The sequence below is a fragment of the Tachypleus tridentatus genome, chromosome 6, assembly GCF_004210375.1.
Source record: "Tachypleus tridentatus isolate NWPU-2018 chromosome 6, ASM421037v1, whole genome shotgun sequence".
NCBI lineage: Eukaryota > Metazoa > Arthropoda > Merostomata > Xiphosura > Limulidae > Tachypleus > Tachypleus tridentatus.
The window spans coordinates 45,276,060-45,331,579 of NC_134830.1; the positions used below are offsets into that span (position 1 = coordinate 45,276,060).

The 55,520-nt window shown below is 31.5% G+C and overlaps 1 protein-coding gene across 3 annotated transcripts; it reads right to left on the minus strand.

The window, feature by feature from the left end:
- Positions 1 to 10,614: 10,614 nt before the first annotated feature.
- LOC143252373 (spliceosome associated factor 3, U4/U6 recycling protein-like) lies at positions 10,615 to 24,453 on the minus strand. Of its 3 annotated transcripts, none has more exons than XM_076504384.1 (5): positions 24,276 to 24,453; positions 18,001 to 18,104; positions 16,815 to 16,974; positions 12,992 to 14,163; positions 10,615 to 10,988 (listed from the first exon to the last, which is right to left on the minus strand). In XM_076504384.1, the coding sequence occupies exons 3-4, from the start codon at positions 16,971 to 16,973 to the stop codon at positions 14,110 to 14,112; spliced, it is 213 nt and encodes a 70-aa protein (XP_076360499.1). In that variant the 5' UTR covers position 16,974; positions 18,001 to 18,104; positions 24,276 to 24,453; the 3' UTR covers positions 10,615 to 10,988; positions 12,992 to 14,109. The 3 variants fall into 3 exon arrangements, 2 of the variants coding, with proteins under 2 accessions (XP_076360499.1, XP_076360498.1); XM_076504383.1 differs by having other exon boundaries at positions 16,815 to 17,002; XR_013028964.1 differs by lacking the exon at positions 12,992 to 14,163.
- Between the last annotated feature and the right edge of the window lie 31,067 nt (positions 24,454 to 55,520).

Sequence of the window (55,520 nt, forward strand, 5' to 3'; positions counted from 1 at the left end):
AGAAAGCCTTCGTGTGGCTTTCAAAACAAATCAAACCAGTATACTTATAAATAAACTTTATACTCAGGTAGATATATGGATGTGAAAGATGCCTTGTTGTAAACTATATATGATGTTATGGTATGAAAATGTTAAAATGTTTGCAAAGAAATTCATTTTCTTCTTTAGTTGCAAATCTGTAGTACTTGTGGCCATCATCAAATAAGTATTTCTGTACTATATTTGCGGTTGTTGAGACACAGCATAATTTTTTTTCAAATAGGTCAACTCAAGGCATGATTGGAGCTATGTCAGTAAGAAAGGAACCAAAATTTATAAACCATTGGAGCTTAAAATACAAAAAATGCTGTTAAACTTTGTTGATTGACAGCATAAATAAAATACCAGTTGAAACATAATAGTTATTTTCTGTAACATCCTGCTGAAAAATTCCTTCAATGTGTCTGATAGCACTCTAATTAATAGAAGTCTTGAAATTAGCAGAAACCTGGGAGCCAAAGACCCCTGCAAATGCAGGTGAGCCCATAAAAAGTGTTACCTAGGTAGCCCATGTGGCTTCTTGAAAGGATCTATTTTATGACATATTTATATTCTGGAATGATATAAAGCCATTATTGATTTGTTTCTTTAAAAAAACAAGGAAAAGATATGTAAGAATTGTAAAGGGACATTTTAATTAGCACTTTAAAGAAACATACATTGCAAATAAAATAAAGTACCTTCAAACAAATATTTATCTTATCATGAAATAGAAAGAAGAGGTCTCACTCTATGTTCAGAACATCAGATAATTTGAAAAACATTACATTAGTAAACATAAAATCATTATTTGTTAATATTCAGATTTTTTTAGACACAAAAAATATAAACCTTTAAATTCTGTAGCTAACAATGGTTTTCTAGTAACATAAACACTTTTTGTGTTTAATGAAAGGAGAATTAAAAAAGAATATTTATGTCATTGTAAAAGTAATAATGGTGGGTGTAACTATTTGTTATTGAAAATTTAGTATTTTTATGTTAGATTCTCTTGAACTATTTTGAGACATGCTAAGTAACTGTAACTATCCATTACCAGGATTAAACATAACATATTTTTATATCAGTTCCTGTTGAATAGTCAGAAACATCGGAGACTGTTCAGCAGGATCTGATATAAAAATACATCATGTTTAATCCTATTTACAGGTGGTTATGAGGTTAAAAGTAATATAACATTGTCAGTTGCTGTTGAAAAGTGTATAGATGTGTTAAACAGTATTTAACAAGCTCAAGCATTTGTTCATGTTGTACAATCTTGAGAAGATAAATAGCACTTACTCAGTTAAGCATCGGTTATTTTGAATAAATATGAGACCTAAGCAACTAGTACAAAACCTAAACATTAGTTTTTGTTTAACAAACTTTACACATACAGTTGGTAATACTTCTAAGCAACAGTTCCTGTTCGACAAAAATTACACATATTAAGCAGCTGTTACCAAACTTGAATAGCAGTTATTGTTGAATAGACTTTATGTATATTAAACAGCTGTTTCTATAAAACAATTTTGGGACTTGTTAATGAACAGTGTGTAATCACCTGTTAAATTTGTACTGGCTGAGCTGAGTTTAAATGAATTATTACAGATAACATTCTCAGATCCTTTTACACAGTCAAGATACATGTAATCAGAGAATGTAATGGGGCTATATTGCTTGGTATCAAAAATTTAATGCTTTCTTAAAGATTTAACAGTATGAATATGGACAGATAAAATGACTAAATTGAGTATAAGATTGAGTCATCAAAGAGTACATTAACATCAATGTCTTGTATCTAATGTAAGATATGCATACTTTTACATTTTAATTAAATCTCAGCAGTCTGATATATCACTATGTTTCATATATTTATTTGTTGTATTATTTACTACTTGTAGTGCCTTTCAGATCAAGAGGAAGGAATAACATGACTAAGATTCTCACTGCCATGAGACAAGTCACATGAAATTAGTTTTGACTGCAGAAGTTGAAGATAATGATAAAAGTATTGAGTTGGTAGAGAGGAAAGGTACATCTTTAGACTTTCACTGGCTTGAGTTAGTATGGAATATTTTTGTATTAATGAGTTGACACACTGCATACATTAGACTATTGTAGTACTATACTGACAAGTGTATGTGTGTGTGTAAATTTTCATATGTATATGAAGAAACAAACAGCCTCTGATAATTTGGAATTATTGTAAGTTGTAATTTAAACTTTAATATTATATATGAGTTAATTTCTTAATTTAAAAGTAAATATTCAAATAACATTTAAATATAGAATTTTTGAGTCATATTTTGTGTTGAATGTTGCACTGTTTAAAATTAGATGTTTGTGATGTCAAAATACTAAGTGTATATTTTCATAAAAATTAGGAACTCAAATTACTAATGTCACAAGCTAGAATATAAAATAAGAATTTCATATCTTTTTATTTTTCTGAGATACGACTTACTAAATCAATCAGTTGGTTCATTCAACTCTTTCCAGTTTTTAAAACAGTCCTTTATGTACACTTAATATGGTATAAATGTGTAAATAACCAATCAACAGCTTAGAATATCCCAGGTTGGTTTTCTCAGCTATTGTAATCTTTGAAAAGGTACTGCATTCTTCTGATCCAAGTTTTCAAGGAGGTAGGTTGTATCTTTAGTCTGCTCAAAGTTTCATGTTTTGTAAAATCTGAATAAATCTTAGTTACTAAGCTTCATAAATTATAGTAGAATTTTATGGTATCAGTGGAGTTACTAATGATTTTTGGTTATTCAACTGCACATATAAATCCTAAAAAAAACATTTTGTTTGACAAACTTCACATGCAAAATTTTCAAAGGCTTAGCAACCTATAATTTTTCATATGTTAAAGACATAATAATATTAACTGAAAGACTACCAAATGTTGTGAAGGTATACACACTATATTGAAAGTTGGAAGTGTTGAATCAAACTTTGGTTGTATTGACCTAGCCCATATTGAGAGAATTTATAAAAAAATCTGAATCTAAGTGTAATAAATTATTATGAATTTTATAACATCTACCTTCAAGTTATCTGGTGGTTCTATAAGATGACTTTGTGAATTTGTCACTATTTTTTTTTTACATTGTTATTGACGTGACATAATTAAAACCATGTGACTTGTATAACAAAGTTACACAAAAGAGGCTACACCAACAGGTGATTAGTGCAATATGAGCACACACATTATGATATAATAAATTATGTTTTTATATTTGGTTATGGTTTTGTTAGCATTCATTTCTTAGTTAACTTGTGAATTTTTAGTTACATTAAAATGCTAGCTCACCTTCTGAATGATCATGTTTATTTTGAGTACACATGTATGTACTATGAAACTGGCGTCAGTTTCTCTGGTGGTGATATACAGATATCATTAATGTTGTACAATAGTATGAAAATTACAATCACATGATTAGTAATCATGTGATCTAATAAGTAAATGAAAATCCTACATTGATCTTTCACAAGTTAGTTTGCAAGATATAGCTGAAGAATAGTATTACTAAATGTTGTTAATGATTTTGTCATTAAGTTTGTTGTTAGTTTTCTTCACCTGATTCATTTATTTATTGAAGTATTTGTTAACCTGGATTTTTTTATATTTTATTGTATATCAACATTAATTTCAAGTCCTGGCCTTGTACATATTTATTTATTGTGTGGTAAGTTATCAACTTTGTATTTCAATAATTTGAAAGTCAACCTTTGGATTTCTGTGGTTGTCAAAGTATTATTTTTTTTTGTTCTACTCAGGTTATAGTGGCAAATTACTCTAGACCATTGCAACATCCTTTTCTAAAACAGTATTACTTCCTCTCATCCAAAGCTATCTTGATCCTGGTTTGCCCTTTAAGCATTGCTATAAAAATATTTGCTATCAGTGCACCAGTCTTTTCTACTCCTTGATTTTCTCACCATTTCAGAACGTGTGCTGATCATGTGACTACCCTCCATCAATCATAATATGTCATTTATTACTATTGTTGCTAACTTCTGCTACTCTAGCACCATGCTTAATTTCTCAGTTGGCATTCTATTGTATAAATATGTATCAGCATAGTGTAAATTTTTAACTAATAATACATATTTTAATACTTTTAAGTTTTTAAGGTCTTAATACTGCAAGGTAATGTTTAAAACATTCTAAGTTTTAGTGAGTATAACACACTTTTTCTAGGCATCTCTTCTTTTCTGTTTTATCCATAACCCATTCAAAAAGTACAAAATTAAAGTAAGTTACTCAGTATAAAATCATGATTGCTCACAGAAACCATAATTTTTGTAGTTTTCAATTTTATATGGTTACCGAGCTGTCATAGAAAATCAAACCCTTATTGCTACACCTACTTGTCACATCTTCATTTTGTTAATAGTTCTTTTACATTTAATTTTATGTTACCTATAATCAATAGAAAATCAAGTTTTGATCTATCCAGTGAAGTATTCTATTAAGTTATGTTTGAATATACAAGCCTCAATGTAACTTACAATACAAATTTGGTTCCATGGGATTTGCAACAGGTAGTTTTGATGAATTTGTAACACCTCTTGTTGCATAGTTAGAAAGCCAAAATTGTATTTTTTTGTGAAACTTATCTTCCTTTTGCATGTTATTAATCTCTGTTCTTTGGTGCATTATTTTATTAACAAAATGTTTAGTGCATTACTATCATTACTATAAAAAATGAACTTAAGTGTTCTCAACATTTGACACCAAGAAAAAAAGAAATTGGGTAAGTACTTTATTTCTTGTTTTTAATGTTTATTCTTTATTTAATACTCTAAAGGTAACTAAAATGTAAAAATAGGGATTTTGTAAGGTTAGATAAGGTAAAATAAATAGTAATAATAATAATATAATAAAAATGTTTTATGAGGAAAGAATGCGAGCAACTTGCTCATGGGTAGTGTTATCAGTAGCGTAATGTGAGCCACATGTGTATTGAGTGATACAACTTATCATGAATAGTAGTTACACACAGTTCAAAGTGTAGTCAAAATGGCAGAAAAATAAAATATAATTGTAAATGGATGTAAACTGTTATGAGTATAGTTTCATGTTACAATTTGAAATCATTCTAAAAAGAAAAAAAAGAGTAATTTAGATTTCTTTTTCAAAATAGACCAGTTTGAAATAGGGTAGAAAAATAATAGATAAAATATATAGTTTTACTGGAAAAAAAAAACAATAAATGTATTTAGGAAGTTTTAGGGATTACACAAAGGAAATTTGAGATTTATGAGGTAAGGAAAAATATTTTTAATCTTAACATGAAAAATTACTTTACACACAGACTATTCAAATCAAATATTCATTATATTCATGGACAAATCTTTGTTTTAGTTTATTGAAAATAATTCACTAAAAAATATAATGTTTTGTTTGTAAAAGACTTGCAACGTTTACTGAAAGTCTACCAAATTTTATAAAGTTAAACTATTTTGAAAACTAGAGGCATTAAATCTATAAAGACTTTTAAATAAGTACAAAGTGATCACACATTCAGTCATATTGACTGAGATCATGTTGAGAGAATTAACATAGCAGTTGGTGAAATTCCTGTGTTGGTAGACAGTGGGTTTGATACAAGCTCCAGGATTTCAAGGTCAGTGATATTTGCTGGTTAAGCACAAGCCTTAATTCCATGGTGAGCTATTCTCATACATTCGGCTACTGATTTCTTCCTTTGATGTTATGATTTTTTGTGAAGAAGGCTCTTCCTTTCTTGTTATTGTTTGAAAAATACTAAAAGTCTATCAAATTTAATACATAGATAAACAAACTATTTATAGTTTTTGTTCTTTCAACCTGTTACCGTGTCTCCTTGTAATCTGCTAGATTAGGTATTGTTCTTTTTCTCTGGATATCTGTGGTAAGTTCAGTATATTCCTTACTCTTAATAAGTATACCCATTTATAGAGAGTTTAGGTTGCTTTTGTGGATGGACCTAATTTCTGTACTTGCATTTTACGTCTTTTGTATATCACGTAGTCAGTTTTTGGTAAGTTAGGTTTTTATAATTCTTTTGCCATCTAGGTTATTTGTGTTTAAATTTGAATTTAGAGTTTGATTATTCCTTTGTTTTTATTCATGTTTGGTCTATGTACTGGTTTTGCATGGTTGTTATTATATAGACATTTGTACTTTTAGTTAATTTTGTGGGTGTTATTTTTGTTTCTTTTCACTGTTTATGTTATTTTAATTTTCTTTTTCTTTACTACTAGTTACATCTAATTTGTGATTAGATTTGAGTTAAAATTATTGTTGTTAACTTGATGTCTTTTTTTTTTCTCTCATGTCCTTCAGGATTAACTTTGTTTTTGCATCCTTTGTATTTGATAATCTTTTATATTTAAAATTCCTTTACTGGTTTTGTACTTAAGTTGTTTTTTATGCTTTAGGTCAAATTATATAGATTTTAAAGTGTACTTTTTGTTTCTAAATACTTTGTAGATTCAAAAAATGTTTATTGTCTGTTTATTTGTAAATATTGAGTACCTTCTGTAAGTATGTTTATTCATGTGTCTTTTCATATATATCATGAAAGTGCTCTGGATTCTACAGGTATTTACCTGAATGTTTCTACCCTCAGTTCCACTCTTCCTTCTATCCACTCACCAAATCTCTTTCTCTGCTCTTTGTGATTGTATCACATTTCGTCATTTTGCTGAATCTGTTCATGACCATCTGCACAAAGTAGCTATTGAATGGGTTGTGCCCACTCAACTGGGATTTTACTCCTATCTGTTGTCTCTAAAAAATATATAATATTGGAAATCCATCATAGATCTGTCTTGGCTGTATACCTCTCTGGAGATATTTTGCTTCACCATGGAGTTCTACCTCTCATTTCAGTGGGTTTCTTCCTTGAAATTGTGGATGGTCAAGTTCTTGGCTGCCAATCTTCATATTTCAGTTGTACCAGTGTCATATTTTTTCTGGTTTAGCTACAAGGGTTCTGTCTTTCAGGTCTTGACACTGCCATTTGGTCTTCAGCTCCATTTGTATTTTGACAAGAATTATGATCTTTTGCTTGTCATTTTCTCATCATTGCATGGGCAACTGGCTTCTGCTCACCTCTTTCTGTGCCAAGTCAGTTACTCACTTTCACTTACTTCTTCAAGATGGTGCTTGTGTGGGTTTTTCATGAAGTTATAAAAGTTCTTTACAACTCCTGTGGGGGTTCTCGTCAATTCTCATCTTGATCAGGCCAAGCTTTTTCCAAGTGGGCTCTATAATATGGAGTGGGGAGTCATTAAAGCTCTACATTCTTCTATCTCTCAGATCAGGTGCACATGAATTCCCTTTATTGGATGGTCCTTGATCAGTGGAACTTTTCCCTCAATCTCTTGGATCCTGCCATTATTCTTGCACCTGGGATCAGGGCCAACCTTGCATGGTGGTTGAAAAGAGATTTTACATTTATGGAGGTTCCCATTTCTCCACCTCGTTTTGAGTCTCATCTGTTCACAGATGCTTCCTTAGTAGATTGGGGGATTTCTTCAATTTTGGAGTCATTGGTCAGTTCAGGAGGCTACTCTCTGTATCAACATCCTGGAACTTTAGGCTGTTCATCTGGCTCTTTATCATTTTCTTCTGCTCCTGTGGGGGTGGGTGGTTATGGCTCATTCTGATAATTTCACTGTTGTCAGCTATATCACCAAAGAAGACAGAACAAAGTTCAGGCTTTTATGTTTTCAAACTCTGTATATTCTGTACTTGGCCAACAACCTCAACATGACATTTCTAGTTTATCATGTCCCTAGAATTATGAATCTTATGGCCAGTCACTAATATCATCCCAACCAGATTCTCCCTATGGAGCAGTCTCTTCATGATCAGGTATTTCTGTGGGTTTCTTTCCAGCTCAAAACATCACATAGATATGCATTTGCTACTCACTGAAATACCAAATTTCTTTCCCTTTAGTCTTCAGTTCCTCATTCCTCAGTTTATGGGGTGGATGTTTTCAAACTCCCCTCCAGAGTCATTTTCTTTATCCAGATTACTCCTTGCCATGTTCTACTGGTTCCTCCATATTGGCAGGCTCAGAAATAGTTCTCTCTGCTCTGGACCTTACTGGAACAACAGCCCCTGCTATTTTTCTCTTCCTAATTGTTTCTCTATCAACCCTGATAGGACGAATTCCATCCAGGCCCTTACCTTTGCTCAGGGACTCACCCCTCATGTGGCATCTTTCTTTGCTTTCCCATTTTTTTATGAACCAGAGGCATAGGTTTTACTTCAGACTTTGGTCTGACTATGGCTTTTGACCATTCCATCACAGTTTTACAGTTGGTTGTTTGATCAGATTTTGTCTATTTCAACTGTTGCTCATTATAGGGCTGCTCTGTTGAACACCCTGCAGTTTCTCATTTCCAGAAAGCTTACTCTTCCCCAGATATTTCTCACCTTTTTCATTCCTTTCATCTGTTCCATTCACCATGTTCCTTTGGTCTGTTGGATTGGGATCTGAATGTTGTCTTTTATGCCATGTCCACTCCTTTAAACTCATTGTAATGTGTTCCTTGTACTGTCTCTTCCTTAAGATCTATTTCTTCCTCCTCCTAGCATGTGGTCACTATTATTCAAATACTTACACCATTAATGTATCCTACATCCTTTACATTCCTCATATGTTATCCTCTATCTATACCTTCCATTTGCCTCTTGTACTCCAGTACAGGTTTTTGTTCATACTTTGCTCAGTTTGTTCCCTGCTTTGTTATATGGTTTGCACTGCCTTTCTTCATTGTTATCATTCCTCTCTATTTATTCCATAAAATAAAGTGAAAGAAAAATGAATTCTGCACTTTTAGTTATAAAGTTGTTTGAAATTTTAAATGAAAAACAGTCTATTGAAAGTGGTGAAGAGAAAATTGTAAAAGCAAAACTAATTTTTGATTTAAGAGAAACAGTATACATGTGCAAAAGGATATGGGCACTGGTAGGCAATATTCAATAATGTTCCGAGTTGACAAATAACATTTCAAACAAATACTTTAGAAAGGAAACATATATGTTAAGAAAACAATGAATTATAAGCATAGGGAAGTTTTATTGATAATAAATGTTTCTACAAAACATTGGTCTTTTACTTTTGAACAAGGCAGACCAATATTTTGTCTAAACATGCAATATGTTCCATCATCAATAAAACTCTTACTTGTACTTATAAATTGTCGTTTGCCTACCTGTTATTATTTTAAACAGATGTTATAGAAGAAGAAAATTTTGTTTTGACATGTATGAATATTGGAAGTACATATTTTAAACTCTGGAAAAATGCTATCTACAGAGCATAATAGACTTGTTCTTTTTGTTGGTGTATAAATGAAACTTGTATTAAACTGTCAGTGGGATATATAATAGTTATTTTTCTTATACAAAGTGACAAAGAATCCTTTAGTGGTACAAGATTAAGATACAAACCATTAAGCAAGGAATTTTTGTTCTTGGAAAGTTTGATAAATTGCAGAATCAAACCAATGAAGTATCAGAACTACTTGTGGGTAGCTATGCATACTACTTGGAAATGCATAAAGGTACTGAGGAAATATCACTTAGAAACTCACGTTTGGAACTAAAAATTAGTTCTTTCTCAGCTGAAAGTGAGGCTGTCCCAGTGCTCAAAGTTCTTTCAACAGATTTTTTTCAAGTTCAAGATGCTGAAGTTGTCTGATGTAAGTTATATTGCTGTATCTCTCAATCGACTAATGTAGTTAAGGAATTAAAGTGAATTGTATGAAATAAACTATCAACTATAGTACATCTGAAGTGTTACTTACATGGTATGTCATATGGCCTGAAATACCACATATATCTACTTAGATGACATAATCATACATGGTAAAACATTTGATAAATTTTATGAAGGGTTAAGGAAATTTCTGGTTCAGTTGAGGAAAGAGAATTTTAAAGTGGATCCCAAGAGGTATAAATTGTGAATTGTGCAAAGGTGGGTTTCTTGGGATTCATATTGGCAACAGAGAGAATTTACAAACCCATCTAAGATTGACTCTGTTCAGTATTGGTGAACCAAAAAAAGAACAAAAATAACCACATAGTTGTCTTTACATATGAAGTTTACAAATAAAGATGGTCTCTCCAATAAAACTCCAAAAGAATGTGTAAACATGATTCTTTTCTTTTTACTATTATTATTACTGATCCTTTCTTTACATGGGTAGTCAAATGTATATTATAATTATATGAAAATTAATGAAATTTTTTGATCATCGATTTACAAACCAACTTTTTCTTGTAGTAGTAAAATATACACAGTTACTGCAATATTTCATTTACTTGAGTTTGAACATTCGAATATTTTTTGTAAGATTTGATGTAGTGATCAATAAAAATTTATTTTTTACCTATATAAAGTTTTTTTATAGTAGTGATAAATAATATATTTGATTCTTAGTTTTAAAAGGAATTTCTATTGATGGCTACATCTTACCAAAAATATTCGAGTGTCTAAATTCAAATAACTTATTTAAATACTTAAAATACCCAAACAATAAATTTGTTTGTTTATAAGTAAACACAAAGTTATACCATGATTATTGAAACCAAGTTTATTGTGTCATAAGTCTACAGACACACCACTGAGGTGTTGATAAATGTTATTTAATACACAATCAAAATCTTTATTCAAACACTGATAAACTGTTATAAAAAGGACTGTACGTGTTTCCATTCCAATTCACTTTATGCTCAGGAGTGTGAAAAATATTGTGCAACCATATAAATATAAAAAGTCATTGGTCATGTGACCATTTAACTTACATACTTAATGATCAAGACATGCACATATTATATTGTTTTCCAACCCCACGTTACTTTCTGTTTTCATATATTGTTCCATTTCAAAACGTTCCTTTAGTTTTCTCGTTGATTAATATGCTTTTTCCCTCACTTGATAGAGAATGGTTACCTGGAGCGTCGCCAAGTGGTTAAAAACGTATTAACATTTTTAAAAAATATAAAAGTTTTACAGTTCAGTGGAAAAATAATAACATTTTAAGGTATTAAATTAAGTTTATTTTAAAATTCTTACAAAAGCTGAACCAATAGTAAATAAATACATAAACAAAGATATCTAATTCAACAACCAACACATGTGCAATGTGCAATGACTGATACTCAACTATAGTTAAGCATCACTGTATCATAGCAACAAACAGAAATTTGAAAAAGGAACAGAATAATACGAATCGTGAGTAAAGTTTGTGAATATAACTCCAAAAGTATTTGAACAAGTAAATATCGTTAATAATTAAGTGGAAGTAAACACAAAATAAACAAACCAGATTCAGAATTTCTAATAAAAACAAAAGGTAAAATAAATTATATTTTACAAAATTCTCTTGATGAAATTAGCCTGTAAAAATATGCCTTAGTTTTTACAAACAGTTGCTGACTTGGATTCAAGATAAAAAGGCCTAAAACAGCTGAGTTAATGAATTGATGTTGTATAACCTTGTTGTAATCTTTTCTTAATTTCGACAAAAGTTTTAAGTTATTCCATCAAATAGAAAACAGTAGTTATTTAAAGAATTAATAATTAAAGATCTAAATTGTTATTTAATTAAGATATGTCATGAACAAAAGACTCCTTTTGGAAGCGTTTTTCCAAACAAATGTGAAAGATTTAATCCAATGGAATGTTTGTGAATAAATAGCATATCAAAATGACCCATTAATGATTCATTACAAAGATGTTGATCTTTAACAAATGAAAATAAGTGAATACGGTAAATTCATTAAATGTTAATGGTTTAAAAAGAGATATGAAGAATTTGGTTGTTTTATAGCTTTGTGTTCTGATTGTATAAAGTATAGGGTACATAATGGTTTATTTGTTTGTTTTGACAAGACAAGACATCCCATCACTTATTAATACACACCTTGTAACACATGAAAGTTTCTAACAGAACTGTAGTTAATATTCTAACTGCACTTAAATGTCCCATATATTCTACAGGGTGGCCCATAAGTCCCTACCCATCCATATGCTATTATGCTATGTTCAATTATATTTAATGATAGTTGAAGGCAGCTATTACCACAGCATTTGGAACAATAACCCCTGCTATGTTGAGGAAAATGTCTCACAGAACATGGCATCGCATAATATTATGCAGCGAGAATGAGGGACAGCACACAGATACACTGGATACATAAGATATATGGATGGGTAGGGACTTACGGGCCACCCTGTACAATGAAACGTCATCCTCATATCCCATTTTTTGAGATTTTTCAGTAATAACTCATGGATGTAATGATAACAAACTGATGATAAAAGAAAGTTTACATATTATAAATGAAAGTTGAACCCTCAGTAGATATTCAAACTCATTCCCACATGCATTTCTTTTTTTCTAAACTGAAAGATTTATAACACTGTTTGTTATATGTTTATATGAAATATTTATAACACTGTTTATTGTATATTTATATTAATATTTATAACATTGTTTATTGTATATTTTATATTAATATTTATAACGCTGTTTATTGTATATTTATATTAATATTTATAACACTGTTTATTCTATGTTTATATTAATATTTATGACACTGTTCATTGTATGTTTATATTAATATTTATACCACTGTTTATTGTAAGTTTATATTAATATTTCTATTAAAGATTTTTTATTTCATTAGTTTTACTGATTTTTGTTGAAGCTGAAATATATGTAATTCAAAACATTCATTACAGATGTTTACATATGTTACCATGGCTCTATTATTCATTGTCAGTTTTGTTTCTATGTTGTGATTGCTGGCAAAAAGTATTTTTATGTAAGATGAAAATGAGCAAAAATAAAACACACATCATGGTGTTAAGTCACAATAAAAGCTTCCTAATTACTTAAATCAACAAGTTCCATTTTATATATTAGAAACAAATTCTCAGCTCATACCAACCTCTCAACTTGAGTATGTCTTGCACCCCAGATGCTGATAATATCAGGTCATTCGTTAAGTAATGTCCAATTTTAGGTTCAGAAAAAAGAGAAAGGATTTCAAATGCTTTTGACGTTATTTAATCAATAATGTATGTTCCATTATTATTAATTACTTCCTCCCAATGATTCACAAACTTCTGAATGTCACGTCTATAAACTTCTTGGGGTTTGGATGAAAAGAATATAGAGAGGGTAGTTTGACATCTCCATGTATTCCAAGCTCTTTTCCATCAAGACAGTTCTGCAAACTTCAGAATAGATGATAATCAGATGGGGCAAGGTCTGGAGAATAAGGAGGATGAGGAAGTTTTTCCCAGTCTAGCTCTTCAATCTTTGCAGATGTGACCCTTGCTGTATGAGACCATGCATTATCCTAGTGTAACAAAATACCTTTACGATTGACCAAAGCAGGCCTCTTTTTTTCAGTGCAACATTTAAATGCTGTAACTGTTGACAACAGAAGTCCGATGTAATTGTTACATTGAGTGGCAGCAACTCAAAGTGGATCACACCAACAATATCCCACCAAATGCTTAACAAGGCTTTCCTAAGGTGGAGGTCCATTATGGACTGTGCTTTAGCCAGTTTACCTGCACTGAGCCATTGTCTGCAGCACTTAACATTTTCATAATATATCTATTTTTCATCTCCAGTCACTAACATATCCAAAAACAGTGAGTTACATTCACAAGAATACAGAGAAGTACAAATGTCCACTCTTGCTCTAAGATTGGCTTCTGTCAAATCATGGGGAACACATTTTCCAACTTTTGACACCTTTCCAAGCTGTTGCAGATGATCATGAACTGTCAAATGGTTTGAATTAAGCTTCTATTCTAGTTCTTCAACTGTTACAGCACAATCTTCATCAGTTGCTGCCAGCAGCAAGTCATCATTAAACTCAACAGGATGATTTGAACGTGGAGCATCACTTAAGCTGTAGTCACCTGATCTGAACTTCTGAAGCCACCTTCGATATTTTCTTTCATTGAGAGACTCCACACCATAAACACCTTGAATGTTTCATGTAATTTTTGCTGCGCTATTGCTTTTTTAAACTCATAAAGTATTATATGCCTAATATGCTCCTTGGACACATCCATCTTTATAAGGGTTTATCTGATTAATGCTCTGAAAAAGTGGAGTTGGGTTAGTTTCTTTTATTCATCTGAACATTTTTATACACATCCTACTACATACCTTAGCCATTAAAGCCTTCTACAGAAACGGAAATGATGATGCACTTTCTGCATTAAATTTTTGGGCATTATTTATGAGATGACCTGATACAAATGCAGTTAAAAAAAGCCTTAATGACAAACTGTGTGATAAGTAAACATTTATTGTTGAGTCATAGAAACTGATATGACTATCAAGATACCTAGATCAGTCAGTAAACATGTGGTATCTGAAAATGTAATTTCAACAATTTATTGTTTTAAATTTCCTTTTTTAACTACTGTTTTATCAAACAATATTTAAATCAACATAAATCATTGATGTTTACAAAACAAATTATAAGTCAATGTGACAAACCTCATTACCCAATTATTGCAAGGATATGCAGTCTAAATAAAACAAGGCCAAACTAAGAATGAACAATAAAAAAAGCAATCAGCTTTTTTATAAATAATATAAAAATGATATGTATACTAAATAACTGCTTTTTTTAAATTATTAATTGATAGTAGACTCTCAAGTTAATTTGTAACCATATGTTTGTTTATATACATTTTGAACAATGTTCCAGACCTTGTCCATTCTAGCAAACAATGTTGTAGTCATTTATTTGTTCAAACAAGTTTCAGTATACTTCACAACACTAACAATATTTATACCAAAGGATATCACATCACCTCAAGACAAACTGGAAAGTATAATTAAAAGAACTGTATATGAAAACTTTTTATTCCTTATACAGTTACAATTATTGTAGTCTATCCTTCTTCAAAAATAATCCAGAGTAAAAGACACAGCTACCTGCCCTCTTAAATGAAACCAGTCTGAAGGGCTCAATTACTTTCTGGCAAATTTTGTGTTATAAAAAGTTTAACATTTGAAGCACTATAGTAACTCAGTTTATTTTAATCAATACCAGCAATACGTAACTCTTGTCATACAATTAAAGGTAAACAACAAAAAAAGAAAGATCACCAGAACACTAAATAATCAAATATGAAGACAAAATATGAGTGATGTGTTTCCAGGGTGAATGATAAATGAAAAACATTCCAAGATACATTGTATTCTAACACATATAAAACATATGATGTTATTATCTATAGAAAATTATAAAGACTTTTTTTTGCATTTTACAGCATTTATTCTACTTTTTTATATAAAATTTATAAGCTAATGTTTATCATTAACTGTTATTTTTTTATATAAATCACCTTATATAATAAGGGCAGTCTTTGAAATCACTTGATCATAACTCATATGAACTACTCAAAAGAATTCTATAGCCTATTTAGTTCATTTTGTTATTAAAGTTACTAGCAGTGTAGTTACAGGTAAATTAAACAATGAAAGTAATATAATACAAAGTGTTGAGTATTTTAAGTGATTATAAGTTTACAACTAGTTTAAACATCCAATGTGTTGACCATATGACAGTACAACAATTTTAAATACACAAATCAGTGAGTATTGTACAACCACAGTTTATATAAAATAGTATATAACTGACCTTTAATAAGTGCAACTGTTTTTCCTCTATTCTAGAGGACCAGTATTTTGTATAATACAATCACATTCAATTCTAATACATTACACATGTATATATATTGTTACTATTTACAAATAAATCTTTACATTTCAGATACTTTTCTTAAAACACAGAACAGTTACAATGATTTATGATACTATTATGTTATTGTTTTTTTGTAATTACCTGTACTATTTGTTTTAATTTTTTCAGTACACAAAAACTATGTAATCAGTGTTAGCTGAAAATAAATAATAAGTGTGTTGAATTGATAAATATAAAACATATTGTTGAATGAATTTAATAAAGTTATTTTTAATATATTTTTATGATGTATTCAGAGTATTTTATACTAAGATTCTGATAACAAACATATCAGACTGTAACAACAGAATAAAACCTACTCACTTGGAATACCCTAATTACAGTTCTCATAAATATAAAGTATTAGTTAAACCTAAAATGGTAAACTGACTCTGGTTCTGAGTTGTGTTTTTGGATCTTATTCATTGTTCATATCACATTACAATTACTAGTGAGTATAAATATCCACTGACAATACTGTTCACAAAAAGTTATCATTTGACAACTCTACAGATACAACTATAGTATAGAGATGTTGGGATGTTTCATACTACTTTAAATAATTGTTAATGTTACATGATAAATTACTTTTCATTTTCTAATGTTAATAAAGACTATACACACATGTGGGTTCATTGCATAACTATAAAGCTTACCTAACAGTAAAAATTAGAATGAGTAATTTGAAATATGAAAGAAACTAATGAATGATACAACTGTAATTATACAAACATAAAACTGTTTATAAGAACGTGTTTACAACTCAGAAATTAACACTGTCAGAATTCAACATATACTGCAAAGTTGTGTACAGAATTCATAATTAATTATTACACATCTCTACTGGCAAGAACTTATGGCAATGTTAACCCAATGTGACCTTGTTTTCCTTACCATCCTGGAGAGCTTTATAGCATTTAAGCAAGCAACAATGGATGTAATAAACTCTTTATAATACTAGATCTTTTGTGTGCAAAGATTATACACTTACTTGTAAAGTACCAAGAAAAGTATCATCAGATTCCCTGTACACTTCCCACATGATATCACCTTGTGTAACATGGAGACCTACAGCACTGACTGCCCATTGAAAAACATGCCAAACATTTTCTATGCCATCTTTCACTTCCACACCTTCAATAGAGCACATTCTAACCAGAGATATAGTACAGCTGATGACTAACAAATAAAAAGATTAATGAATACAGTCACAAATACAACAAATTAATTTGAAGACTCCCTCATTAATATTTAATCTACTTAAAATGTATCCTCCATTATGGCTAACATATTTACTATTTCTATTATCTTAATATTTCAGATACAATAACATCCCTTATAAGCATTACCTTTCATAGCTATATAATTTCTAGAATACACACATGTACATTTATTTACATGTATCTGTATTTTATAAACTATATCATATCTACACAGCTGTTAATCATATCATTTTCAGTAACATATATTAATAGCTGGTCACAACATTCAAATAATGGTGATGGTTTAGCTTAAAACTGTTAATTTTTCCTAAATAAAAATAAATGTTAAATTTTCCAAAACTATACATCTTCATCAAATGTTAAATACTTACAGCTTAATTATATCAGACACAAATCACGTAACATTACAGAAGTAATGTTTTCTGCTCAATATAACAAATCTATTGAAACAGTTATTTTATCCAGCTACATTTACCTGTCAACATATAACATTTCCCCTGTCTATATGTACTAAAATATGTTGATAATGTTTTATAGACCACATAAAAATACTTAACTTATTAATCTAAAGTTTACACATATGTTGTAACACATTCCTACTGTCTTTCTTTATGTACAACTTTCATAATTTATATAGAACATATCACAAAATAACATTAAAAACATTTAGGTGTTGATTATCATAGTTTTGGTACCATGTTATTTATATCAAAGTTAGGTTCACTGACTTATAAATAATTAAATAAACTTAACAGTCCTACCAATGTCTTGTTCTATATACTCAAATCTGGATATATGTAAATATTAATGTGTGGGTACATATATTAAGGGACTCATACAGGTAATTATGAACAGAAATGTTTTCATTATATCAGTGAAATACATTTTTAATATACACATTTTCATGTTAATTATAAAAGAATAATGTTAACTATTATTATATTTGGTACTTACACTGATAGTCACATACAACTCTTTCAAACAACTCAGCAACACTTTCTCTTTAGTTTCAGACATGACAAGTTTGGACTCATCAGTTAACCAATCCACCCATAGGTCTAAAGAAGTAGAATAAAATAAAATACATAATGAACAAATCAGAATCCAAAAAACTTTGTTAACTACTAGAAGTTAGATAAGATATAATTTAATGTTCATGTTTAAAGTTTAGTTTAATTCACACACAATAATAAGGAATTAGTGCAGACTAACTACTTTTCTACGGAATGGAAACTATGAGTATCTCAAGATGGACAAAAGGATCAGATCATATTTAAGATCTACAAGTATTATTTCTAAGTATACTGTGTAAGTTATTGTAATTTGTGTGGATATAAAGAAATTCTCCATGAATTCACTTAATTTTTAACCATGTTCTACACAATTACAGATCCTTTGTAGTTTAATCACATGGATCCATCCATACAACAGAACTGGCCAGTAACCCTCAAAGGAAAGTCAAAGATTATTTTGAACCTCCTGAAAACTTGTGCAGTGTTGACAAAGCTGCAAAAAAAAATAAAAATAAAACTAACAAACATTTGTTTTGATTAAAAATTACTTTTTATACTGGAATGAAATTCAAATAATTATTACAAGCAGTAAAATAATGTGTAACTGACTTATCAAATGATCTTTAACCAGGTGTTTATTTCTTCTCTAGTATTTTGGGATATCATTCATTCACAAATTATTTCACAGTTTATAAAACTTATCCCAATTGCAAATCTCTATAAATTCTATCCAGATCTTTCCTTATCAGGGATGGTTTACTCTTATTCTTTATGTACAAAACTTGTATATCTAAACAGAATGATAGAATGTTTTACCACTGTACTCTTACCATCTCTTTTTCTACAAAGTAAACATTCTGAACTGAGTTCGGATTCTACACTATTACCTCATCAGAAATGAGTAATTCTACTGACAACACAATTGTCTCTTCAAAATTCTAAAAAGTAGTATCTTCATATCACATAAATATGCTACTTGTTACTGTTATTATACTTAGAAACAAGGATTACTGTCTATGACAAAATTCTGATGATTTTTTATAATTGATTCATAACTTGTATGTATCACTGAATGACAATGTTTGAGTTGGTATAAATATCTCTTTCACATAAATCCATTTTATTTTACTTGTTTAGTGTTGCTGTTTGTTTTGTACCTGGGTTTGTGATGATCTTACAGAAGCTGAAAAAAACCAAAAACAAATAAATAACTGTTTTTGTATTGTTATTTAATTTCTGTCTACATTTTTCTGGTATGAACAGGTTATTCTTTTTAGTATGTTACCCACTGTATTATTATAGCAGCCAAAATTACTGGAGTTGTTCCTCTAGCTAGGGGTATTACCATGTATATTATATTGTTATATAATATGTATATTATATTGTTATACGGTGGTGACCATTTTATTGAAACATACCATGATTATTACTTTTTGTTCCTTTTTAGTAATAGACCTTTTCAAGTAGTACTGTGCTCTTTGAACTGATAGCTATATGGACTGAAGTTGAACTGAAAATGGCTGAAGTAGCACTTGAAAAAAGATCTCAGTATGAAAAAAACACTGAGCTGGGGTCATAACACACACATCTATCTTCAAGAACCAACCAAGTGTGCCAGGAGGCTACTGTCCATGATGAAGCTAGAAAACATCATTTTACCATATAATGATGTAAATGATATTTCTGGGAATTAAACATCTATCATCAACTCTGATTCCCCAACACAAACAAGGAACAGGCTAAACCAAACAACTTGAAATTGATATTCCCTGTGGTTAAATCAACGAAACTGACAAGATATTAAGGATATGGAAATGTGAAAGTAAGCATCAGACATGTGAACCTTTGTCATCCACAAACCTGGAGTAAGCACCTAACAAAGTGGCAAAAATGACTCCATTATAAAATTTGTCTATAAAAACAATCAGTTCAAACTGTCTAATTAGGGACAACAAACAACCAGAAGCAGAAACTAAAGCCAAAATCACCCACAGATTCTACAGTAACTTTGGAAGGAACGTCTTGATCTGCTTCTGACAGATAATGGCAGGGATTCCATAGGAGAGGGAAGGGAACTAAAAAGGGAGTGTGAAAATGAAGTGAGAGTTCTACAAATAAGACTTTTAACACCAAAGGCTGGTGGGGAAAGTTCTATAAACATGGACAGTCCTATACAGCTCAGTCTCTATAGGTTCTATACATACCAAATTGTTACTGAAACCAAGTACAGCAGATGGATTTGCAGCAAAAAAACAAAAACGACTTGAGTCAAAAACTGTGACAAAATGAGCTGATAAGGGACAAAAATGGGAGGGAGATGAACAGGGGAAGACTGAGACACGAGTGGCAAGGGAGTATTAGGAAGACTGGAAATGAGATGACTCCACTCAAGACTCCAATGATTAAAAGGTGCCTCCAAAATAGACTGAAGCATAAAAGGAGCTATATGTAAATGTGTAAATCTCATGAAGATGAGAGGAATAAATACACCCATGTCAGAAATGAATTCTGTCCAAGAACACCAGAGCTAAGGAAATCAAATGGGCTAATGTTCACAACAATATTGAATAACCACCTTCCTGAAAAACATCAGGGGAATGATAAATAGCTTCAGACAAAAGTGAATGATAGGGAGGTAACACAGAAGGGAGGTTAATGATAAACAAAGATGGGAAACTGAGCACATGAAGTAGCTAGGTCTTAAACCTAATCTGGGATTAAGAACCCAATTGTCAAGAATCCAAAGAAGAATTTGAATCCCAATGATAGATCAAAGTGTGAGTATGTAAGATATCAGGCAAGGGAAAAGACACAAACTATTCAGGAAAAGGATGTAAGTCACGTAACAAAAGAAAGTTTATACAACACAGAGAATGAGAACAAACCATAAAAACCTGTCTATGTCTTTATCTTTTTGTGCAGCATCCATAGTATAAGGGAGAAAAATGAGTATCTGGAGAACCCACATACTGCAGGAATGATTTTGTATCTCTCTAAATGAGTGCCCAAACTCCTATGCCAATAAAATTCACTTGTGATCACAGCAACAGATTGTTTATCTAAGGTAATAGCAGTAGTTGAAGAAGTCATAACAGTAAAAAACAAATTAATAACTAAATATGAAATGAGTATATAACTTGAGATGTAAAAATCTCAGTGAACAAAAAAAAATTCATGAAATAAATTAAACTGACACATAACTGCTTTTAGACTGTGAAAGTTGGAAGTTAAATACCAAACACTAAGTTCAAAACTATGAATAAAGTTAAGCAAAATTTAAAAACTCAAAGCATGGCAAGGAATAAATCTAAGCACTTGAGTGATAAAGTGAGAAGAAATTAGACTGTAATTCATGGAGTGTGATCTACATAAGAAGTGTCACATTCCTATCAATAGAGGGTTGTTGCATGATTATTTACATTACACAGCACAGCTCAAGGATGTTAATCACATGAACATAGATGAGAGTATCGAGGCCAGTGGAAAGCAAAAATGTTGAGCATATACAGATCAGTAATAATAAAGCAAAGTTTTTATGTGAGTAGAAGTATTGTACTGAAAGTTTTCATCACCTTCACACTTCTCTATTTCTTAACGTGAAAAAAGTGATGTGATTTAATGAAGAAATACATGGTAAAGATAAACATGTTGTATATGTGAAGAATAAGTATTTATATGTAAATATAACATGAAATTTAATAAAATATTGCCATAGTAAATTTTCATGCCTTGAACGTTTTTAAGACAATAACAATTTTTCTAGGCTTTGAAATTTTGTTTCTTTCGTCAGTTAATATTGTTTGGAATACCTGCAGATTTTATAATGTTGTTACAGAATCAATGTTACATAGTTTTCATGTTAAACTACTCACAACACCGATGTTTTTCATTTTATCGATGTTCATGATATGCCTAAAATACAAATGCTTTATTGTATAAAAAATAAACACATATCTTAATAAAACCGAGCAAGCACTTTTCCCAGAGAAAGTCATCTGACTTCAGTATGAAGCAGCAAATTTTTATGCAAACTTTCCATATCCTCATAAAGTAAACTTAAGATTCTCGCATTGAGTGGTCTTGATTTTATAAAATTAACTACTTTATAGCATATCCCAGTACTTTTTAAAGTCTTCTGGCTTTCGTTTCATTGCAAGTGCATGACGATGAAGGCAGCAGTATATACTCTCGATGTCCGGATTTTTCTTTTTTATACCTGCCACTGCGCCTGAATATTTTCCTATCATAGCTTGAGCCCTATCAGTGCATATACTTGAGCAAAGCTGTCATTAGATCTCATGTTCTTCATAAATAAATCGATCACTTTAAATATTTATTCGCCTGTTGTTTGAATAGGCAAAGGTTTGCAAATAAGCATGTCTTCTTCAAAACTAGCTTCGTGAATATAGCGACCAAACACAAGCAACATCGCATAATCTGCGACATCTGTTGATTCATCTATCTGAAGCGAAAAAGTTGAACTCGCTTTTACCTGTCTTATTAACTCCGTTAAGCAAGTTGCTGACATATCCTTGATTCTTCGAAAAATTGTCAGAAAGGGACACAGAGTTAATGTTTTAAATAAATTTCCCATTAATCGTGCACTCTACTAAATCTTTTCTGCGTGGTTTTATAAAATCTTCTGCACTTTTATGCTTTTGCAATACGTTAAATAACACGATATGAAGCAATAAGAGCATCTTTGTTGTTCTGATGGACAAACGAACGAAATGTAGCTGTCCTTGCATTTAAGTTGATTTTTTTAATTTGAAGTGTTTGGTTTCTAGATACCGTTTTAACTTTGCTGGATGCAAACTACTGTTACTCAACACTGTTCCACATTCAAAACACAACCCACTAGGTCCATCTTCATTACCTGTTCATGACGTCACATAGTTCATTGGTACCAAGTTTATCTTATTAAACTACAACAAATCTACCTTAACCTAACAATTACCAATTGTTATGAATATAATTATACTTCATGTGTGTTTGTGTTTTCTTACAGCAAAGCCACATCGAGCTATCTGCTGAGCCCACCGAGGGGAATCAAACCCCTGATTTTGCGTTGTAAATCCGAAGACATACCGCTGTACTAGCGTGGGGCGATATACTTCATATAAACATACATTGAAATTGAAACAATTGATACTGCATCTAATTGCATCACAAAGTTTCAAATTTAGACCAGTTTCAGCTATGACGTCATGCTTCATTTTGTTTCATTTTCTTTGAGATTTAGCCGCTTAACCAGATCTGGCTTTTAAAAGACAGTTGGCATCACTACCCAGGGTTGCCATATCTACAAGCAACCAGTTACGCCACTGTTGATGTTAATTGAGATTGTATTAACACTTTCCGAAAACTTCCCCTGAACTAAATAAAATTGTCTGGCGTTAAGCAGAATAAAATACTAAAAGGCCCAATACGCGATAAACCTGTTATATTAAAGATATATTTTACTTTTTTGTACAGCGTAACCTGATTCAATTTTATAGGCTTAGTAAAAAATATCAACATTCTGACACTTTCTCGCGGATCCCAAAGGCATGGGGAAGCATAGTTTGAAAAACCATGAGTCTAGAGTATCACAATCTTACAATGTGTTTTTATCACTGTTAGTTAACTGTGTATCCCTTTCAACTTTAAATGTTTGTTTCTTAGTAGCATCTATTTGTGTACTTTAATCGAATCATAAAACATTTGTGGTTCTCTCTATTTTTATATTTCATATAACACATACATACAGTATATATGTAAAAGGTTAAAGTTGTATGTATAGAATAAATCTACAGACGACAAATAAAAGTTGTCACATCAAAAACTTCTTGCTCTGAGGTTTACACCAACAAATCGTTATTTGATCGCGAGAAACAAACTTTTATTTATATTCTATATGCAATTTGTTAACTAGATTTAAAGGACAAATTTTCGTTTTCATATCTCAACTAAGAATATCTTCTTACTTTTCCCGCTGTTATCCCTCATTTATGAGTTTTATTTTTCTGACATTTTTCTTCTCTTTTGCTTACGTCATTTCATTACAACAATTTATTCACAGTATTGTTACACTTCCAACCAATGTGAAGAAAGACAACAATAAAATGGAACACAATATTACTGAATATTTGTACATAGTAACTATAGAGACGAGGCATAAAATTATGCGGCCGAACTTTAAGAAGAAAGAAAATGTTACAGTAAAAAAATGCTTACCTTGAATTCCACAGGTATTTCGACCAGTATAATTTGTAGATATAAAGTTTTGTATAAATATTTTAATTGTATATTCACATAAGATTATTCTATAACAATTAATTAAGTTCTTGAAATGAGAAACAAAAGTCAGACGACTAGTAAGAAATATTCACTTTACTCAGCAACCTGTGAGAGGCTAAGCAGTTACTGTTAGCTAACACTGCGTTGTGTTAAAAAGCATCGTACTAAAAAAATTAGAAAAGGGACTATTTTCTAAGATAAAAATATTCTTTTTTACGGTAATCAATGCAGGGGAAAACTGTGCTGATTGTGATAGCACAAATACTATTTTTGATCTATTAAGTATCGTACCGTTTATTTAAAAATCAACAGTTTTTTAACTGCATTCCTTAAAAGTATATTTATAAATTACATCAATCAAACCTTCAGATTTAGACCTACTGAAAGTCGGGTTCTTGTTAAAGGAGAATACTTTAAAATTCTGTTGTTTGATAAAAAAAAAGGCTTGTCGTACGTATCGTTATTATTTTTGTAATTGTGTGATTTTAGAATACCAAAGTGGGAATTTTTATGATAGATTTTTTTGCTGCCCCCCGCTAGCACAGCGGTATGTCTCCGGATTTACAAAGCTAAAATCAGGGGTTCGATTCCCCTCGGTAGGCTGAGCAGATAGCCTTTTGTAGCTTTGCTATAAAAAACACACACACATTCTTTGCTTGTGGTGCCACTAAAGAGGTAGTGGCACAATGTATTTATTATTTCGGTCACATTGATACAGATACGCAATCCATATCCTTTATATAATAGTAAGATCAGAAAATATCACCTAATTATTTCTTGATAATGGATTTACCAAAAATATATATCTTCAACATAACACTGCTAGCCAAAATTTTAAGGCCAATGAACATAAAAACAAAATATGTATTTTGCGTCATTAGACTCAACCATTCATTTGAATAGAGCTTGGAAAGATGAAACTAAGAAAAGGGAAAGTAAAAGTAAAAAAAACTTTTTTTAGCATTTAATAGAAAACATGTGAACACTATGAAATTAGCCTAAATACCAGCTGGTCAAAAGTTTAAGACCACACCAAAAATAAGTCCTAAACAGGGTAGGAAATGCCCAACAAGAAGTCTTAGTAGTGAGTTGCATGGCCGTCATTGCGAATAACTTCAAACATTCGCTTTGGCATGGTCGATATAAACGTTTGCAGAAGGGTGACTGGAATGTTATTCCAAGTGATAAAGATGGCTTCACGAAGATCATGCACTGATTGGAATTGACGTCCATTTCTATAGACTTCCCTTGCCATCTACCCCCAAACATTTTCAATGGGGTTCAGTTCGGGCGAACACGCTGGATGGTCCAAAAGAATCACGTTATTCGCCATGAAAAAGTCCTTTGTCCTGCGGGCATTGTGGATTGCAGTGTTGTCCTGGTGAAAGATCCAGTCATTTCTACACAAGCGAGGGCCTTCATTCAATAAGGATGCTCTCTCCAACATGCCAATGTAGCCAGCTGCTGTTTGACACTCCTGTATAACCTGAAACTCCATTGTTCCATTGAAGGAGAAAGCACCCCAGATCTTGATGGAACCTACTCCACTGTGTCGTGTAGAAAATGTCTCCGGTGGGATATCCTTATCGTGCCAGTAATGTTGGAAGCCATCTGGATCATCCAGTTTAAATTTTTCTCATCAGAGAACAAAACCTTTGTTCACTTTTCTACGTTTCATGTTTGGTGCTTCTCAGCAAAGTTTAACTGAGCTGTTTCGTGGTGTAGAAGGAGGCGTAGCCTTTGAAGACATTTACGGTTTTTAAAGCCTTTCTCTCGTACATGCCGTCTTATTGTTCCTGAGCTGCATTCTGCGTCCGAAAGGGCCTTAATGTGGTTCGACGATCGGCTGGTGTCTTGCCGGACAACCCATCGAATCTTCAGCTCAACGCCGGCAAAATTTTCTTGGGCCGACCACTTGAAATTCTCGTTCACATATTCCCTATTAAATGCAAAAGAAGTTTTTTATTTTCCCTTTTCTTATTTTGATCTTTCGAAGCTCTACTCAAATAATTCTTTGAGTCTAACAACGCAAAATGCATATTTTTTTTTATGTTTATCGGCCTTAAGATTTTGGTCAGCAGTGTATATAATGCTGCAATTGTTGATACATAGCTTATACTATGTTTGATTGTTTGTTTTGAATTTCGCGCAAAGTTACTCGGGGGCTATCTCCGCTAGCAGTCACTAATTTAGCAGTGTAAGACCAGAGGGAAGGCAGCTAGTCATCACCACCCACTGTCAACTCTTAGGTCACTCTTTTACCAACAAATAATGGGATTAACTGACACATTATAACGCCCACCACGGCTGAAACAGCGAGCATGTTTGTGCGACCGAGATTCGAACTCACGACCCTAGGATTACGAGTCGAACGCCTTAACACACTTGGCCAAACAATAGTTCTTTTATCTTTCGTTAGAATTGTTTGTTTTTTTTAATTCCGCGCAAAGATACTCGGGTGCTATCTCCTCTAGTTGTCCCTAATTTTGCAGTCTAACACAAGAGGGAAGACAGCTGATTATCACCACCCACTGACAACTCTTGGGCTACTGTTTTGTCAAAGAATAGTAGGACTGACCATCACATTATAAAGGCCCAACGGCTGAAAAGAAGAGCATGCTTGGTGCGACGGGAATGCGAACAGGCGACTTAACCAAACTTTTTTATTTTACTGTACACACAAGGAAAAATTTCTATCTGCAGTGCAGGGAATCAAAGCGTCAAAAACCACGAGAAGGTCTTTCCCCCAACTTTAGCAAACATAAACCAAGGAGAAAGGTCGAACTTACACCCTGAATTGGCAATTTGGCAGACTAATTTTTATTTGGGTACTCAGCTGTGCAAATGAGCATAAGGAATGCATTGCTTGTGCTTTCCAGACACAACTGGATAGGTTATAGATGAAAGGAGATGGATCAATGTTCAAAGGTGTCACAGAAACACAGTTACAAAACTATAGCTGAAATATTTTTCTGTCTATTTTATTATTGTTAATTTGTTTTGTTACTCATTTGCATTTAATATAAAGTAAAAGTTGCTTTGAATGTCACATTTTTATCACAGAAATGAAGACAACATAAAGTAAACAAAGCTCATCTTCCTTTATTGAATTTAACTGTCACCAGAAATACTAATAACGTACACTGACAGTTTGCAAAATATTATAGAGATACACAAAACCTATCAATACAGTCCTCACGACGTCTTTATGGTAAATACTTTAAGTCATTCTTTTATCAACATTCTTTTAATATCTAGCGGTTTAATTAATTAAATACAGAAATATTCAACGGAATTTATTTAATGATTGCTAAAATTAAACATGGTTATTTTGCTGTATCAACAAGGAAAAACTGCTATCTGTAAACTCCAATATTAAAGCGTCATAAAACTCGAGAAGTTCTTACCAAAATTTTAGCTAACTTATACCAAATAGAAAGGCCGAACTTACAACCTAAACTGCCATTGAGGCAGACTGTAATTTTGACTTGGGGCACTTAATTCTATTATTACGCACTGGGGAATGCATTGCTTGTGATTTCTAGACAATGTCGACAGGTCAAAGCTGAAAGGAGCAAGATCGATGTTCAAAGGTGTACTAGACACACGAATCCAGACCTATAGCCGTAATAATTGTCTGTCTATTTTATCATTTTTGATTTGTTTTATTTCTCAAGAGTGTTACATGCAAAGTAAAAGTTGTTTTGCATGTAACATTTTTTATCACAGAAATGAAGACAACATGACCTACAAAATACTCATCTTCCTTTATTAAAATTAATATTTAGCAGAAATACTTATTACGTATACCGAGTATTTGGAAAATGTCATAGAGATACAAAAGACATATCGATACCGTCCTCAACGTCTTTACGGTAAGTACTTTCTGTCATTATCTATTAAGATGATTTTAATAAAGAGTGGTTTAATTAAATAAATACAAAATAGTGACCAAAAGTTATTTAATTAGTGCTAAAATAAAACATTGTTATTTTGCTCATAAACAAATCAAAACTGCTATCTCTAGTGTTGAATATGTAAGCGTGATAAACCACGAGAAGGTCTAACCACCAATTTTAGCTAACCTATACAATATAGAAAGGCCGAATTTACACTCTAAACTGCCCTTGAGGCAGACTGTAATTTTGAATTGGGGCACTTAATTCTACTCTTACGCACTGGGTAATGCATTACTTGTGATTTCTAGACAATGTCGACAGGTCATAGATGAAAGGAGCTTGATCGATGTTCACAGGTGTACCAGATAAACGCATGCAAATCCATAGCCGTAATATTTCTCTGTCTATTTTATCAGTTTTGATTTGTTTCATTTCTCAAAAGTGTTACAAGCAAAGTAAAAGTTGCTTTGCATGTAACATTTTTTTATCACAGAAATGAGAACAACATGACTTCCAAAATGCTCATCTTCCTTTATAAAACTAAACTGTCAGCAGAAATACTTATAACGTATACTGAGAGTTTGGAAAATGTCATAGGGATACAAAAGACATATCGATAGTGTCCTCAACGTCTTTTTGGTAAGTACTTTTTGTCACTATCTGACAAGATGATTTTTATAAAGAGTGGTTTAATTAATTAAATACAAAATAGTCACAAAAAGTTATTTAATTATTGCTAAAAAACATTGTTATTTTGCTCATAAACAAATGAAAACTGCTATCTCTAGTGTTCAATATGGAAGCGTCATAAACCACGAAAAGGTCTAACAACCAAATGTATCTAACCTATACAATATAGAAAGCCGAACATACACCCTGAACTGCCATTAAGGGAGACAGTAATTTTGACTTGGAGCACATAATTCTACTATTTCGCACTGGGAAATGCATTGCTTGTGATTTCTAGACAATGTCGATAGGTCATAGCTGAAAGGAGCTTGATCGATGTTCACAGGCGCACCAGACACAAGCATCCAAACCCATAGCCTTAATATTTTTCTCTCTATTTTATCATTTTTATTTGTTTTATTTCTCAAGAGTGTTACATGCAAAGTAAAAGTTGATTTGACTGTAACATTTTTCATCACAGAAATGAAGACAACATGAACTACAAAATGTTTATCTTCCTTTATTAAAATTAACTGTCAGGAGAAATTCTTATAACGTATACTTAGAGTTTGCAGAATGTCATAGAGATACAAAAGACCTATCGATAAAGTCCTCAAATTTTTTCGATACGTACTTTTTTCATTATTTATGAAGATGATTTTAATAAATAGTAGTTAAATTAATTAAATACAAAATAGTCATCAAAATTTATTTAATGGTTTCTAAAATAAAACATTGTTATTTTGCTTATAAAGAAGTGAAAACTGTTATCTGTAGTGTGTATATGGAAGCGTCATAAACCAGGAGAAGGTCTAACACCAATTTTAGCTAACCTATATCATCTAGAAAGGCCGAACTTACAACCTAAACTACCATTGAGGTCGACTGTAATTTTGACTTGGGGCACTTAATTGTACTATTACGCACGGTGGAATGCATTACCTGTGATTTCTAGAAAATGCTGGACAGGTCATAGCTGAAATGAGCTTGATCGATGTTCACAGGTGTATTAGAGACACGCTTCCAAAACCATAGTCGTAATATTTTTCTGTCTTTTTTATCATTTTTCATTTGTTTAATTTCTCTACAGTATTACATGCAAAGTAAAAGTTGTTTTGCATGTAACATATCATTATCACAGAAATAAAGACAGCATGACCGAGAAAATGCTCATCTTTATTTACTAAAATTAACTTTCAGTAGAAATATTTATAAGGTATACTGAGAGTTTGCAGAATGTCATAGAGATACAATAGATATATAGATACAGTCCTCAACGTCTTTACAGTAAGTACTTTTTTCATTATTCATTAAGATGATTTTATAAATAGTGATTTAATTAATTAAATACAAAATAGTCACCAAAAGTTATTTAATGATTGCTAAAATAAAACATTGTTGTTTTGCTGTATAAAAAAGTGAAAACTGCTTATCCGTAGTGTCGTATATGGAAGCGTCATAAACCACGAGAAGGTCTAACCACCAATTTTAGCTAACCTATACCATATAGAAAGGCCGAACATACACCCTAAACTGCCTTGAGGCAGTCTTTAATTTTGACTTGGGGCACATCGTTTTACTATTGCGCACTGGGGAATTAATGCATTGCTTGTGATTTCTAGACAATGCTGGACAGGTCATAGCTGAAAGGAGCTTGATCGATGTTCACAGGTGTATTAGAGACACGCTTCCAAAACCATAGTCATAATATTTTTTCTGTCTATTTTATCATTTTTCATTTGTTTAATTTTTCAAGAGTATTACATGCAAAGTAAAAGTTGTTTTGCATGTAACATTTCATTATCACAGAAATAAAGACAACATGACCTACAAAATGCTCATCTTCCTTTACTAAAATTAACTTTCAGTAGAAATACTTATAAGGTATACTAACAGTTTGCTCAATGTCATAGAGATACAAAAGATATATAGATACAGTCCTCAACGTCTTTACGGTAAGTACATTTTTCTTTATTTATCAAGATGATTTTAATAAATAGTGGTTTAATTAATTAAATACAAAATAGTTACCAAAACATATTTAATGACTGCTAAAATAAAACATTGTTGTGTTGCTGTATAAAAAAGGAAAACTGCTTATCTGTAGTGTCGTATATGGAAGCGTCATAAACCACGAGAAGGTCTAACCACCAATTTTAGCTAACCTATGTCATATAGAAAGGCCGAACTTACACCCTAAACTGCCCTTAAAACAGACCGTAATTTTGACTTGGGGCACTTATTTCTATTATTACGCTATGAGGAATGAATGCAATGCTTGTGATTTATAGAAAATGCTGGACAGGTCATAGCTGAAAGGAGCTTGATCGATGTTCACAGGTGTACTAGACACAAGCTTCCAAAACCATAGCCGTAATATTTTTCTGTCTATTTTATCATTTTTATTTGTTTTATTTCTCAAGATGTTACATGCAAAGTAAAATTTGCTTTCCATGTAACATATTTTATCACAGAAATGAAGACAACATGAACTACAAAATGCTCATCTTCCTTTATTAAAATTAACTGTCAAGAGAAATACTTATAATCTATACTGAGAGTTTGCAGAATGTCATAGAGATACAATAGATATATAGATACAGTCCTCAACGTCTTTACAGTAAGTACTTTTTTCATTATTTATTAAGATGATTTTATAAATAGTGATTTAATTAATTAAATACAAAATAGTCACCAAAAGTTATTTATTTATTGCTAAAATAAAACATTGTTGTTTTGCTGTATAAAAAAAGTGAAAACTGCTTATCCGTAGTGTCGTATATGGAAGCGTCATAAACCACGAGAAGGTCTAACCACCAATTTTAGCTAACCTATGTCCTATAGAAAGGCCGAACTTACACCCTAAACTGCCCTTAAAGCAGACCGTAATTTTGACTTGGGGCACTTATTTCTACTATTACGCGATGGAGAATGAATGCAATGCTTGTGATTTATAGAAAATGCTGGACAGGTCATAGCTGAAATGAAATTGATCGATATTCATAGGTGTACTAGAGACACGCTTCCAAAACTATAGTCGTAATATTTTTTTTTGTCTATTTTATCATTTTTTTGCTTTAATTTCTCAAGAGTGTTACATGCAAAGTAAAAGTTGTTTTGCATGTAACATTTTTATCACAGAAATAAAGACAACATGACCTAGAAAATGTTCATCTTCCTTTATTAAAATTAACTTTCAGTAGAAATATTTATAAGGTATACTAACAGTTTGCTGAATGTCATAGAGATACAAAAGATATATCGATACAGTCCTCAACGTCTTTACGGTAAGTACTTTTTTTCATTATTTATCAAGATGATTTTAATAAATAGTGGTTTAATTAATTAAATACAAAATAGTCACCAAAACATATTTAATGATTGCTAAAATAAAACATTGTTGTGTTGCTGTATAAAAAAGGAAAACTGCTTATCTGTAGTGCCGTATATGGAAGCGTCATAAACCACGAGAAGGTCTAACCACCAATTTTAGCTAACCTATGTCATATAGAAAGGCCGAACTTACACCCTAAACTGCCTTCAAGCAGACCGTAATTTTGATTTGGGGCACATCGTTCTACTATTGCGCACTGCGGAATGAATGCATTGGTTGTGATTTCTAGACAATGCTGGACAGGTCATAGCTGATAGGGGCTTCATCGGTGTTCACAGGTGTAGTAGACACACGCTTCCAAAACCATAGCCGTAATATTTTTCTGTCTATAGTGTCATTTCTCATTTGTTTTATTTCTCAAGTGTTACATGCAAAATAATAGTTGCATTGCATGTAACATTTTTAATCACAGAAATGAAGACAACATGACCTACAAAATGTTCTTCTTCCTTTATTAAAATTAACTTTTAGCAGAAACACTTATAACGTATACTGGGAGTTTGGACAATGTCATAGAGATACAATAGATATATAGATACAGTCCTCAACGTCTTTTAAGTAAGTACTATTTTTCATTATTTATCAGGATGATTTTATAAATATTTGTTTGATTAATTAAATACAAAATAGTCAACAAAAGTTATTTACTGATTGCTAAAATTAAACATTGTTGTTTTGCTGTATTAAAAAGGGAAAACTGCTTATCCGTAGTGTCGTATATGGAAGCGTCATAAACCACGAGAAGGTCTAACCACCAATTTTAGCTAACCAATGTCCTATAGAAAGGCCGAACTTACACCCTAAACAGCCCTTTAGGCAGACTGTAATTTTGAATTGGGGCACTTAATTCTACTATTACGCCCTGGGGAATAAAAGCATTGCTTGTAATTTCTAGAAATGCTGGACAGGTCATAGCTGAAATGAAATTGATCGATATTCATAGGTGTACTAGACTAAAGCTTCCAAAATCATAGCCGTAATATTTTTCTGTCTATTTTATCATTTTTATTTGTTTTATTTCTCAAGATGTTACATGCAAAGTAAAAGTTGCTTTCCATGTAACATATTTTATCACAGAAATGAAGACAACATGAACTAGAAAATGCTCATCTTCCTTTATTAAAATTAAATGTCAAGAGAAATACTTATAACCTATACTGAGAGTTTGCAGAATGTCATAGAGATACAATAGATATATAGATACAGTCCTCAACGTCTTTACAGTAAGTACTTTTTTTCATTATTTATTAAGATGATTTTTATAAATAGTGATTTAATTAATTAAATACAAAATAGTCATCAAAACTTATTTAATGACTGCTAAAATAAAATATTGTTGTGTTGCTGTATAAAAAAGTGAAAACTGCTTATCTGTAGTGTCGTATATGGAAGCGTCATAAACCACGAGAAGGTCTAACCACCAATTTTAGCTAACCTATGTCATATAGAAAGGCCGAACTTACACCCTAAACTGCCCTTAAAGCAGACCGTAATTTTGACTTGGGGCACTTAATTCTACTATTACGCTATGGGGAATGAATGCAATGCTTGTAAATTCTAGAAAATGCTGGACAGGTCATAGCTGAAATGAAATTGATCGATATTCATAGGTGTACTAGACTAAAGCTTCCAAAATCATAGCCGTAATATTTTTCTGTCTATTTTATCATTTTTGATTTGCTTTTAATTCTCAAGAGTGTTACATGCAAAGTAAAAGTTTCTTTGCAAGTATCATTTTTTGTCACAGAAATGAAGACAACAGGAACTACAAAATGCTCATCTTCCTTTATTAAAATTAACTCTCAGGAGAAACACTTATAAGGTATTCTGAGAGTTTGCAGAATGTCATAGAGATACAATAAACATATCGATACAGTCCTAAACGTCTTTACGGTAAGTACTTTTTGTCATTATTTATGAAGATGATTTTAATAAATAGTGGTTTAATTAATTAAATACAAAATAGTCACCAAAACTTATTTAATGACTGCTAAAATAAAACATTGTTGTTTTGCTGTATAAAAAAGTGAAACTGCTTATCCGTAGTGTCGTATATGGAAGCGTCATAAACCACGAGAAGGTCTAACCCCCAATTTTAGCTAACCTATACCATATAGAAAGGCCGAACTTACACCCTAAACTGCTCTTGAGGCAGTCTTTAATTTTGACTTGGGGCACATCGTTCTACTATTACGCACTGCGGAATGAATGCAATGCTTGTGATTTCTAGACAATGCTGGACAGGTCATAGCTGAAAGGGGCTTCATCGGTGTTTACAGGTGTAGTAGACAAACTCTTCCAAAACCATAGCCGTAATATTTTTCTGTCTATTTTATCATTTCTCATTTGTTTTATTTCTCAAGTGTTACATGCAAAATAATAGTTGCATTGCATGTAACATTTTTTATCACAGAAATGAAGACAACATGACCTACAAAATGTTCTTCTTCCTTTATTAAAATTAACTTTTAGCAGAAACACTTATAACGTATACTGGGAGTTTGGACAATGTCATAGAGATACAATAGATATATAGATACAGTCCTCAACGTCTTTTAAGTAAGTACTTTTTTCATTATTTATCAAGATGATTTTTATAAATATTTGTTTGATTAATTAAATACAAAATAGTCAACAAAAGTTATTTACTGATTGCTAAAATAAAACATTGTTGTTTTGCTGTATAAAAAGTGAAAACTGCTTATCCGTAGTGTCGTATATGGAAGCGTCATAAACCACGAGAAGGTCTAACCACCAATTTTAGCTAACCAATGTCCTATAGAAAGGCCGAACTTACACCCTAAACGGCCCTTTAGGCAGACTGTAATTTTGAATTGGGGCACTTAATTCTACTATTACGCCCTAAGGAATAAAAGCATTGCTTGTAATTTCTAGAAATGCTAGACAGGTCATAGCTGAAATGAAATTGATCGATATTCATAGGTGTACTAGACTAAAGCTTCCAAAATCATAGCCGTAATATTTTTCTGTCTATTTTATCATTTTATTTGTTTTATTTCTCAAGATGTTACATGCAAAGTAAAAGTTGCTTTCCATGTAACATATTTTATCACAGAAATGAAGACAACATGAACTAGAAAATGCTCATCTTCCTTTATTAAAATTAACTGTCAAGAGAAATACTTATAACCTATACTGAGAGTTTGCAGAATGTCATAGAGATACAATAGATATATAGATACAGTCCTCAACGTCTTTAAGTAAGTACTTTTTTTCATTATTCATTAAGATGATTTTTATAAATAGTGATTTAATTAATTAAATACAAAATAGTCACCAAAAGTTATTTATTGATTGCTAAAATAAAACATTGTTGTTTTGCTGTATAAAAAGTGAAACTGCTTATCCGTAGTGTCGTATATGGAAGCGTCATAAACCACGAGAAGGTCTAACCACCAATTTTAGCTAACCTATGTCCTATAGAAAGGCCGAACTTACACCCTAAACTGCCCTTAAAGCAGACCGTAATTTTGACTTGGGGCACTTATTTCTACTATTACGCTATGGGGAATGAATGCAATGCTTGTGATTTCTAGAAAATGCTGGACAGGTCATAGCTGAAATGAAATTGATCGATATTCATAGGTGTACTAGAGACAAGCTTCCAAAACCATAGTCGTAATATTTTTTTGTCTATTTTATCATTTTTCATTTGTTTTATTTCTCAAGTGTTACATGCAAAGTAAAAGTTTTTTTGCATGTAACATTTTTTATCACAGAAATGAAGACAACATGACCTACAAAATGCTCATCTTCCTTTATTAAAATTAACTTTCAGTAGAAATACTTATAACCTATACTGAGAGTTTGCAGAATGTCATAGAGATACAATAGATATATCGATACAGTCCTCAACGTCTTTACGGTAAGTACTTTTTTCATTATTTATCAAGATGATTTTAATAAATAGCGGTTTAATTAATTAAATACAAAATAGTCACCAAAACTTATTTAATGACTGCTAAAATAAAATATTGTTGTGTTGCTGTATAAAAAAGTGAAAACTGCTTATCTGTAGTGTCGTATATGGAAGCGTCATAAACCACGAGAAGGTCTAACCACCAATTTTAGCTAAAATTTACACCCTAAACTGCGCTTAAAGCAGACCGTAATTTTGACTTGGGGCACTTAATTCTACTATTACGCTATGGGGAATGAATGCAATGCTTGTGATTTTAGAAAATGCTGGATAGGTCATAGCTGGAAGGAGCTTGATCGATGTTCACAGGTGTACTAGACACAAGCTTCCAAAACCATAGCCGTAATATTTTTCTGTCTATTTTATCATTTTTATTTGTTTTATTTCTCAAGATGTTACATGCAAAGTAAAAGTTGCTTTCCATGTAACATATTTTATCACAGAAATGAAGACAACATGAACTACAAAATGCTCATCTTCCTTTATTAAAATTAACTGTCAAGAGAAATACTTATAACCTATACTGAGAGTTTGCAGAATGTCATAGAGATACAATAGATATATAGATACAGTCCTCAGCGTCTTTACAGTAAGTACTTTTTTTCATTATTCATTAAGATGATTTTTATAAATAGTGATTTAATTAATTAAATACAAAATAGTCACCAAAAGTTATTTATTTATTACTAAAATAAAACATTGTTGTTTTGCTGTATAAAAAAGTGAAACTGCTTATCCGTAGTGTCGTATATGGAAGCGTCATAAACCACGAGAAGGTCTAACCCCCAATTTTAGCTAACCTATGTCATATAGAAAGGCCGAACTTACACCCTAAACTGCTCTTATGGCAGACTTTAATTTTGACTTGGGGCACATAATTCTACTATTACGCACTGAGGAATGAATGCATTGCTTGTGATTTCTAGAAAATGCTGGACAGGTCATAGCTGAAATGAAATTGATCGATGTTCACAGGTGTAGTAGACACAGCTTCCAAAACCATAGCCGTAATATTTTTCTGTCTATTTTATCATTTTTCATTTGTTTTATTTCTCAAGTGTTACATGCAAAATAATAGTTGCTTTGCATGTAACATTTTTATCACAGAAATGAAGACAACATGACCTACAAAATGTTCTTCTTCCTTTATTAAAATTAACTTTTAGCAGAAACACTTATAACGTATACTGGGAGTTTGGACAATGTCATAGAGATACAATAGATATATAGATACAGTCCTCAACGTCTTTAAGTAAGTACTTTTTTCATTATTTATCAAGATGATTTTATAAATATTTGTTTGATTAATTAAATACAAAATAGTCAACAAAAGTTATTTACTGATTGCTAAAATCAAACATTGTTGTTTTGCTGTATAAAAAAAGGAAAACTGCTTATCCGTAGTGTCGTATATGGAAGCGTCATAAACCACGAGAAGGTCTAACCACCAATTTTAGCTAACCTATGTCCTATAGAAAGGCCGAACTTACACCCTAAACGGCCCTTTAGGCAGACTGTAATTTTGAATTGGGGCACTTAATTCTACTATTACGCCCTGAGGAATGAAAGCATTGCTTGTAAATTCTAGAAAATGCTGGACAGGTCATAGCTGAAATGAAATTGATCGATGTTCACAGGTGTACTAGAGACAAGCTTCCAAAATCATAGCCGTAATATTTTTCTGTCTATTTTATCATTTTTGATTTGTTTTAATTCTCAAGATGTTACATGCAAAGTAAAAGTTTCTTTGCAAGTATCATTTTTAGTCACAGAAATGAAGACAAAATGAACTACAAAATGCTCATCTTCCTTTATTAAAATTAAATGTCAAGAGAAATACTTATAACCTATACTGAGAGTTTGCAGAATGTCATAGAGATACAATAGATATATCGATACAGTCCTCAACGTCTTTACGGTAAGTACTTTTTTCATTATTTATGAAGATGATTTTAATAAATAGTGGTTTAATTAATTAAATACAAAATAGTCACCAAAAGTTATTTAATGATTGCTAAAATAAAACATTGTTGTTTTGCTGTATAAAAAAGTGAAAACTGCTTATCTGTAGTGTCGTATATGGAAGCGTCATAAACCACGAGAAGGTCTAACCACCAATTTTAGCTAACCATTGTCATATAGAAAGGCCGAACTTACACCCTAAACTGCCCTTAAAGCAGACCGTAATTTTGACTTGGGGCACTTAATTCTACTATTACGCTATGGGGAATGAATGCAATGCTTGTGATTTATAGAAAATGCTGGACAGGTCATAGCTGAAAGAGCTTGATCGATGTTCACAGGTGTACTAGAAACAAGCTTCCAAAACCATAGTCGTAATATTTTTCTGTCTATTTTATCATTTTTATTTGTTTTATTTCTCAAGATGTTACATGCAAAGTAAAAGTTGCTTTCCATGTAACATATTTTATCACAGAAATGAAGACAACATGAACTACAAAATGCTCATCTTCCTTTATTAAAATTAACTGTCAAGAGAAATACTTATAACCTATACTGAGAGTTTGCAGAATGTCATAGAGATACAATAGATATATAGATACAGTCCTCAACGTCTTTACAGTAAGTACTTTTTTTCATTATTCATTAAGATGATTTTATAAATAGTGATTTAATTAATTAAATACAAAATAGTCACCAAAAGTTATTTATTGATTACTAAAATAAAACATTGTTGTTTTGCTGTATAAAAAAGTGAAACTGCTTATCCGTAGTGTCGTATATGGAAACGTCATAAACCACGAGAAGGTCTAACCCCCAATTTTAGCTAACCTATACCATATAGAAAGGCCGAACTTATACCCTAAACTGCCTTGAGGCAGACTTTAATTTTGACTTGGGGCACATCGTTCTACTATTACGCACTGGGGAATGAATGCAATGCTTGTGATTTCTAGAAAATGCTGGACAGGTCATAGCTGAAAGGAGCTTGATCGATGTTCACAGGTGTAGTAGACAAAAGCTTTCCAAAACCATAGCCGTAATATTTTTCTGTCTATTTTATCATTTTTCATTTGTTTTATTTCTCAAGTGTTACATGCAAAGTAATAGTTGCTTTGCATGTAACATATTTTATCACAGAAATGAAGACAACATGACCTACAAAATGCTCTTCTTCCTTTATTAAAATTAACTTTTAGCAGAAATACTTATAACGTATACTGAGAGTTTGCACAATGTCATAGAGATACAATAGATATATAGATACAGTCCTCAACGTCTTTTAAGTAAGTACTTTTTTCATTATTTATCAAGATGATTTTTATAAATATTTGTTTGATTAATTAAATACAAAATAGTCAACAAAAGTTATTTACTGATTGCTAAAATCAAACATTGTTGTTTTGCTGTATAAAAAAGTGAAACTGCTTATCCGTAGTGTCGTATATGGAAACTTCATAAACCACGAGAAGGTCTAACCCCCAATTTTAGCTAACCTATAGCATATAGAAAGGCCGAACTTACACCCTAAACGGCCCTTTAGGCAGACTGTAATTTTGAATTGGGGCACTTAATTCTACTATTACGCCCTGAGGAATAAAAGCATTGCTTGTAAATTCTAGAAAATGCTGGACAGGTCATAGCTGAAATGAAATTGATCGATATTCATAGGTGTACTAGACTAAAGCTTCCAAAATCATAGCCGTAATATTTTTCTGTCTATTTTATCATTTTTGATTTGCTTTTAATTCTCAAGAGTGTTACATGCAAAGTAAAAGTTTCTTTCCAAGTATCATTTTTTGTCACAGAAATGAAGACAACATGAACTACAAAATGCTCATCTTCCTTTATTAAAATTAACTGTCAAGAGAAATACTTATAACCTATACTGAGAGTTTGCAGAATGTCATAGAGATACAATAGATATATAGATACAGTCCTCAACGTCTTTACGTAAGTACTTTTTTCATTATTTATTAAGATGATTTTATAAATAGTGATTTAATTAATTAAATACAAAATAGTCAACAAAAGTTATTTATTGATTGCTAAAATAAAACATTGTTGTTTTGCTGTATAAAAAAGTGAAAACTGCTTATCCGTAGTGTCGTATATGGAAGCGTCATAAACCACGAGAAGGTCTAACCACCAATTTTAGCTAACCTATACCATATAGAAAGGCCGAACTTACACCCTAAACTGCCCTTAAGGCAGACCGTAATTTTGACTTGGGGCACTTAATTCTACTATTACGCTACTGGGGAATGAATGCATTGCTTGTGATTTCTAGAAAATGCTGGACAGGTCATAGCTGAAAGGAGCTTGATCGATGTTCACAGGTGTACTAGACACAAGCTTCCAAAACCATAGCCGTAATATTTTTCTGTCTATTTTATCATTTTTCATTTGTTTTATTTCTCAAGATGTTACATGCAAAGTAAAAGTTGCTTTCCATGTAACATTTTTTATCACAGAAATGAAGACAACATGACCTACAAAATGCTCATCTTCCTTTATTAAAATTAACTTTCAGCAGAAATACTTATAACGTATACTGAGAGTTTGCAGAATGTCATAGAGATACAATAGATATATAGATACAGTCCTCAACGTCTTTTAAGTAAGTACTTTTTTTTATTATTTATCAAGATGATTTTTATAAATATTTGTTTGATTAATTAAATACAAAATAGTCAACAAAAGTTATTTACTGATTGCTAAAATCAAACATTGTTGTTTTGCTGTATTAAAAGGGAAAACTGCTTATCTGTAGTGTCGTATATGGAAGCGTCATAAACCACGAGAAGGTCTAACCACCAATTTTAGCTAACCATTGTCATATAGAAAGGCCGAACTTACACCCTAAACTGCCCTTAAAGCAGACCGTAATTTTGACTTGGGGCACTTAATTCTACTATTACGCCCTGAGGAATGAATGCATTGCTTGTAATTTCTAGAAAATGCTGGACAGGTCATAGCTGAAATGAAATTGATCGATGTTCACAGGTGTACTAGACTAAAGCTTCCAAAATCATAGCCGTAATATTTTTCTGTCTATTTTATCATTTTTGATTTGTTTTAATTCTCAAGAGTGTTACATGCAAAGTAAAAGTTTCTTTGCATGTAACATTTTTTATCACAGAAATGAAGACAACATGAACTACAAAATGCTCATCTTCCTTTATTAAAATTAACTCTCAGGAGAAATACTTATAAGGTATACTGAGAGTTTGCAGAATGTCATAGAGATACAAAAGATATATCGATACAGTCCTCAACGTCTTTAAGTAAGTACTTTTTTTCATTATTTATTAAGATGATTTTTATAAATATTTGTTTGATTAATTAAATACAAAATAGTCAACAAAAGTTATTTACTGATTGCTAAAATCAAACATTGTTGTTTTGCTGTATTAAAAAGGGAAAACTGCTTATCCGTAGTGTCGTATATGGAAGCGTCATAAACCACGAGAAGGTCTAACCACCAATTTTAGCTAACCTATGTCCTATAGAAAGGCCGAACTTACACCCTAAACGGCCCTTTAGGCAGACTGTAATTTTGAATTGGGGCACTTAATTCTACTATTACGCCGTGAGGAATAAAAGCATTGCTTGTAAATTCTAGAAAATGCTGGACAGGTCATAGCTGAAATGAAATTGATCGATATTCACAGGTGTACTAGACTAAAGCTTCCAAAATCATAGCCGTAATATTTTTCTGTCTATTTTATCATTTTGATTTGTTTTAATTCTCAAGAGTGTTACATGCAAAGTAAAAGTTTCTTTGCAAGTATCATTTTTTATCACAGAAATGAAGACAACATGAACTACAAAATGCTCATCTTCCTTTATTAAAATTAACTTTCAGCAGAAACACTTATAACGTATACTGAGAGTTTGCAGAATGTCATAGAGATACAATAGATATATAGATACAGTCCTCAACGTCTTTTAAGTAAGTACCTTTTTTCATTATTTATCAAGATGAGTTTTATAAATATTTGTTTCATTATTAAATACAAAATAGTCAACAAAAGTTATTTACTGATTGCTAAAATCAAACATTGTTGTTTTGCTGTATAAAAAAGTGAAAACTACTTATCTGTAGTATCGTATATGGAAGCGTCATAAACCACGAGAAGGTCTAACCACCAATTTTAGCTAACCTATGTCATATAGAAAGGCCGAACTTACACCCTAAACTGCCCTTAAAGCAGACCGTAATTTTGACTTGGGGCACATAATTCTACTATTACGCTATGGGGAATGAATGCAATGCTTGTAATTTATAGAAAATGCTGGATAGGTCATAGCTGAAAGGAGCTTGATCGATGTTCACAGGTGTACTAGAGACAAGCTTCCAAAACCATAGCCGTAATATTTTTCTGTCTATTTTATCATTTTTCATTTGTTTTATTTCTCAAGATGTTACATGCAAAGTAAAAGTTGCTTTCCATGTAACATATTTTATCACAGAAATGAAGACAACATGAACTACAAAATGCTCATCTTCCTTTATTAAAATTAAATGTCAAGAGAAATACTTATAACCTATACTGAGAGTTTGCAGAATGTCATAGAGATACAATAGATATATAGATACAGTCCTCAACGTCTTTTAAGTAAGTACTTTTTTTCATTATTTATCAAGATGATTTTAATAAATAGTGTTTTAATTAATTAAATACAAAATAGTCACCAAAAGTTATTTAATGATTGCTAAAATAAAACATTGTTGTTTTGCTGTATAAAAAAGTGAAACTGCTTATCTGTAGTGTCGTATATGGAAGCGTCATAAACCACGAGAAGGTCTAACCACCAATTTTAGCTAACCATTGTCCTATAGAAAGGCCGAACTTACACCCTAAACAGCCCTTTAGGCAGACTGTAATTTTGAATTGAGGCACTTAATTCTACTATTACGCCGTGAGGAATAAAAGCATTGCTTGTAAATTCTAGAAAATGCTGGACAGGTCATAGCTGAAATGAAATTGATCGATATTCACAGGTGTACTAGACTAAAGCTTCCAAAATCATAGCCGTAATATTTTTCTGTCTATTTTATCATTTTTGATTTGCTTTTAATTCTCAAGAGTGTTACATGCAAAGTAAAAGTTTCTTTGCAAGTATCATTTTTAGTCACAGAAATGAAGACAACATGACCTACAAAATGTTCTTCTTCCTTTATTAAAATTAACTTTTAGCAGAAACACTTATAACGTATACTGGGAGTTTGGACAATGTCATAGAGATACAATACATATATAGATACAGTCCTCAACGTCTTTTAAGTAAGTACTTTTTTCATTATTTATTAAGATGATTTTTTATAAATATTTGTTTGATTAATTAAATACAAAATAGTCAACAAAAGTTATTTACTGATTGCTAAAATCAAACATTGTTGTTTTGCTGTATTAAAAAGGGAAAACTGCTTATCCGTAGTGTCGTATATGGAAGCGTCATAAACCACGAGAAGGTCTGACCACCAATTTTAGCTAACCTATGTCCTATAGAAAGGCCGAACTTACACCCTAAACTGCCCTTAAAGCAGACCGTAATTTTGACTTGGGGCACTTAATTCTACTATTACGCCCTGAGGAATAAAAGCATTGCTTGTAAATTCTAGAAAATGCTGGACAGGTCATAGCTGAAATGAAATTGATCGATATTCACAGGTGTACTAGACTAAAGCTTCCAAAATCATAGCCGTAATATTTTTCTGTCTATTTTATCATTTTTCATTTGTTTTAATTTCTCAAGAGTGTTACATGCAAAGTAAAAGTTGTTTTGCATGTAACATTTTTTATCACAGAAATGAAGACAACATGACCTACAAAATGCTCATCTTCCTTTATTAAAATTAACTTTCAGTAGAAATACTTATAACGTATACTGAGAGTTTGCAGAATGTCATAGAGATACAAAAGATATATAGATACAGTCCTCAACGTCTTTACGGTAAGTACTTTTTTCATTATTTATCAAGATGATTTTATAAATAGTTGTTTAATTAATTAAATACAAAATAGTCACCAAAAGTTATTTAATGATTGCTAAAATAAAACATTGTTGTTTTGCTGTATAAAAAAGTGAAAACTGCTTATCTGTAGTGTCGTATATGGAAGCGTCATAAACCACGAGAAGGTCTAACCACCAATTTTAGCTAACCTATGTCATATAGAAAGGCCGAACTTACACCCTAAACTGCCCTTAAAGCAGACCGTAATTTTGACTTGGGGCACTTAATTCTACTATTACGCTATGGGGAATGAATGCAATGCTTGTGATTTATAGAAAATGCTGGACAGGTCATAGCTGAAATGAGCTTGATCGATGTTCACAGGTGTACTAGAGACAAGCTTCCAAAACCATAGTCGTAATATTTTTCTGTCTATTTTATCATTTTTATTTGTTTTATTTCTCAAGATGTTACATGCAAAGTAAAAGTTGTTTTGCATGTAACATTTTTTATCACAGAAATGAAGACAACATGACCTACAAAATGCTCATCTTCCTTTATTAAAATTAACTTTCAAGAGAAATACTTATAACCTATACTGAGAGTTTGCAGAATGTCATAGAGATACAATAGATATATAGATACAGTCCTCAACGTCTTTTAAGTAAGTACTTTTTTCATTATTTATCAAGATGAGTTTTATAAATATTTGTTTCATTATTAAATACAAAATAGTCAACAAAAGTTATTTACTGATTGCTAAAATCAAACATTGTTGTTTTGCTGTATAAAAAAGTGAAAACTGCTTATCCGTAGTATCGTATATGGAAGCGTCATAAACCACGAGAAGGTCTAACCACCAATTTTAGCTAACCTATGTCCTATAGAAAGGCCGAACTTACACCCTAAACAGCCCTTTAGGCAGACTGTAATTTTGAATTGGGGCACTTAATTCTACTATTACGCCGTGAGGAATAAAAGCATTGCTTGTAAATTCTAGAAAATGCTGGACAGGTCATAGCTGAAATGAAATTGATCGATATTCACAGGTGTACTAGACTAAAGCTTCCAAAATCATAGCCGTAATATTTTTCTGTCTATTTTATCATTTTTGATTTGCTTTTAATTCTCAAGAGTGTTACATGCAAAGTAAAAGTTTCTTTGCAAGTATCATTTTTAGTCACAGAAATGAAGACAACATGAACTACAAAATGCTCATCTTCCTTTATTAAAATTAACTATCAGGAGAAACACTTATAACGTATACTGAGAGTTTGCAGAATGTCATAGAGATACAATAGATATATAGATACAGTCCTCAACGTCTTTTAAGTAAGTACTTTTTTCATTATTTATTAAGATGAGTTTTATAAATATTTGTTTCATTATTAAATACAAAATAGTCAACAAAAGTTATTTACTGATTGCTAAAATCAAACATTGTTGTTTTGCTGTATAAAAAAGTGAAAACTGCTTATCCGTAGTGTCGTATATGGAAGCGTCATAAACCACGAGAAGGTCTAACCACCAATTTTAGCTAACCTATGTCATATAGAAAGGCCGAACTTACACCCTAAACTGCCCTTAAAGCAGACCGTAATTTTGACTTGGGGCACTTAATTCTACTATTACGCTATGGGGAATGAATGCAATGCTTGTGATTTCTAGAAAATGCTGGACAGATCATAGCTGAAATGAGCTTGATCGATGTTCACAGGTGTATTAGAGACAAGCTTCCAAAACCATAGTCGTAATATTTTTCTGTCTATTTTATCATTTTTATTTGTTTTATTTCTCAAGATGTTACATGCAAAGTAAAAGTTGCTTTCCATGTAACATATTTTATCACAGAAATGAAGACAACATGAACTACAAAATGCTCATCTTCCTTTATTAAAATTAAATGTCAAGAGAAATACTTATAACCTATACTGAGAGTTTGCAGAATGTCATAGAGATACAATAGATATATAGATACAGTCCTCAACGTCTTTTAAGTAAGTACTTTTTTTCATTATTTATCAAGATGAGTTTTATAAATATTTGTTTCATTATTAAATACAAAATAGTCAACAAAAGTTATTTACTGATTGCTAAAATCAAACATTGTTGTTTTGCTGTATAAAAAAGTGAAAACTGCTTATCTGTAGTGTCGTATATGGAAGCGTCATAAACCACGAGAAGGTCTAACCACCAATTTTAGCTAACCATTGTCATATAGAAAGGCCGAACTTACACCCTAAACTGCCCTTAAAGCAGACCGTAATTTTGACTTGGGGCACTTAATTCTACTATTACGCTATGGGGAATGAATGCAATGCTTGTAATTTATAGAAAATGCTGGATAGGTCATAGCTGGAAGGAGCTTGATCGATGTTCACAGGTGTACTAGAGACAAGCTTTCAAAACCATAGCCGTAATATTTTTCTGTCTATTTTATCATTTTTATTTGTTTTATTTCTCAAGAGTGTTACAAGCAAAGTAAAAGTTGTTTTGCACATAACATTTTTTCATCACAGAAATGAAGACAACATTAACTACAAAGTGCTCATCTTCCTTCCTTAAAATTAACTGTCAGGAGAAATACTTATAACCTATACTGAGAGTTTGCAGAATGTCATAGAGATACAATAGACACATTGCTACAATCAACGTCTTTACAGTAAGTACTTTCTGTCATTATTTATCAAGATGATTTTAATAAATTGTGGTTTAATTAATTAAATACAAAATAGTCACCAAAAGTTATTTAATGGTTTCTAAAATAAAACATTGTTGTTTTGCTGTATAAAAAAGTGAAACTGCTTATCGGTAGTGTCGTATATGGAAACTTCATAAACCACGAGAAGGTCTAACCCCCAATTTTAGCTAACCTATAGCATATAGAAAGGCCGAACTTACACCCTAAACTGCCCTTAAGGCAGACTGTAATTTTGACTTGGGGCACTTAATTCTACTATTACGCTATGGGGAATGAATGCATTGCTTGTGATTTCTAGAAAATGCTGGACAGGTCATAGCTGAAATGAGCTTGATCGATGTTCACAGGTGTACTAGACACAAGCTTCCAAAACCATAGCCGTAATATTTTTCTGTCTATTTTATCATTTTTTATTTGTTTTATTTCTCAAGATGTTACATGCAAAGTAAAAGTTGCTTTGCATGTAACATTTTTATCACAGAAATGAAGACAACATGACCTACAAAATGCTCATCTTCCTTTATTAAAATTAACTTTCAGCAGAAATACTTATAACGTATACTGGGAGTTTGGACAATGTCATAGAGATACAATAGATATATAGATACAGTCCTCAACGTCTTTAAGTAAGTACTTTTTTTCATTATTTATCAAGATGATTTTATAAATATTTGTTTGATTAATTAAATACAAAATAGTCAACAAAAGTTATTTACTGATTGCTAAAATCAAACATTGTTGTTTTGCTGTATAAAAGGGAAAACTGCTTATCTGTAGTGTCGTATATGGAAGCGTCATAAACCACGAGAAGGTCTAACCACCAATTTTAGCTAACCTATGTCATATAGAAAGGCCGAACTTACACCCTAAACTGCCCTTTAGGCAGACTGTAATTTTGACTTGGGGCACTTAATTCTACTATTACGCTATGAGGAATGAATGCAATGCTTGTGATTTCTAGAAAATGCTGGACAGGTCATAGCTGAAATGAGCTTGATCGATGTTCACAGGTGTACTAGACTAAAGCTTCCAAAACCATAGCCGTAATATTTTTCTGTCTATTTTATCATTTTTATTTGTTTTATTTCTCAAGATGTTACATGCAAAGTAAAAGTTGCTTTGCATGTATCATTTTTTATCACAGAAATGAAGACAACATGAACTACAAAATGCTCATCTTCCTTTATTAAAATTAACTTTCAGCAGAAATACTTATAACGTATACTGAGAGTTTGCAGAATGTCATAGAGATACAATAGATATATAGATACAGTCCTCAACGTCTTTTAAGTAAGTACTTTTTTTTATTATTTATCAAGATGATTTTTATAAATATTTGTTTGATTAATTAAATACAAAATAGTCAACAAAAGTTATTTACTGATTGCTAAAATCAAACATTGTTGTTTTGCTGTATAAAAAAGTGAAAACTACTTATCTGTAGTATCGTATATGGAAGCGTCATAAACCACGAGAAGGTCTAACCACCAATTTTAGCTAACCTATGTCATATAGAAAGGCCGAACTTACACCCTAAACTGCCCTTAAAGCAGACCGTAATTTTGACTTGGGGCACTTAATTCTACTATTACGCTATGGGGAATGAATGCAATGCTTGTGATTTCTAGAAAATGCTGGACAGGTCATAGCTGGAAGGAGCTTGATCGATGTTCACAGGTGTACTAGAGACAAGCTTTCAAAACCATAGCCGTAATATTTTTCTGTCTATTTTATCATTTTTATTTGTTTTATTTCTCAAGATGTTACATGCAAAGTAAAAGTTGCTTTGCATGTAACATTTTTATCACAGAAATGAAGACAACATGAACTACAAAATGCTCATCTTCCTTTATTAAAATTAACTGTCAAGAGAAATACTTATAACCTATACTGAGAGTTTGCAGAATGTCATAGAGATACAATAGATATATAGATACAGTCCTCAACGTCTTTAAGTAAGTACTTTTTTCATTATTTATTAAGATGATTTTATAAATAGTGATTTAATTAATTAAATACAAAATAGTCAACAAAAGTTATTTACTGATTGCTAAAATCAAACATTGTTGTTTTGCTGTATAAAAAAGTGAAAACTGCTTATCCGTAGTGTCGTATATGGAAGCGTCATAAACCACGAGAAGGTCTAACCACCAATTTTAGCTAACCTATGTCATATAGAAAGGCCGAACTTACACCCTAAACTGCCCTTTAGGCAGACTGTAATTTTGACTTGGGGCACTTAATTCTACTATTACGCCGTGAGGAATAAATGCATTGCTTGTAATTTCTAGAAAATGCTGGACAGGTCATAGCTGAAATGAAATTGATCGATATTCACAGGTGTACTAGACTAAAGCTTCCAAAATCATAGCCGTAATATTTTTCTGTCTATTTTATCATTTTGATTTGTTTTATTTCTCAAGATGTTACATGCAAAGTAAAAGTTTCTTTGCATGTATCATTTTTTCACAGAAATGAAGACAACATGAACTACAAAATGCTCATCTTCCTTTATTAAAATTAACTTTCAGCAGAAATACTTATAACCTATACTGAGAGTTTGCAGAATGTCATAGAGATACAATAGATATATAGATACAGTCCTCAACGTCTTTTAAGTAAGTACTTTTTTTTATTATTTATCAAGATGATTTTTATAAATATTTGTTTGATTAATTAAATACAAAATAGTCAACAAAAGTTATTTACTGATTGCTAAAATCAAACATTGTTGTTTTGCTGTATAAAAAAGTGAAAACTGCTTATCTGTAGTGTCGTATATGGAAGCGTCATAAACCACGAGAAGGTCTAACCACCAATTTTAGCTAACCTATGTCATATAGAAAGGCCGAACTTACACCCTAAACTGCCCTTAAAGCAGACCGTAATTTTGACTTGGGGCACTTAATTCTACTATTACGCTATGGGGAATGAATGCAATGCTTGTGATTTCTAGAAAATGCTGGACAGATCATAGCTGAAATGAGCTTGATCGATGTTCACAGGTGTACTAGACACAAGCTTCCAAAACCATAGCCGTAATATTTTTCTGTCTATTTTATCATTTTTATTTGTTTTATTTCTCAAGATGTTACATGCAAAGTAAAAGTTGCTTTCCATGTAACATATTTTATCACAGAAATGAAGACAACATGAACTACAAAATGCTCATCTTCCTTTATTAAAATTAACTGTCAGGAGAAATACTTATAACCTATACTGAGAGTTTGCAGAATGTCATAGAGATACAATAGATATATAGATACAGTCCTCAACGTCTTTAAGTAAGTACTTTTTTTCATTATTTATCAAGATGATTTTATAAATAGTTGTTTAATTAATTAAATACAAAATAGTCAACAAAAGTTATTTACTGATTGCTAAAATAAAACATTGTTGTTTTGCTGTATAAAAAAAGTGAAACTGCTTATCTGTAGTGTCGTATATGGAAGCGTCATAAACCACGAGAAGGTCTAACCACCAATTTTAGCTAACCTATGTCATATAGAAAGGCCGAACTTACACCCTAAACTGCCCTTAAGGCAGACTGTAATTTTGACTTGGGGCACTTAATTCTACTATTACGCTATGGGGAATGAATGCATTGCTTGTGATTTCTAGAAAATGCTGGACAGGTCATAGCTGAAAGGAGCTTGATCGATGTTCACAGGTGTACTAGACACAAGCTTCCAAAACCATAGCCGTAATATTTTTCTGTCTATTTTATCATTTTTATTTGTTTTATTTCTCAAGATGTTACATGCAAAGTAAAAGTTGCTTTGCATGTAACATATTTTATCACAGAAATGAAGACAACATGAACTACAAAATGCTCATCTTCCTTTATTAAAATTAAATGTCAAGAGAAATACTTATAACATATACTGAGAGTTTGCAGAATGTCATAGAGATACAATAGATATATAGATACAGTCCTCAACGTCTTTAAGTAAGTACTTTTTTCATTATTTATCAAGATGATTTTATAAATATTTGTTTGATTAATTAAATACAAAATAGTCAACAAAAGTTATTTACTGATTGCTAAAATCAAACATTGTTGTTTTGCTGTATAAAAAAGTGAAAACTACTTATCTGTAGTATCGTATATGGAAGCGTCATAAACCACGAGAAGGTCTAACCACCAATTTTAGCTAACCTATGTCCTATAGAAAGGCCGAACTTACACCCTAAACAGCCCTTTAGGCAGACTGTAATTTTGACTTGGGGCACTTAATTCTACTATTACGCTATGGGGAATGAATGCATTGCTTGTGATTTCTAGAAAATGCTGGACAGGTCATAGCTGAAATGAGCTTGATCGATGTTCACAGGTGTACTAGACTACAAGCTTCCAAAACCATAGCCGTAATATTTTTCTGTCTATTTTATCATTTTTCATTTGTTTTATTTCTCAAGAGTGTTACATGCAAAGTAAAAGTTGCTTTGCATGTAACATTTTTTATCACAGAAATGAAGACAACATGACCTACAAAATGCTCATCTTCCTTTATTAAAATTAACTTTCAGCAGAAACACTTATAACGTATACTGAGAGTTTGCACAATGTCATAGAGATACAATAGATATATAGATACAGTCCTCAACGTCTTTAAGTAAGTACTTTTTTCATTATTTATTAAGATGATTTTATAAATATTTGTTTGATTAATTAAATACAAAATAGTCAACAAAAGTTATTTACTGATTGCTAAAATCAAACATTGTTGTTTTGCTGTATAAAAAAGTGAAAACTGCTTATCTGTAGTGTCGTATATGGAAGCGTCATAAACCACGAGAAGGTCTAACCACCAATTTTAGCTAACCTATGTCATATAGAAAGGCCGAACTTACACCCTAAACTGCCCTTTAGGCAGACTGTAATTTTGACTTGGGGCACTTAATTCTACTATTACGCCGTGAGGAATAAATGCATTGCTTGTAATTTCTAGAAAATGCTGGACAGGTCATAGCTGAAATGAAATTGATCGATATTCACAGGTGTACTAGACTAAAGCTTCCAAAACCATAGCCGTAATATTTTTCTGTCTATTTTATCATTTTTGATTTGTTTTAATTCTCAAGATGTTACATGCAAAGTAAAAGTTTCTTTCCATGTATCATTTTTATCACAGAAATGAAGACAACATGACCTACAAAATGCTCATCTTCCTTTATTAAAATTAACTTTCAGCAGAAACACTTATAACGTATACTGAGAGTTTGGACAATGTCATAGAGATACAAAAGATATATAGATACAGTCCTCAACGTCTTTTAAGTAAGTACTTTTTTTCATTATTTATCAAGATGAGTTTTATAAATATTTGTTTCATTATTAAATACAAAATAGTCAACAAAAGTTATTTACTGATTGCTAAAATCAAACATTGTTGTTTTGCTGTATAAAAAGTGAAAACTGCTTATCTGTAGTATCGTATATGGAAGCGTCATAAACCACGAGAAGGTCTAACCACCAATTTTAGCTAACCTATGTCATATAGAAAGGCCGAACTTACACCCTAAACTGCCCTTAAAGCAGACCGTAATTTTGACTTGGGGCACTTAATTCTACTATTACGCTATGGGGAATGAATGCAATGCTTGTAATTTATAGAAAATGCTGGATAGGTCATAGCTGGAAGGAGCTTGATCGATGTTCACAGGTGTACTAGAGACAAGCTTTCAAAACCATAGCCGTAATATTTTTCTGTCTATTTTATCATTTTTATTTGTTTTATTTCTCAAGATGTTACATGCAAAGTAAAAGTTGCTTTCCATGTAACATATTTTATCACAGAAATGAAGACAACATGAACTACAAAATGCTCATCTTCCTTTATTAAAATTAAATGTCAAGAGAAATACTTATAACCTATACTGAGAGTTTGCAGAATGTCATAGAGATACAATAGATATATAGATACAGTCCTCAACGTCTTTACAGTAAGTACTTTTTTTCATTATTTATCAAGATGAGTTTTATAAATATTTGTTTGATTAATTAAATACAAAATAGTCAACAAAAGTTATTTACTGATTGCTAAAATCAAACATTGTTGTTTTGCTGTATAAAAAAGTGAAACTGCTTATCCGTAGTGTCGTATATGGAAACGTCATAAACCACGAGAAGGTCTAACCACCAATTTTAGCTAACCTATGTCATATAGAAAGGCCGAACTTACACCCTAAACGGCCCTTTAGGCAGACTGTAATTTTGAATTGGGGCACTTAATTCTACTATTACGCCGTGAGGAATAAAAGCATTGCTTGTAAATTCTAGAAAATGCTGGACAGGTCATAGCTGAAATGAAATTGATCGATATTCATAGGTGTACTAGACTAAAGCTTCCAAAATCATAGCCGTAATATTTTTCTGTCTATTTTATCATTTTTGATTTGCTTTTAATTCTCAAGAGTGTTACATGCAAAGTAAAAGTTTCTTTGCAAGTATCATTTTTAGTCACAGAAATGAAGACAACATGACCTACAAAATGTTCTTCTTCCTTTATTAAAATTAACTTTTAGCAGAAACACTTATAACGTATACTGGGAGTTTGGACAATGTCATAGAGATACAAAAGATATATAGATACAGTCCTCAACGTCTTTTAAGTAAGTACTTTTTTCATTATTTATCAAGATGAGTTTTATAAATATTTGTTTCATTATTAAATACAAAATAGTCAACAAAAGTTATTTACTGATTGCTAAAATCAAACATTGTTGTTTTGCTGTATAAAAAAGTGAAAACTACTTATCTGTAGTATCGTATATGGAAGCGTCATAAACCACGAGAAGGTCTAACCACCAATTTTAGCTAACCTATGTCATATAGAAAGGCCGAACTTACACCCTAAACTGCCCTTAAAGCAGACCGTAATTTTGACTTGGGGCACTTAATTCTACTATTACGCTATGGGGAATGAATGCAATGCTTGTGATTTCTAGAAAATGCTGGACAGATCATAGCTGAAATGAGCTTGATCGATGTTCACAGGTGTATTAGAGACAAGCTTCCAAAACCATAGTCGTAATATTTTTCTGTCTATTTTATCATTTTTATTTGTTTTATTTCTCAAGATGTTACATGCAAAGTAAAAGTTGCTTTCCATGTAACATATTTTATCACAGAAATGAAGACAACATGAACTACAAAATGCTCATCTTCCTTTATTAAAATTAAATGTCAAGAGAAATACTTATAACCTATACTGAGAGTTTGCAGAATGTCATAGAGATACAATAGATATATAGATACAGTCCTCAACGTCTTTTAAGTAAGTACTTTTTTTCATTATTTATCAAGATGAGTTTTATAAATATTTGTTTCATTATTAAATACAAAATAGTCAACAAAAGTTATTTACTGATTGCTAAAATCAAACATTGTTGTTTTGCTGTATAAAAAAGTGAAAACTACTTATCTGTAGTATCGTATATGGAAGCGTCATAAACCACGAGAAGGTCTAACCACCAATTTTAGCTAACCTATGTCATATAGAAAGGCCGAACTTACACCCTAAACTGCCCTTAAAGCAGACCGTAATTTTGACTTGGGGCACTTAATTCTACTATTACGCTATGGGGAATGAATGCAATGCTTGTGATTTCTAGAAAATGCTGGACAGGTCATAGCTGAAATGAAATTGATCGATGTTCACAGGTGTATTAGACAAAGCTTCCAAAACCATAGCCGTAATATTTTTCTGTCTTTTTTATCATTTTTTCATTTGTTTAATTTCTCAAGAGTGTTACATGCAAAGTAAAAGATGTTTTGCAAGTAACATTTCTTTATCACAAAAATAAAGACAGCATGACCTAGAAAATGCTCATCTTCCTTTACTAAAATTAATTTTCAGTAGAAATATTTGTAAGGTATACTAACAGTTTGCTGAATGTCATAGAGATACAAAAGACATATCGATAGAGTCCTCAACGTCTTTACGGTAAGTACTTTTTGTCATTATTTATTAAGATGATTTTAATAAATAGTGGTTTAATTAATTAAATACAAAATAGTCACCAAAACTTATTTAATGACTGCTAAAATAAAACATTGTTGTGTTGCTGTATAAAAAAGTGAAAACTGCTTATCTGTAGTGTCGTATATGGAAGCGTCATAAACCACGAGAAGGTCTAACCACCAATTTTAGCTAACCATTGTCATATAGAAAGGCCGAACTTACACCCTAAACTGCCCTTAAAGCAGACCGTAATTTTGACTTGGGGCACTTAATTCTACTATTACGCTATGGGGAATGAATGCAATGCTTGTGATTTATAGAAAATGCTGGACAAGTCATAGCTGGAAGGAGCTTGATCGATGTTCACAGGTGTACTAGACAGAAGCTTCCAAAACCATAGCCGTGATATTTTTCTGTCTTTTTTATTTTTTATTTGTTTTATTTCTCAAGATGTTACATGCAAAGTAAAGTTGCTTTGCATGTAACATTTTTTATCACAGAAATGAAGACAACATGACCTACAAAATGCTCATCTTCCTTTATTAAAATTAACTGTCAAGAGAAATACTTATAACCTATACTGAGAGTTTGCAGAATGTCATAGAGATACAATAGATATATAGATACAGTCCTAAACGTCTTTACAGTTAGTACTTTTTTTCATTATTCATTAAGATGATTTTAATAA

Bases quoted from the DNA above. Each gene is read 5' to 3' on its own strand.
- LOC143252373 (XM_076504384.1), bottom strand. From the start codon at position 16,973: ATGTGCTCTATTGAAGGTGTGGAAGTGAAAGATGGCATAGAAAATGTT. The intron at 14,164-16,814 runs GTAAGTGTATAA...CCACTTTTTCAG, and splicing joins CTTTTCTTGGTACTTTACAA to AGCATTAATCAGATAAACCC.